Source organism: Peromyscus leucopus, chromosome X (assembly GCF_004664715.2).
Source record: "Peromyscus leucopus breed LL Stock chromosome X, UCI_PerLeu_2.1, whole genome shotgun sequence".
Taxonomy (NCBI): Eukaryota; Metazoa; Chordata; class Mammalia; order Rodentia; family Cricetidae; genus Peromyscus; species Peromyscus leucopus.
Genome location: NC_051083.1, coordinates 92,466,721 through 92,538,809, shown reverse-complemented (window position 1 = coordinate 92,538,809; position 72,089 = coordinate 92,466,721). Strand labels below are relative to the sequence as shown.

At 36.9% G+C, this 72,089-nt stretch overlaps 1 protein-coding gene across 2 annotated transcripts; it reads right to left on the bottom strand.

The window, feature by feature from the left end:
* Nucleotides 1-31,549: 31,549 nt before the first annotated feature.
* On the bottom strand, nt 31,550-57,390 carry Pwwp3b (PWWP domain containing 3B). Of its 2 annotated transcripts, none has more exons than XM_028861975.2 (5): nt 55,364-57,390; nt 50,448-50,528; nt 38,528-38,656; nt 36,068-36,251; nt 31,550-35,432 (listed from the first exon to the last, which is right to left on the bottom strand). In XM_028861975.2, exon 5 carries the CDS (start codon nt 35,215-35,217, stop codon nt 33,169-33,171), a length of 2,049 nt encoding a protein of 682 aa, XP_028717808.1. In that variant the 5' UTR covers nt 35,218-35,432; nt 36,068-36,251; nt 38,528-38,656; nt 50,448-50,528; nt 55,364-57,390; the 3' UTR covers nt 31,550-33,168. The 2 variants fall into 2 exon arrangements, with proteins under 2 accessions (XP_028717808.1, XP_028717807.1); XM_028861974.2 differs by lacking the exon at nt 55,364-57,390 and adding an exon at nt 51,322-51,409.
* Between the last annotated feature and the right edge of the window lie 14,699 nt (nt 57,391-72,089).

Here is a 72,089-nt window from a genome sequence, read left to right as displayed (position 1 = left end):
GTGTACAATTTTTTATGATTCTCTGGATTTCCTGAGGTGATCTTTTTTTTTTAGGATTCTCTAGATTTTCTGAAATGTCCAGGTTTTATGAATCTCTGGATTTCCTGAGATATAAAGTTTTTTATGATTGTCTGGATTTCCTGAGGTATACAGGATTTTATGATTCTCTGTATGACCTGAAGTATACAGGTTTTATGATTCTCTGAATATCATGAGGTGTAGAGGTTTTGATTTCATAGTTTTCTTGAGGAGTACAGCTTTTTATTAATCTTGATTTCCTGAGGAGTACAAGTTTTTATGATTCTATGGAATTCCTGAGGTAAGCATGTTTTTTGGATACTTTGGATTTCCTTAGGTAAACTGGCTTTAATGATTCTCTGGATTCCCTGAAGTATTTAGGTTTTTATGAATCTCTGGAATCCCTGAGTTATGCAGGTTTTATGATGTGGGTTTCCTGAGGAGCACAGGCTTTTATGTGTCTGTGGAGTTCCTGAGGTGTACAGGTTTTTATGATTTTCTGCATTTCATGGGATATACAAGTTTTTATGACTCTCTGGATTTCATGAGGTGTACAGGTTTTAGTGGTTCTCTGGATTTCCTGAAGCATACATGTTTTTTATGATATTCTGGGTTTCCTGAGGTAAATTTGTTTTTATGATTCCCTGGATTTCTTGAAACATACAGGTTTTTAGATTTCTCTGGAGTTGCTGAGGTATGCTGGTTTTTAGAATTCGCTGGATTCTCTGAAGTATGCAATTTTTTCTGATTCTCTGGATTTCATGAAGTATACAGATTTTTATTATTCTCTTATTTACTTCAGTGTACAGCTTTTCATGATTCTCTGGATTTCATGAAGTGTACCGATTTTTATGATTTTCTGGATTTCCTGAGGTGATCATTTTTTTTAAAGGAGTCTCTGGATTTTCTGAGATGTCCAGGTTTTATGATTCTCTGGATTTCCTGACATATAAAGTTATTATGATTCTCTGGATTTTCAAAGTATTACAGGTTTTTTGATTCTTTGGGTTTCCTGAGGTGTGCAGGATTTTACCATACTGTGGATTTCCTTAGTGTTACAGGTTTTTTATGAATCTCTGAATTTCCTGAGGTATACAAGTTTTGATGGTTCTGTGGATTTCCTGAAGCATAAATGTTTTTATGATACTCTGGATTTCCTGAGGTAAACTTGTTTTTATGATTCTTTGGATTTCATGAGATGTACAGGTTTTTATATTTGTCTGAATTTCCTGAGGTGCACAGGTTTTATGATTCTCTAGATTTCCTGAGGAGAACAGCTTTTTATTATTGTTTGGATTTCATGAGGAGTACAAGTTTTTATGATTGTCTGGATTTCCTGAGGTAAACAGGATTTTATGATTCTCTGGATTTCCAATGGTGTCCAGGTTTTTATGATCCTCTAGATTATTTGAGGTAGGCAGGTTTTTGTGATTTTTTTGGATTTCCTGAGGTATTCAGGTTTTTAAGATTGTCTGAATTTCCTGACGTGTACAGATTTAATGATTCTCTGAATTTCCTAAAGTCTACAAGTTTTTATTATTCTCTGGATTTCATGAATTGTACAGGTTTTATGATTCTCTGAATATCATGAGGTGTAGAGGTTTTGATGATTTCATAGTTTTCTTGAGGAGTACAGCTTTTTATTAATCTTGATTTCCTGAGGAGTACAAGTTTTTATGATTCTATGGAATTCCTGAGGTAAGCATGTTTTTTTTGATACTTTGGATTTCCTTAGGTAAACTGGCTTTTATGATTTTCTGGATTCCCTGAACTATTCAGGTTTTTATGAATCTCTGGAATCCCTGAGTTATGCAGGTTTTATGATGTGGGTTTCCTGGGGAGAACAGGCTTTTATGTGTCTGTGGAGTTCCTGAGGTGTACAGGTTTTTATGATTTTCTGCATTTCATGGGATATACAAGTTTTTATGATTCTCTGGATTTCATGAGGTGTACAGTTTTTTATGTTTCTCAAAATTTCCTGAGGAGTACAGCTTTATATTATTCTCTGGATTTCCTGAGGAGTACAAGTTTTTATGATTCTCTGGATTTCTAGAGGTAAACTTGATTTTATTATTCTCTGCATTTCCACTGGTATCCAGGTTTTTATGATTATCTAGATTATCTGAGATATGCAGGTTTTGGTGATTCTTTGGTGGGTTTTTTTTTTGGTGTTTTTTATTTATGATTCTCTGGATTTCCTGAGGTGCTGAAGTATACAGGTTTTTTGTTGTTGTTGTTGTTTCTCTGGATTTCCTGAGGTAATCAAGTTTTTAGAATTCTCTGGATTTCCTGAGGTATTCAGGTTTTTAGAATTCTCTGGATTTTCTGAGGTATGCAGGTATTTTTGATCCACTAGATTTCCTGAGGAGTACAGATTTAATGATTATCTGTATTTCATGAGGTCTACAGGTTTTTTTTTTTTTTTTGTTTTTTTTGTTTTGTTTTGTTTTTCGAGACAGGGTTTCTCTGCGTAGCTTTGCGCCTTTCCTGGAGCTCACTTGGTAGCCCAGGCTGGCCTCGAACTCACAGAGATCCGCCTGGCTCTGCCTCCCGAGTGCTGGGATTAAAGGCGTGCGCCACCACCGCCCGGCGGTCTACAGGTTTTTATATTCTCTGGATTTCTTGAGATACACAGATTTTTATGATTTTCCTGATTTCATGAGGAGTACTCTTTTTTATGATTCTCCAGATTTCCTGAGGTATGCAGGTTTTTAGTATTCTCTGGATTTCCTAAGGTTTACAGATTTTTATGATTGTCTGGATTTCCTGAGGTGTACAGATTTTTATGATTGTCTGGGTTTCATGAGGGTGTACAGGTTTTTATGATTCTCTAAATTCCCTGAGTTATATATGTTTTTATGATACTCTGGATTTCCCGAGCTAATCTGGATTTTGTGAGTCTCTGGATTTCCAGTGGTGAATAGGTGTTTATGAATCTCTTGATTTCCTTAGGAGTACAAGTTTTTATGATTCTTTGAGTTTCCTGAGGTATTCATGTAGGTTTGATAGTCTGGATTTTTTGAGGAATACATGTATTTTATTCTCTGGATTACCTGACATATACAGGATTTTATGATTCTCTGCATTTCTAGAGATATACAGGTTATGATCTTCTGGATTTCATGAGATGTACAGGTTTTTATGATTCTATGGATTTCTTGAGGTATACAGCTTTTTATTGTCCTCTGGATTTCCTGAGCTGTGCCAGTTTTTATGATTCTCTTGTATTCCTGAGGAGTAAATATTTTTATGATTCTTTGGATTTCCTGAGGTGTACAGGGTTTGTTTTTTTATGATATAGTAGATTTCCTGAGGATTTCAGGTTAATAAGAATCTGAATTTCCTGAGGTGTACAGGTTTTGGTGGTTCTCTGGATTTCCTAAAACATAAGTGTTTTTATGATATTCTGGTTTTCCTGAGATAAACTTGTTTTATGATTCTTTGAATTTCCTGAGGTATTCATGTATTTTTATAGTCTGGATTTTTGGAGGTATGTGGGTTTTGTGATTCTCTGGATTTCCTAAAGTGTACAGGTTTTTATGATTCTCTTGATTTCCTGAGGAGTACAATGTTTTATGATTCTTTGAATTTCCTTAGGTATTCATGTAGTTTTGATAGTCTGGATTTTTTGAGGTTTGCATGTTTTTGTGATTCTTTGGATTTTCTGAGGTGTACCGGTTTTTATGATTCTTTTGATGTCTTCAAGAGTAAAACTTTTGATGCTTCTCTGGGTTTACTGAGGTATTCATTTCTTTTTAATACTCACTATTTTCTGAGGTATGCAGGTGTTTGTGATTCTTTGGATTACCTGAGGTATACAGGTTTTTATGACTCTCTGCATTTCATGATATATACAGGTTTTTTTTTTAATGATTGTATTTCCTGAGGTCTACAGGTTTTTTATGATTCTCTGGATTTTCTAAGTCTTACAAGTTTTGATTCTTTGGATTTCATGAGGTATTCAGGACTTTACCATGCAGTGGATTTCCTGAGTAGTACAGTTTCATATGAGTTTCTTAATTTCCTGAGGTGTACAGGTTTTGATGGTTCTCTGGATTTCCTGAAGTATAAATGTTTATATGATACTCTGGATTTCCTGAGATTAATTGTTTTTGTGATTCTGGGGATTTCATGAGGTGTACAGGTTTTTATGTTTCTCTACATTTTCTGAGGAGTACTGCTTTTCATTTTTCTCTGGATTTCATGAGGAATACAAGTTTTTATGATTCTCTGGATTTCATGAGATATACAGGTTGTTTTTTTTTTTTTTGATTCTCTGGATTTCCTGAAGTATACAGATTTTTATGATTCTCTGGATCATCTAAGTTTGCATGTTTTTGTGATTCTCTGGATTTTTTGAGGTGTTCAGATTTTTATGATTTTCTGCATTTCATGATATATACAATTTTGTATGATTCTGTGGATTTCATGAAGTGTACAGGTTTTTATGATTTCCTATATTTCATGAGTAGTACAGCTTTATATTCTCTGTTATTTATATTATTATTTATATTATTTCCTCAGGAGTATAGCTTTTTTTTTAATTCTAAAGCTTTCCTGAGGAGTACAATTTTTTTTGATTCTCTGGATTTCCTGAAGTTTGTATGTTTTTATGATATTCTGGATTTCCTGAGGTAAACTGAATTTTCTGATTCTCTGCTTCTCCTTAGGTATGCAGATTTTTAGGATTTTTTGAGATATGCATGTTTTTATGGTTTTTGTTATTCTTGGGATTTCCTCAGTTGTCCATGTTTTTATGGTTCTCTAGACTTCATGAGATGTAAACTTTTTATGATTCTCTGGATTTTCTGAAGTGTACCAGTTTTTATGGTTCTATAGATTTCCTGAGGTTTACAGCTTTTTATCATTCTCTGAATTTCTTGAGATATAAAGGTTTTTTTTAATGATTCTCTGTATTTCCTTATATAGAGAGGTTTTTAAGATTCTCTGTATTTCCTGAAGTATTCGGGTTTTTTATTTTTCTGTGGATTTCCCCAGGTTTACATAGTTTTATGGTTCTTTGGATTTTCTGAGTTGAACAAATTTTTTATATGGATTTCCTGAGGTGTTCAGATTTTTATGTTTTTCTGGATTTCTTGCAGTATATAGGTTTTTATGACAGTAAGGATTTCCTGAAGTATACAGGATTATTTTGTTCTCTGTATTTCCTGGTGTGTTCATATTATGATGATACTTTGGATTTCCTTTGATATACAGCTGTTTATGATTCTCTGGATTTTTTGAGATATACCGGTATTTATGTTTCTCTGGATTTCATGAAGTGTACAGTTTTTTATGACTCTCTGGATTTCCTGAGGTATTCAGGTTTTTATCATTGTCTAGATTTCCTGAGGTTTACGGGTTTTTATGATTTTCTGGATTTCCTGAGGTATGCAGGTTTTTAGAATTCTCTGGATTTTCTGAGGTATGCACATGTTTTCGATTCTCTGGATTTCCTGAGGTGTGCAGATTTAATGAAACCGGTTTATATGATTCTCTGGATTTCTTGAGATGTACAGGTTTTTATGATTCTTTGGATTTCCTGAGGTGTGCAGGTATTTTATTATATAGTGGATTTTCTGAGGATTGCACGTTTATCTGAATTTCCTGCGGTGTACAGGTTTTGATGGTTCTCTGGATTTTCTGAAGCATAAATATTTTTATAATACTCTGGTTTTCCTGAGGTAAACTTGTTTTTATGATTCTCTGGATTTCTTGAGACATACAGGTATTTATTTCTTGATGTGTACAAGTTTTTATGATTCTCTAGATTTCCTGAGGAGTACAGGATTTTCTGATTCTCTAGATTTTCAGAGTTTGACAGGTTTTTATGATTCTCTGGATTTCCTGAGATGGACAGATTTTTAAAATTTCTGGATTTCCTGAGGTTTTCGGGTTTTTAGAATTCTGTGGATTTTCTGAAGTATGCATGTTTTTATAATTCTCTGGATTTCCTGAAGTGTACAGATTTTTATGATTCTCTAGATTTCATGAAGTGTTCAGATTTTTATGATTCTCTGGATTTCCTGAGGTGATCAGTTTTTTAGGATTCTCTGAATTTTCTGAGATGTCCATGTTTTATGAATCTCTGGATTTCCTGAGATATAAAGGTTTTTTTTTTTTTATGATTTTCTGTATTTCCTAAGTCTTAAGTTTTTGATTATTTGCGTTTCCCGGGGTGTGCAAGATTCCACCATACAGTGGATTTCTTGAATAGTACAGGTGTATATGAGTTCTGAATTTCCTGAGGTGTACAGGTTTGGATGTTTCTCTGAATTTCCTGAAGCATAAATGTTTATATGATGCTCTGTATTTCTTGAGGTAAACTTGTTTTTATGATTCTTTGGATTCCATGAGATATACAGGTTTTTATGATTCTCCTGATTTCCTGAGGAGAAAATGTTCAAAAGGTTTTTTTTTTTTTAATAATATAGTGGATTTTCTCGGGATTGCATGTTTATCTGAACCTCTGAATTTCTTGAGGTGTATAATTTTTGATGGTTCTCTGGATTTCCCGAAGCATAAATATTTTTATGATACTCTGGGTTTCCTGAGGTAAACTTGTTTTTATGATTCTCTGGATTTTTTGAGACATACAGTTATTTAGGATTCTCTGGATTTCCTGTTGTGTACAAGTTTTTATGTTTCTCTAGATTTCCTGAGGAGTACAGGATTTTCTGATTCTCTACATTTTCAGAGTTTGACAGGTTTTTATGATTCTCTGGATTTCCTGAGATGGACAGATTTTTTATAATTCTCTGGATTTCATGAGGTCTACACATTTTTATGATTCTCTGGATCGCCTGAGGTGTACAGGTTTTTAATGGTTCTCTGAATTTTCTGAGATATGCAAGTTTTTGTGATTCTACGGATATCCTGAGGTGTACAGATTTTTATGATTCTCTCGAGTTCATGAAGTGTCCAGATTTTTAAGATTATCTGAATTTCCTGAGATAATCAGGTTTTTATGATTCTCTGGATTATTTGAGGTAAGCATATTTTTATGATTCTCTGGATTTACTGAATCATACAGGTTTTTAATGAATATCTGCATTTCATGATATATACAGTTTTTAATGATTCTGTTGATTTTATGATGCGTACAGATTTATATGTTTCTCCAGATTTCCTGAGGAGTACAGTTTTTTTTTACTATTCTCTGGATTTTCTGATTAACACAAGTTTTTATGATTCTCTGGATTTCCTGAGGTATGTATGTTTTTATGATACTCTGGATTTCCTGAAGTAAACTGGATTTTATGATTTTTCTGGATTTCCTGAGGTAATCAGCTTTTCATGATTCTCTGGATTTCCTAAGGTATTTATGTGTTTATAATACTCTGGATTTCCTGAGGTAAACTGGATTTTATGATTTTCTGGATTTCCTGAGATAATCAGCTTTTCATGATTTTCTGGATATCCTGAGGTATTTGTGTTTTTATGATACTCTGGATTTCCTGAGGTAAACTAGATTTTATGATTTTCTGGATTTCCTGAGATAATCAGCTTTTCATGATTTTCTGGATATCCTGAGGTATTTGTGTTTTTATGATACTCTGGATTTCCTGAGGTAAACTAGATTTTATGATTTTCTGGATTTCCTGAGATAATCAGCTTTTCATGATTTTCTGGATATCCTGAGGTATTTGTGTTTTTATGATACTCTGGATTTCCTGAGGTAAACTAGATTTTATGATTTTCTGGATTTCCTGAGATAATCAGCTTTTCATGATTTTCTGGATATCCTGAGGTATATGTGTTTTTATGATACTCTGGATTTCCTCAGGTAAACTGGATTTTATGATTCTCTGCTTTTCAAGTGGTGTCCAGGTTTTTATGATTCTCTAGATTATCTGAGGTAGGCAGGTTTTTATGATTCTCTGGATTTCTTGAGATATACAAGTATTTGTTTTTCTGGATTTCATGAAGTGTACACTTTTTATGATTTTCTGGATTTCCTGAGGTAATCAGGTTTTTAGTATTCTCTGGGTTTCTTGAAACATACATTATTTAGGATTCTCTGGCTTTCCTAAGGTGTACAAGGTTTTCTGATTATCTAGATTTCCTGAGGAGTACAGGTTTTTATGGTTCTCTGGATTTTCAGAGTTAGACAGTTTTTTATGATTCACTGGATTTCCTCCAATGGAAAGACTTTTATCATTCTCTGGATTTCCTGAGGTAATCAGGTTTTTAGGATTCTGTGGATTTTCTGAGGTATGCATGTTTTTATGATTCTCTGGATTTCCTGACGTGTACATGTTTTTATTATTGTCTGGGTTTCATGAAGTGTACTGATTTTTATGATTCTCTGGATTTCCTGAGGCAATTAGTTTTTTTAGGATTCTCTGGATTTTCTGAGATGTCCAGGTTTTATGATTCTCTGGATTTCCTGAAATATAAAGGTTTTTTTTTTTTAAATGATTTCCTGTATTTCCTAAGTATTACAGGTTTTTTGATTCTTTGGGTTTTCTGAGGTGTACAAGATTTTACCATACAGTGGATTTCCTGTATAGTACAGTTTAATATGAGTCTTTGAATTTCCTGAGGTGTACAGGTTTGGATGGTTCTCTGGATTTTTGAAGCATAAATGTTTATATGATACTCTGGATTTCCTGAGCTTAAATTGTTTTTATGATTCTGGGGATTTCATGAGGTGTACAGGTTTTTATGTTTCTCTACATTTCCTGAGGAGTGCCGCTTTTCATTTTTCTCTGGATTTCATGAGGAGTACAATTTTTTGTGATTCTCTGGATTTTCTGAGGTAAACCAGAATTTATGATTACCTGGATTTCCAGTGGTATTCAGGTTTTTATGATTCTCTAGATTATTTGAGGTAGGCATGTTTTTGTGATTCTCTGGATTTCTTGAGATCTATAGGTTTTTATGATTCTGTGGATTTCCTGTGATATACAGGTATTTATGATTCTCTGGATTTCCTGAGGTGTACAATTTTTTATGATTTCTGGATTTCCTGAGTTATTCAGGTTTTTAGTATTCTCTGGATTTCCTGAGTTATTCAGGTTTTTATGATTGTCTGGATTTCCTGAGGTATATAGGTTTTTATGATTCCCTGGATTTTCTGTGGTATGCTGTTTTTAGAATTCCCTGGATTTTCTGAAGTATGCAGGTGTTTGTGATTCTCTGGATTTTCTGATATGTATAGATTTAATGATTCTGCATTTCCTGAGTTCTACAGGTTTATATGATTCTCTGGATTTCTTTCGATATACAGGTTTTTAGTATTCTCTGGATTTCATGATGTGTACTTGTTTTTATGATTCTCTGGATTTCCTGAGGTAATCAGGTTTTTAGTATTCTCTGGATTTCCTGAGGTGTACAGGTTTTTATTATTCTCTGGATTTCATGAATTGTACAGGTTTTATGATTCTCTGAATATCATGAGGTGTAGAGGTTTTGATGATTCCATAGTTTTCCTGAGGAGTACAGCTTTTTATTAATCTTGATTTCCTGAGGAGTACAAGTTTTTATGATTCTATGGAATTCCTGAGGTAAGCATGTTTTTTTTTTTGATACTTTGGATTTCCTTAGGTAAACTGGCTTTTATGATTTTCTGGATTCCCTGAACTATTCAGGTTTTTATGAATCTCTGGAATCCCTGAGTTATGCAGGTTTTATGATGTGGGTTTCCTGGGGAGAACAGGCTTTTATGTGTCTGTGGAGTTCCTGAGGTGTACAGGTTTTTATGATTTTCTGCATTTCATGGGATATACAAGTTTTTATGACTCTCTGGATTTCATGAGGTGTACAGTTTTTTATGTTTCTCCAGATTTCCTGAGGAGTATAAGTTTTTTTTTTTATTATTCTCTGGATTTCCTGAGGAGTACAAGTTTTTATGATTCTCTGGACTTCATGAGGTATGTATGTTTTTATGATACTCTGGATTTCCTGAGGTATGCATGTTTTGAGTATCCTCTGGATTTACTGAGATATGCATGTTTTTATGATCTGGATTTCCTGAGGACTACAGGTTTTTATGTTTCTCTGGACTTCCTGAGGTGTGCAGGTTTTTTTTTTTTATTATTCTCTGGATTTCCTGAGATATACAGGATTTTATGATTCTATGGATTTCCTGAGATGTAGAGATTTATATGACTCTCTCAATTTCCTGATTTATGTATGTTTTTTGATACTCTTGATTTCCTGAACTAAACTTGTTTTTATCATTGTCTGGATTTCCTGAGATCTACAGATTTTTATGATTCTCTGGATCATCTAAGTTTGCATGTTTTTGTGATTCTCTGGATTTTTTGAGGTGTTCAGGTTTTTATGATTCCCTATATTTTATTAGTAGTACAGCTTTATATTATTCTCTGGATTTTCTGAGGAGTATAGCTTTTTTTTTTAATTCTGTAGCTTTCCTGAGGAGTACAATTTTTTTTTTGATTTTCTGGATTTTCTGCGGGATGTATGTTTTTATGATATTCTGGATTTCCTGAGGTAAACTGAATTTTATGATTGTCTGCTTTTCATGATGTATGCAGGTTTTTAGGATTGTTTGGATTTCCTGAGGTATGTCTTTTTTTGTGATTCTCGGGATTTCCTTAGGTGTGCATGTTTTTATGGTTCTCTGGATTTCATGAGATGTAAATTTTTTATGATTCTCTGGATTTTCTGAAGTGTACCAGTTTTTATGGTTCTATAGATTTCCTGAGGTTTACAGCTTTTTATCATTCTCTGAATTTCTTGAGATATAAAGGATTTTTTATGATTCTCTGTATTTCCTTACATAGAGAGGTTTTTAAGATTCTGTATATTTCCTGAAGTATTCAGGTTTTTATTTTTCTGTGGATTTCCCCAGGTGTACATAGTTTTATGGTTCTTTGGATTTTCTGAGTTCAACCTTTTTTTTAATATGGATTTCCTGAGGTGTTCAGATTTTTATGTTTTTCTGGATTTCTTTCAGTATACAGGTTTTTATGACAGTGAGGATTTTCTGAGGTATACAGGATTTTGTTGTTCTCTGTATTTTTGATGTGTTCATATTTTGATGATTCTTTGGATTTCCTGTGATATACAGGTTTTTTTTTATGATTCTCTGCCTTTCCTCAGGTTTTTGTGCTTTCATGGTTCTTTTCTATATCTGAGGCATACAGGTTTTTGTGATTGTCTGAATTTCCTACCTTGTATATGATTTTTTGTTTTCTGGATTTTCTGAAGTTTATAGGTTTTATGATTCTCAGGTTTTCCTGAGATATAGATTTTTATGAATCTCTGGATTTCCTGAAGTGTATTTTTTTTTTTACAATTCTCTGGATTTCCTTGGTGTCTGCTGTTATGTCCCTCCTTTTCATCTTTAATTTTGTTTAGATCTTTTCCCTCAGCCTTTTCCTTAATTTGGCTAATGATGTGTGAATCCCAGTGATTTTCTCAAAGAACCAACTCTTTTTTTTTTTTTTGGTTTTTCAAGACAGGGTTTCTCTGTGTAGCTTTGTGCCTTTCCTGGAGCTCACTTGGTAGCCCAGGCTGGCCTCGAACTCACAGAGATCCGCCTGGCTCTGCCTCCCGAGTGCTGGCATTAAAGGTGTGCACCAGCACTGCCGGGTATAAAACTCTGCTTTTTTTTTTTTTCTTCTCCAGAGCTGAGGACCGAACCCAGGGCCTTGTGCTCTAGGCAAGTGCTCTACCACTGAGCTAAATCCCCAACCCGAACCAACTCTTTATTTCATTGATTCTTTGTAATTTTTTTCTTTTTCTTTTATTTCCGGAGCTGAGGATCAAACCCAGGTCCTTGTGCTTGCTAGGCAAGCGCTCTACCACTGAGCTAAATCCCCAACCCTTCTTTGTAAATTTTGTATGTGTCAGTGTGCTGTTAAGTTGCTGTTAGGAGATCTCTCCAGTTGTTTTTAATGTAGTCACTTAGTGCTGTGAACTTGCATTTTAGAACCGCCTGCATTGTGTCCCATAAGTTTGAGTTTGGTATGCATTCATTTTCATTCAAATCTAGAAAGTCTTTAATTCTCTCTTTGTTTCTGCCTTTACACAGTAGTCATTCAGTAGAGAGTTGTTCAGTTCCTATGAGTTTGTAGGCTTTTTGTTGTTTCTGTTGCTGTTGTAACCCAGCTTTAATCTGTTGTGGTCTGATAGCATGCAGGGGTTTATTATTTCAGTTTTCTTGTATGTGTTAAGACTTGCTATGAGGCCGAGTAAATGGTCAGTTTTGGAGAAGGTCCCATGAGGTGCTGACAAGAAGGTGCATTCTTTTGTAGTTGGGTGAAATGTTCTATAGATATGTGTTAGATCGATTTGGTTTATAACATCTGTGAGCTCCATTATTTATCTGTTTAGTTTTTGTCTGGATGAACTGTCTATTGGTGAGAGTGGGTTATTAAAGTCTCCCAAAATCAATGTGTGAAGTTCTTATATGATTTAAGCTTTAGTAATGTTTGTTTTATAAATGTAGGGATGCCCTTGTGTTTGGAGGCATTGATGTTGAGGATTGAAATGTCTTTTGGTAAATTTTTCCTTTGATTACCCATCTCTTTTGATTAATTTTGGTTTGAGGTCTATTTTGTTGAATACTAGAAGAGCTACGCCAGCTTGCTTCTTGGGTCCATTTGCTTAGAAAATCTTTTCCCAAGTCTTGACTCTGAGTAAATTTCTATTTTTGATATTGAGGTGTATTTCTCATATGCAGCAGAAGGACAGGTTCTGTTTTTACATCCATTATGTTCCTCTGTGTCTTTTTCTTTGTGAAATTGAGACAGCTGATGTTAGATATAAATAAGCAGTGTTTATTGATTCCTATTAGTTTGTTGTTGTGATGTAGGTTTCCCTTTTTTGATGTGCTGATATGAGATTATTTATTTTTTGTGTTTTCTTGGGTGTGATTAACTTCTTTAGGTTGCAGTTTTCTTTCTAGTGCCTTCTTTGGGGCTGGTTTTGTAGTGCCACCACTGCCTGACCTCTAAGTCTAATGTAATGGCTGCCTCTGTCCTCTGATCCTCAGGCAAGTTTATTGGGGTACCCAATGTATCATCACAATGTGGAGCTTTCATGAGACACTTAATAGGTAAATAAATAAATAAATAAATAAATACAAGATTACATATTTAGAGTTTGAAATGAAAGCCCTCAAGTTCTGGCTCAAGGAGTAAGGAATGCCCAGCATTCTGAGAGCACAGACATTTCTCTTTTTCTTATTGATATACTTCATTTCACATACAAAAATTTTATTAAAAAGCATTATGAAATTAAAATGTTGACCCTAAAATTATACAACTCATACAGGAAAACATTGGAGACCATCTTTGTAACCAAGTTTTCTTAGATGTGCTAATAAAAGCTTGAGTCATAACAGAAGAAATAGATAAACATATTATCACAATTAAATCTCAAAAGGCACTATTGAAAGAATGAAAAAAACAAGTGACAGAGAAAAAATATTTTGAAATCATACTCCTGGTATAAGACACAAAAATTTCCCAGTTTGTCCACAAGTTAAATCTCAGGCCTTATGCCCCTGTCTGTGAATTTTACTCAGCTTTCACTGTCAGTGTCAGAGTTGGGAATATGTGCTTATTCCTAGAAGCAGAATTGACCTTCTCATTTCCATATGTTTGTACCACTACTTTTACCTTGCAAACATAAACATACCCCACAAACTCCGCTGTTCCTGGAACTGAGTTTCTGTGTTCATGCCTGGAAGCCGATGATCAAGACTGCCACTGGATGTCAGCAATTGTGATAAGTAAAGATGTATAAAATATTATTTGTTATTCAGGGAGCAGTCCAAGTTCATAATTGTGTACTAATACAATAGAAGAATTCAGCTTCTCACAAACTTGCCATGCCAAATTCTCATTTGTTTAAAACTAAATGCCCTCACATTTACTATACTGCATTGTTGAATCCTGTATTTGTCAGTTGTGCTCTCAATCCCGATAAGCACATTAGTTTTTATCTCGTGTAAATTTCTATGCAAATAACTATTTTAAGTTCTAATTTTAAAAGAAAGTTTAAAAACATTATTTTGTAAAGTATCTCTTTGTGCTTGTGCTGGTTAGTTTTGTCAGCTTTCTACAAACTAGAGGCACCTGGAGGAGGGAACCTCAATTGAATGTCAATTAGGGTTTACAATGTTATTTTTTTTGGGGGGGAGCGTGGTGGCAAAATTTTGCTCTGCAGCCCAGGCTGATCTTAAACTCATCATCTCATCATCCTACTGCTTCCACTTCTTGAGTTCTAGGGTTCCCCACCATTACCAGCTTAAAGTAATTTTTACTTTTCAAAATGTGAATTATAACCAAACGTTTCAGAAATGGAATAACCCACCAAATTATTTCCTCCATTTCTCATAAAAATTTTTATTTTTTCATATTAATACTTAGTTTTAACTTTTTTCTTTTTGTGAGGTTAGTAAAATGTGTTAAGAATTTGTATTTTTTTTTTATCAGAACTAACTGAAAAATAAGATGTAAGTGACAGTGAGATCAATTGGTTTTATCCCTGGTAATCTATAGCCAAAATACTTTAAAGTACTTTCCTCTTGAACTAGACAGATTTACTAAGACAGCCTCCGGGTCTGCTAGAAAATCAATGCCCTCACCAACTTCTGGCACAAGGAGGGTCTATGTTAATTTATGGCCTAGAGGAAGCCAGAATGAGTCTTCACTGTGCACAACCACATCTAAAAAAGGAGCTGATAAAGTCATACTTAATTTTCCCCCTAAATTTACAAAGCTTACCAATCATTCTCCAGAGGAAAGGGAAGGCTATGGGGAGAGATCAAGGGTATTACTCTCAAATCAGACTTTCCTTCCATAAACAAGGACTTAGGAAAATAGTTGATCTCCAAGACTTTGCATTCCAGTGCTCCTCCAGGCTCTTGTTCTTGTAACACACACGACTTAACCAAGAGTATAGTTACATTCTGTCACTGGATTTCATTGGAGATAGCTTTCTTCCAGCATATTTCAACTTTTTACCTTTGAGTCTTTTTTCTGTCAGTAAAGTCATGAATTGTCAATGAACTGTTTGGCTTCCATGCTTTCTCCTAAGCTAGATGTCCCACACACATGTCAGCCAGATGTTCATTTACAAACACAGCTTTGCTGTCTCTAGTTCTAGTATTGTACCATGTGTTTACTCAGTGTTTTCTTATCATTTAATGTCTATCTATATTATTCAATTTAATGTGCCAAAGATTCTAAAAATATGAGATCACATGAAATGGGATCAATGTAGACATGCTCCAGATATGAAATTTCCTTTCTCTTTATAAATTCCAAGGAAATTAATAAGAACCAATTATACTTTTATGCCAAATTTAATTAAAACCCCAGCATAAAATCATAATCATGTTTACTTGTTTTCCATAGTGTTGTCAATGTGCTCCAAATTTTTGGATTCTATCAACTTAATTCAGGCATTACATTCTGGAAAAAATTTTACTAGAGTTGGTGAATGATTTCAAGGCCTGAGAAATCATAGGCATCAAACGACAACTTTCTCTCGAGCCCATCTTTCTCGAAGGCAAATAAAGAGCAGGACTTACGAGATTTGGTTTGGCTAGTACTCCTTTATTCAATTTATTTCACAAATGTCTACTGGGTACATTTTAGAAAATTCATTTACAGATTTTAAGATAATAGTTTTGTGTCTCAGAACACAGTAGAAGGTGCTGGCAAAACCTAAATCAGCAGTTGTATGAGATTTGCTGAAAGGAGATGTTACACTTTATATTGCTGCTCAACTTGGACAGACAAGAGTCACTTAGGAAACTAACCTGTGGGCATTCCTGGGAGTGAGTGTCTGTATTAAGTTAACTGATATTTGAAGCCCCACCATGACTATGGGTAGCACCAGTCCAGATTGAATCTGGAGTCCAGATTGGATAACAAGGACAATGTGATCTGAGTATCAGAATTAATCTCTCTTTTCTTCTTCACTGTAGACACAATGTGACTAGCTGCCTCAAGCCCCTGTTGCTCTAACTTCTTGGCCATGACAGGCTGTACCCTTAAAGTGAGAGCAAAAGTAAATGGTTCCTCCTATTGCTTTTCTCGGGAATTTTTATCAGAGCAACATGTAGTTTCGAAGGAACACAATTTTATCATTACTATTACCAATGATGTAGTGCCTACTCATGAAATTTCATTGTAGGGGATCTGTTATGGAACCATATTATGCAAATGTCTGTGGATTAGTTGGGAAGACCTATTTAGGAATGCATTACCTTGTTTTTCTTTCCTAATATCTCTGGGGAAACATGCCAATAAAATATTTTGTACAATCAGTGAAGGCAGGTCAATTCTGTTATTCTGTTTGTTATTGTGTGAATGTGGACGGGGGGCATGTGTGTGCCATGGTATCCATCCCTGTAGAGGTCAGAAGATAACTTGCACAAATCCTTTGTTTCTTTCCACAGTGGGCTCTGGGGACAGAACTCAGTTCATAAGGCCTTCACAGTAACTGTTTTTACCTAGTGAGCCATCTTATCCACCCCTGGCTGATTTCTGATTTTAGATTTTGGTCTTTCATCACTGTGTGTGATGTTGTAATGTTATTTATATATTTTCCTCAAATTATCATAGTAAGGAAATTATTTTCAACACCCATATTGCTTTTTAAAGCAAAATGAGTTAATCATATTGCAGTTCTATATCTCAGAAGTATGACATGTATCTTACTGTACTAAGTTAAGGTATTGCAGTATTTTATTTTATTCTGTAGACTCTATGGAAAATCAGTTTCCTGTCATTTCCTGAATTCTTATATTATTTAGCTTCCCCTTCCTCCATTTTCAAGCCAGCAATAACACAGGTGGAGTCTTTCTTACATTTTATAACTGTAATCTCCTTCTTGGTCTCTTTTACTAATTCGCTTCAGCTTTATTAAGATCCAGTGGGGAAGTAGAAATTGTACATATTTCCAGTATAAAGTAATATACGTATGTATAAATTATTAAATGAATATTCACCTATTCATGACATCTAATATTTATTAATCTTTCTGATAAGAACATTAAGATCTAGGCATTTAACAGTTTTCAAGTATAGAATACATGATATAACTATGGTTACCATGTTATACAGTGAATCTCCAGAATGCATTCATCCTACATATCTGAAACTTTGTGACCATTGACAAAAGGTTAAACCTGGTGCAAGCCTTGTCCCCAGCCTTAATAACCCCCATTCTTTTTTGCTATTTGTTGAACTTAAAAAAATTCTCACTGCATTTACAACTAAGATCATGCAGTATTTATTTTGCCATGCCTAGCTTATTTTACTTAGTGTAATGGCCAACAGGTTCATCCTTGTTGTTTTAAAAGAAAATATTTTCTTCCTTTTTTAAAAAGATGAATAGTATTGTTATTCTTCATTATGATTTATGGCCAGTGAATACACACACACACACACACACACACACACACACACACACACACACACACATTTTCACTATCCATTTATTCTTTGAGAGGCTCCTTTCTTAAAAATATATTTATATGAATCATTTATTTTATGAATGTTTTACTTGCATGTATGTATGTACACCATGAGCATCCCTGGTGCCTGGTGCCTGCAGAGGTCAGTGGAGGATTCCTGATTCCCTGGAACTGGAATTATGGGCAGTTGTAAAACACCATTTAGGTCCTGGGAATCAAATCTAGGTCATCTCCAAAAGCAACAAGCCATTCTTTTAGCCTCCTTTGAGAGACTCTTAAGTTGATTCTGTTGTTTGCTATAATACATACTTCAGTGAATCTAAGAGTGTAGATACCTCTTGAAGACAATGATTTTGTTTTCCTTGGTTATACATCCAAATGTAGGTTTGCTAGATCATATAATAATCTGTTTTCAATTATTTCGGATCCTCATAGCATTTTTCTAAGTGGCCATGCTAAAGGTTTTCTTCCCTTCACATCCTCACCAGAACATATTATCTCCTGTCTTTTGGGTTGTAACTGATAGATGTCATATGATGCTAAATTTGTGGTTTCAGTTTTTATTGATTTGATGATGAGTGATGTTGAGTGTCTTTTCATATACCAGTTGGCCATTTTTGTGTCTTCTTTTGAGAAATGCATATACAGGTTGTCTGACCAAGTTCCTTTAGCTCTTTTTATGCTTTGGATATTAACCCTTAGAGGATGGATAGTTTACAAATATTTTTCCATGGATTCTGATCTCTGTTGATTATTTCTATTGGTGTGTATTCTTGGATTGTGGAGTATTTGATCTTAATTGCAAAATGGTATTGGAAATTATCAAATGAAGTTTTCTTCATCAATAATTACTATCACATGTGTTTTTTCCTTTTTATTCTGTTAATGGGTATATTACATTGACTTTTGAAAATTCCCTTGTTGAACCACCGTGAATTCCTGGGAGAAGTCCACTTGGTCATGGTATTGAGAATTAAGAGAGACAGAGACTGTTTTGATTTGCAATTTGCATTTCTCATGTATGATACCTCATAGTAGGAAGGGCATAGTGGAGCAAACCTGTTTCTCTCATTGCCAAGGCATAAAAAAATAGAGGAAGAAGATGGGTTGGGTCCTATTATAGCCTTCAAAGTTGTGTCCAATGACTCCAGTACCTCCCACTAGGTACACTGTTCCTAGTTTTCCACCTCCAGACAATCCCAAGACAGGGCCTATGCCTTTAATATATGGAGTTTAAGAAAACATTACAAATTCAAGCTGTAGCATTCATGATATATAATGCTTTAAATTTCCCATTTTATTCAGTTTCTTAGTACCTTAAGAATTTTCACATCTATATTCATAAAGGACTGGCATATAGTTTTCTTTTCATTTTTTAATTTTTTCTGCCTTTATGATTACATTTACAATGACCTCATTATACATTACATGTATAGAAAAGAATTATCTTCTTGATTTATATCTATAAAAACAGTAATTTTTAAAACATAACTTTTACTGTATTTTAACAACACATTTTATTCCATATATTTTAGAAGTATCAGATGATAGATTTTTTTTTTCAAGACAGGATTTCTCTGTATAGCTTTGGAGCCTGTCTTGGAACTCATTTTGTAGACCAGGCTGGCCTCAAACTCACAGAGATCTGCCTGGCTCTGCCTCCCAAGTGCTAAGATAAAAGGCGTGTGCCACCACTGCCCGCCCTGTTTAGTGACTTTTTATTGTTTATTTTTATAAAGGGTAATGAGTTGCATTCTTTGTTATAATATTGTTGAAGTCTTTCCTACAAACTTTTTAAGGAAGGCTTGTGATTTGACAATAATTTTAAATTATCTAAAGCCAGTGAAAAGTTAGAAAAGAAAAAGGGAAAAAGAAAAGGAGTGTAAGAATACTTGTCTTGGTCTTTTTACACACTAGGTCTAAGTCATTGTGCTCCTCCATTCAGTCGAGTTATCAATAACTCAGCCTTAGGTTTTACTACTTCAATACCTGCAACCTTATGATCAGGCAGAATTGAAGACTTGAGTCTGCTGTGTGTGTGTGCACATGCATGTGTGTGCATGCATGCGTGTGTGCGTGCATGCGTGTGTGTGTGTGTGTGTGTGTGTGTGTGTGTGTGTGTGTGTGTGTGTGTTATGAATCTAGCCTCATGCAGCTCTCAGGTATAACACGCAAAAGCACTTTACTGTTCTGATTCCCCAGGTACTAGTCTCTGCCTTCTTTCTTTCCACCCCACCCCCTTCCTCTTTTTTTTTTTTTTTTGGTTTGTCTGATACTTACTCAATCTGTTGGATATATATATATATATATATATATATATATATATATATTATATATATATATATATATATAATGATTTTTTATGTGTATGGGTGTTTTGCCTGCACATATGTCTAGGCACCACATGTGTGAAGTACACACAAAAGCCAGAGGAAGGCACCAGATCCCCTGAAACAGGAGTTACACATGGTTATAAGCCATCATGTCTGCTAGGAACCAAATCCTGGGACCTTGGCAAGTGCAGGAGCTACTCTTAACACTTAGCTATCTCTCTAACTTCTATTATTTCTTTCAATGATCAGTGGCTTGTTTATGTGTTTAATTCTGCTGGCAAATGTCACCAAGGGGGCTATTGAATCCTAAATTTCTAAAGGAGGGACTCAAAGGCAATGTACAACCACATCTATTATCCACCTCTCTCTCTCTCTCTCTCTCTCTCTCTCTCTCTCTCTCTCTCTCTCTCTCTCTCTCTCTGCCTTTCTTTCATTTTCTCTATTATTTTAAGAAAAAAAAGCATGGTTAGTGTAATCCTTCTAGTATTATCAGGCATTTGAACTGACATCTCAAAATTAGCTCTACCCTGGGAAGTAAAGGATGCTAAGCAAATAAGTAATAATGCTTCAGTGATCTGCTATGATGTAGCAGTCTCCTTTTTTTCCCTTATGGACTCCCTTGGTGGTAATATGTAGACACTAAATATCTATTAATTATAGTTAAGAAAATCCACAAAATGACCACTTAAGCATACTCAAATGTACATTTCATTATTGTGAAGTATATTCATGCTGTGAAGTACATCTCCAGAAATTTTTCATCTGGCTAAACTGTAAGTCTGTACCTATTAATAAATAATGCTTGGGTCAGCCAATTACAGGTACTTACTGTAAGCCTGGTAACCTGTGTTGCATTCCAGGGACCCACATGTAGACGAATTTCTAAATGGTCTTATTAAATAAAAATCACGGAGCCAAATATAGGGGTGAAAGCCTTAAATCAGGGAAATAGGGAAAGCCACCAGCCAACCTTACCTCACCAACTCTGCAGCTTCCAAATACACATTACTTCCTGTCTACCTATGCCTTTATTGCCTTGCTGTTCTACTCTCTCATTGGCTATCTTAGCCCAGCTACCTCACTTCCTCTTTATATGCAGCTGTGCCACTTTCTATCTGTCTGTACAGACCTCCAGGTCTCCATGGTTGGTACTGGGATTAAAGGCATGTGTCACCACGCTTGGCTCTGTTCCCTGGTGTGGCCTTGAACACACAGAGATCCTGTCTGCTAATGGATTAAGGACATGTGCTGCCTGAATTCTTGTTTACTAAAAATGACTGACCTTTTCCCCCTGATCTCCAGGCAAGCTTTATTTATTAATGCACAAATGAAGTATCACCACATTTCAGCACAAATAAAATATCACCACACCCACATAGTAGAAGGAGTGAACTAAATCATCACATTGTCTTTGGACTTCCACATACATGATGTTGCACCTAGGCACTGGCCCCCCAAGACAAAATAAATAAATGCAAGAAACAAAACAACTACCTCATTCCCCATCTCATCCTGTGATCAGCATCACTCTATTTTTTACTTACATGAATGAATATTTTAGATTGCATGTATGAATGGAATCACTCATCTGGTTTATTTCATCTTGAAATCCATCATTCATTTTTTAGCATGTGACAGTCCTTCTTTTTAAGGTTGAATAATGTTATATTGTACATATGTAATAATTTTCATCATTATTTTAGAGTGTATTCCTGATACTTATTAAAAATAAAGTTAACTGCTGAACAGTTTCAGACTAGTACTTCAGGAGATACTTCAGAAGTCATTACCACCCTAAGCAAGTCCTTGCATTGTACTATATCCTAGGAACTTCCTGAGACAAGTGGAGATGGAAAACTGAAATTGATGATCCTAACTCTGTGTAGACCAAGGCTAATGTGTGTGTGTGTGTGTGTGTGTGTGTGTGTGTGTGTGTGTGTGTGTGTGTGTGCCTTATGTCTTATGAAAAAATTTAAAGTAAAAAAAATAAACATTTAGATTGGAAAACATCTAATTGAATAGGAACACAGAGAGAAGATGTATAGTATGTGTGTTTGTGTATTGAATAAAGCATTTTGGATTTTGACCATTGTATATTCAGGCATATTGAAGTTACCGTAACTAACTTTTAATTTATAGGTAGTTTTTTATACTTTAGTCAAACTTACTAATACATTCTAAAACATACTTTTTGCCAGTTTTTATTAATTTGGGTTCATCATAATGGCTATGGTGGTTGGCACACATTTTATCAACCCCAATCACAGTATTATCAGTCTTTGCTGCTTATTAGCAATCTAATCTGTACTGTTTAATTTTTATCACTGCTTTCTTCTGTGGGGGTGTGGCTGAGCAAGGCACTGTGAGCTACTGCATCATGGGCTTGATGTCTGTTTCTTTTGAACAATATGGTCTAGAAGGAATTCTCACTGGAATATGGCTGCTTCCATGTGTAATTTCACTAGGAACTAATAAAAGAGACAAGAATAATCCTGTATGTTTATGGAGCTAGAAAAAAGGCATGTGGGTATTTTCAGTGCTTTGCTTTATATATTTAGCTATGTTCATTGTCTGGAGAAAGTTCAAATATTTTATAAACCAGTTTTGGTGGCACATGCCATTAATCCCAGCACTCATCAGGCAGAGGCAGATTAGTTTGAGTTCCAGAATAACAAGAACTAGACCCTGGCTCAAAAACAAACAACAAACAAAACATTTATAAGAATTGGGTTAAATCTTAATTTTTATTGATGTCATAATTAAGCGTGGTAATTATAGGATTATCCTCAATTAATTAATGATTTTTAATGAGTTCTTTTGTTCACCATTCTAGTTATCAGTGTGAACCTGGGAGAGCCTAAAAATGAGGCAGACTAAAATCTCATGCAATAGCCAACTATAATCAGAGCATCAGACAATTTATACTCTGAGGGTTAAGAGGAATCGCATGAGTAAGGTGTTCAATCACAAGGACAAGCCACACATGGCAAAAACATGTTTTGCCATAGAGCATATGAATAACAACAACAGCTGAAGTAAACACACTCCTATCTATTCCCCCTGGGAGGAGCCTGAAAATACATTCCAAGAACAATTCGATGTCATAAGACTCTTGTTTTCTTGGTATTTTTTTCACAAGAATTCTCCTTGTATGCCTCCATTCTTGAACTATGTTCCAGCAGTTTCTTATTTTAATGGATGATCAACATAAAAGTTTGTATAATGTTAATATAAGAATGCATTCATTAATCTAGAGATTTGAGGGAATGGGACTGAAAGGTTACAAGATTAATTCTATATGTATGAGGTGTGTATACGTGGCCTGTGAGTTTATGTATTCCTGTGTCCTATTTTGCTTTCTATTTTTGTGATTAAACATCATGACCAAAAGCAACTTGGTTTATATTTCCATGTCACAGTTCATCATTGAGGGAAGACAGGGCAGCAACCCAAGTTGGAGCAGTGGCAGGAACCATGGAGAGATGCTGCTTACAGGGTTTGGTTCCCACGGCTTGCTCACGCTGCTTTCCTATATACTCCAGAACTACTGCCCAGAGGTGGCACCACCCATAATGGGATGAGCCTTTCCAAATCAATTAGTTATAAAAGATGCCCAACAGACATGCCTACAGGTCAGTCTAATGGAGACAATTTCTTCAGTGGGGATTCCGTCTTCCTGGGTATCAAGTTGACAAAAATTATCCAGTGTGTGTTGTGTATGTATGCATTTGAAGTGCTCTTGTGTAAGTATGGACTGTAAAGCTATATTTTTCATTAAATATAAAGAGTTAGCAACTAATGATTTATATGGAATATTTGTTTGAAGTTCAGCTAAAGGTGTGATGGCTTTGCTGGACTCATAATCTGTTCAATCAAAAAAAAGAAAAAAAAAAAAAAAGAAAAGAAAAAGACACACACAGCAAATGCATGACACCAGTGTGTGATCATGGGATGATTGGTTGTTTATGTTTAAGGGGAACATTTCATGAGTTTTAATAAAATGGTCCTGAAAATGTCCATTTTTAATTTCAGTATAGAAACCCTAAAAGGAGTTTCTGACTTCACACTGGTTAGTAAATTGTGAAATTTTCCATTTGAGATGATAAGCTTATTTACAAGAGTTGTTTTGGTTTAATGTAAAATGTACAATCAATAATAATTATGCCTTATTAATTAACTAAAAATGACTGGTTAATGTTCATGTATAAAAGGATCCTATGAGATTGAAAAATTTAGTGAATTTTGTCCTTTACATAAGTTTATGTATATGCTTTGATGGATGAGAAGTACATTTTATTTCAATTTTAAGTCATATGTATGTGTGTATGTCATGCTTGTTTGGGTACCTGTGGAGGCCAGAAGAGTGCATTAGATACTTTGCATCTGGAGTTATAGGTGGCTGTGAGCTGCCCCAAAAGGGTGTTGGGAATTGAACTTGGGTCCCCTGGGAAAGCAGCAAGTGTTCTTAACTACTGAGCCATCTCTGCAGATCCAGGGACAAAATTTTAATGCCTAGTTAAACATGTGTGATATATGGCTAAGCATTATAATACTAATGTTTTACTATGCAGTATAGGTTAGCTTAGAACTTACTATGTCCTGCAGTCAAGATTGAATTCATGGTCATTTTTCCCTCAGTCTCTGAAATGTTAGGATTATAGGCTTGCAACACCATACCTGGATTACTAGTTCATTATTAAGAAGTTAAGGGCAGGCTGGAGAGATGGCTCAGAGGATAAGAGCACTGGCTATTCTTCCTGAGGTCCTGAATTCAATTTCCAGCAACCACATAGTGGCTCACAACCATCAATAATGAGATCTGGTGCCCTCTTGCCCGGCAGTGGTGGCACACGCCTTTAATCTCAGCACTCGAGAGGCAGAGACAAGTGGATCTCTGTGAGTTCGCGGCCAACCTGGGCTACAGAGTGATTTCCAGGAAAGGTACAAAGCGACACAGAGAAACCCTGTCTCGAAAAACCAAAAAAAAAAAAAAAAAGTTACGGGTGTAATTCACAATATACATAGGCTTAAATTATAATTTCTTAATACTTAGTACTTAAGAACATTTGTGTGCTTCAGATAGAAGAATCAGGTAATAGTTTAAGCATACTTTCAGCTTTTAGCTGCTGCTGCTGAAGTTTTAAGTGTCTGACTCGTATGTAGATCATTTCTCCATTCTTTTCATTTATAAGATGAAAGTATTAGTTACAAGCACTCTTCATTTGATAAGATTATTTTCAAATAGGCATGTGAGTGGTGTAATAATGATAACAATAGGGACATAAAAGATAAAGCCATTTGTCCATTACAAATGAAGGGTGTCCTGGGTGGCCTCTGATTCATTTAAGTGTCAGATCAGCTAAAAGAATTCAGACTAAGTGTTGGCTTACTGGAGAGAAATATTATACTTCATTGTGTGTAGGTTAGCTATTGTACAGGAATGACTGCCAGGATAAGGATTGAAAATATAAGTGTGACTAATATACTCCTTATTCAATAGGGATAGATTATATGATATTCTAAGAAAATAAGAGATATCATTTTGATTTAACAGGGGGAGGTGAACTATAAGAATATGTGGGTACATAGTTATTGGAATCTCCTGCATAAGAGCAATATAAGAGGTATAGAATTAGAGTTAGGAAGTTAAGACTATCATTAATTTTATAGTGGGGACAACCACTTTTCCAGAGTCTCAAAATCTTTCACATTCCTTCAAATAACATGGTTAGGTGTGCCACAGCAATAGCCCAATTGTCATACCAACTTCTGTCTTGGTTAATTGCTGTGATAAAACACTATGACCAAGACAATGTATAAAAGAATATATTTATTGGGCTTATGGTTTCAGAGGGTTAGAGTTCATGATGGTGGAATAAAGGTATGGTAAGAATAAATGAGATTCACATCTTGATTCACAAGTAGGAGGCAGAGGTGCACACTGGGAATGGTTTGAAACATTTGAAACCTCAAAGCCTTCTCCCAGTGACACACCTTCTTCAGCAAGGCTACATATCATCCTTCTGAAATAGTTCCACCAACTGGGGACCAAGTATTCCAACATATGAGCCTATGGGGGCCATTTTCATGATAATTACACACATGATACATAAATGTATATGGGAGCAAAATACTCATATACATAAATAAGTGTAGAAGTATTTAAAAACCCATAAAAGTTCTTAAAGAGGTGGTGGGGACATATGGAAGAAGTTGCAATGGGAAATGATGATTAAATATCATATTTCATTGCATAGCTATATAAAATTCTCAAGAATAAAGTATTACTAAAAAATAAGAGCCCATGTACAGAAAACAGATGAATATGGAAGTTCCATTTGTGTGACTATATAGAACAGTTCAACCATGATTTATATCTTGATAAGTATGTGATAGGTGACACAATGCAGTTATCATGTTTGAAGTATCATATATATATGAATAATCTAGTTACGGTTTGGAAAACTAGCCACAAATTTGTGTCTAATAGCTACAAATTCATCATACAGAGTTATTTGATAGGGTTATAAAATTAATTCATAGTTTATTTTAAGTTATAAAGACAGATTTTTTGATGTGCTCATCAATGCATTTATTCTTGAAAGACATTTTTTCATTTCATTATTCATGGTTTAATTCCATGTAAGAATTATAACATATTTTGTGCTAGATAATCTTCATCATCATTTTTTGATTCATGTTTTGTCAATTTTCTTGAGAACAGATTTATTAGCTTTTTTGGATTAATTAATATAAAATTAGGGCTATTAGTGGTAGAACTGGTTGTGGTATTATATTAAATTTTGGTGAGTCTTCTATAGTTTTGATGTTTTTAAGTGTTTATCCAGGCATAGAATTCCTTGGGTATTCTACACTAATAACTCTTTGGTATCCTGAAACTTGCAGATCTTTTGTATTAAAATGTGATTCATTACTGTCGAGTCTTTTAATTGAATTTATTATGGTTATATGAATAATTATGAGATTGAAAGTGTTGGTACCTTTAAAATTGTAAATGTTTTATTTCTGCTTTAAATATTTTTATGGTTTCTTTCAGAATTTCATGCAATATATTTTGGTCAGAATCACATCTATTCCACAACTCCTCTCAGCTCTCCCCATCACCTCCCTACTCACCCATCCTCCTGTTTGGGTTTTGGGTTTGTTTTTTTGTTTTGGTTTGTTAACTCCTGGAGCTTCTCAAGTACTCTTGGGTATGGGGCTGGCTCTGGAGTGTGTTTGACCTACAGGAGAACTTATTTTTCCTTTCCTGGCAGCTATTAGTTGCCAAGAGCTCTTTAAGTAGAGGTGAAATTTGTGCCTACCCATTCCCGTTCCATGAGGGGGTTTTGTCTGTTTTGAGCTTGTGAAAGTTTGTGATTCCACAATAATATGCATTTATATATGTGCAACATCTCTTATGTGTCTGCAAACACTGTTTCCTTGGAGTCATCCATCACCTCTCGTCTCTTACAATATTTCCACCTCCTCTTCCAAGATGATTTATGAGCCTTGAAGAGAGTAGTGTGATAAAGATGCTTATGGACTTCTTTAAAAATTATTTATTTTAGCCGGGCATTGGTGGCGCACGCCTTTAATCCCAGCACTCGGGAGGCAGAGCCAGGCGGATCTCTGTGAGTTCGAGGCCAGCCTGGGCTACCAAGTGAGCTCTAGGAAAGGCGCAAAGCTACACAGAGAAACCCTGTCTCGAAAAACAAAAACAAAAAAAAAATATTTATTTTGAAGACCACATGAGAATAGGAAGAAGCAAAGTGCTAGAGAGGCCCACAGAAATCCACAAAGATACCCCCACAATAGACTGCTGGCAATGGTCGAGACAGTCCGAACTGACCTACTCTGGTGATGGGATGGCCAAACACCCTAATTGTTGTACTAGAAACCCCGTCCAATGACTGAGGGATCTGGATGCAGAGATCCATGGCTAGGCCCCGGGTGGAGCTCCGGGAGTCCAATTAGCTAGAAAGAGGAGGGTTTATATGAGTGAGAATTGTTGAGACCAAGGTTGGATAAAGCACAGGGACAAATAGCCAAACGAATGGAAACACATGAACTATGAACCAATGGCTGAGGGACCCCCAACTGGGTCAGGCCCTCTGAATGGTTGAGACAGTCGATTGGTTTGATCTGTTTGGGAGGCATCCAGTCAGTGGGACTGGGTCCTGTGCTCAGTGCATGAGTTGGCTGTTGGAAACCTGGGGATTATGCAGGGACGCTTGGCTCAGCCTGGGAGGAGGGGACTGGACCTGCCTGGACTGAGTCTACCAGGTTGATCTCAGTCCTAGGGGGAGGCTTCACCCTGGAGGAGGTGGGAATGGGGGGTGGGATGGGATGGGAGGAAGGGGAGAGGGGGGGGGGGGGGGAGAACAAGGGAATCCATGGCTGATATGTAGAACTGAATTGTATTGTAAAATAAAAGAATAGAAAAAAATATTTATTTCAATTTTATTTTTATTAATTATGTAGGTTTGTGTCTGCTTACAGGTATGTGAACATAAGTGTAGCCTTAGTGTATAGCATGTATTAATCTTACAGAAGTGCACTAACAATATTTGAGGCCCTCCATTCCCTCTCCACTGCCTCATTCCCTCATCCAGGGCAACTTCTAGTCCCCAAAGCTTCGTTCTTGGTATGATTTATAGACATGCCACTTTTTAATCACCCATGTTTTGGTTTTGCTCTATCTTTTCTATGTTTAGGAGTGAATACTTACAACTGTATTACAATTTCCTACTGTATTCAGTAAAGTAGCATGCTTTAGAAATTTATGGCCCATGAGCAATAGGATAGATACATCATGCAGCCTTGGTATGTAGCAGATCTAGACCATCTAGGTTTGTGGAAGCCCATGCTGTTGTTTTCACAATAATGAAAGCTTCTGATACCATAGTTAAATGATTCATGTATCACATTTTTAAAATCCACTCATCCAACTTTCAACATCATGGTTGCTACTGATTTTTTTTTCATTAAACTGAATGTGCTGAAAGTATTAACACTGACAAGTTTTTGACACCGTATTTGTTGCCTCAAGAATTGCCTTGTCATTGGGGTTCCTTACTCAAACTTCAGAGGGCCTACTCAAATAAGTACATTTTCATAAATGTGATAATGTATTGCATTTCAATGTCTATTTATACTGGCTGACTCTGTCTCCTTCTTTAAACAAAAGTGTATTAAATAAAAGGAAAATGGGGGGTCACCCATTCAATAAGAAATACAACTTAATTTTCACTAAAGGGAGATTCTGTAATATGAAGGGGGAAAAGGGAAACTATTCCCTTCTCCCAATAAAAAATATACATTGAGTTGATATAGTTGTTACACTGACTATGTATGGCATCACAAATGAGGTTCAGATAAACCACACAAAGTGGTAAAAATGTAGTTAGGTATAAGCATTTGTTTTTATATGAACATTAGCTTTGCTAACATTAATTTTTATGAAAGCAATTTAGGTTTATCAATTCACTGACTGTAGTGGGTAGCCATTCCAGCTTGGATCTGAAGTTCCAATCCCCATTGAGACTCTGGCAACTGTCACGCCTATGAGGCGGGGCCAGGGGAGGCGCCTGGAGACCCGAGAGCTGGATGGGCCAGTGCTTGCTCTGTGCCAGGACGCTGAACGCTGAAAGTTGGGGGGTTGGAACTTCCAGATCCAAGCTGGAATGGCTACCCACTACAACTGACTTTGGATTTTAACTTTGCATTGTATATATTTAACCATACATATTCTTATTTAGCCTAAAGGAGAATCTTTCTCCGATTCATTCCTAAATTCCCAGATGATTACACATGTGCTTTCAACAATTTCGAATTAACTGCTATTACAGGCTAAAGGTTCAGATGATTTTAGGGATTCAAGATTCTCATTTTTTGCTGGGCAGGAGGGACATGAGGATCAGAAGTTCATAGTGAGCCTTAAAAACATTTTGAGTTCCAGGCCGGTGTGGGCTATGTGAAATCCTGTTTCAAAAAGTTTATCATTTCCCTCTTTATTCTATGTCTCAGAATTCCATTCTTTCCTTGTTTGGATACAGATACATAGATGGTTAATTCTTCAAATACTGTGCATGGTCTCCATGCAGTTTGGCAGACCCCTAAGTAAAATCTAGTTTTGAAACTGAACAGTCTTCTTTTAACTAGAGATGAGGATCCCCTTTACCCAGTGGCTAGGGCAGATGGCAAAACAGGCATTTCCCTCAGGCTAAAAATGTATGCTAAGGATCGAGCTTGGGACAAACTTAAAGCCTGCCTTAACATCCACATAGTCTGAAAGCAATGTGAGGAAGCTTAGCTCCTTCTTTTCTACAGCCCAAATATCATTTGATGACCTATTCAAAGGGCACAGACATCTCAGTTCAGCCAAAAGATAGATGACATTTCTTTTTTATTATATTTTTTATTTATTTTACATACCCACCAGTTTCCCCTCCCTGTTCTCCTCCCATTCCCTCCCCCCACCTCCTTTCTACATGCCCCCCCATCTACTCAGAAAGGGTAAGGCCTCCCATGAGTCAACAAAGCATGGCATATCAAGTTGAGGCAGGACTAAGCTCCTCCCTGCTGCATCAAAGCTGAACAAGGCATCCCACCATAGGGAATAGGTTCCAGAAAGCCAGCTCACACTCCAGGGACAGGTCCTGGTCCCACAGCTAGGGTTCCCACAAACAGACCAAAATATGCAACTGTCACTCACATGCAGAGGGCCTAGGTCAGTCCCATGCAGGCTCCCTGTCACTCTAGAGGCCATGAGCTCCCGCTGAGCTCAGTTCAGCTATCTCTGGGTTTCTCCAACATGACCTTGATGTCCTTGCTTATATAATCCCTCATCCCTCTCTTCAACTGGACTCCCAGAGCTTGGCCCTGTGTTTGGCTGTGGATCTCTGCATCTACTCCCATCAGTTACTGGATAAAGGTTCTATGATGACAATTAGGGTAGTCACCAATCTGATTACATGAGGCGGCCAGTTCAGGCACCCTCTCCACTATTGCTAGGAGTCTTAGCTGTGGTCATCCTTGTAAATTCCTGGGAGTTTCCCTACCACCAGGTTTCTCCCAAATCCCATAATGGCGCCCTCTGTCAAGATATCTTTCATTGCTCTCCCTCTCTGCCCCTCCCCCAACTTAATCATTCCAATCCTTCATGTTCCTGTCCTCCATCCCCTCCCTCTCCACCCCCTGCCCCCAGATTACCCAGAAGATCTCAGATAGATGACATTTCTAAAGGGATCAGGTGCCCCATTCTTTACCTCAAACAGAATACCCAGACATTCCCTAATATGAGGAAATCTGAGGCTCTAATTTTCAAATACAGGTAATCTATAAGTTTAATATTTCTCAGTGTGATGTAACATAACATAGTCATGTTAAAAATTGTCACCTTGATCTCATTTCTATGGCACCTACAATCTATCCTTAGAACAAAGATTTAAACCCCATATAGTTGATCTGCTAATTCACAATGATAAGTAGAATAAAAATGTTTTAGAACCAGGATACATAGATAGCTTCCTGGAGATACTAAAGGGGGCAATATGATGGACACAGTATTATAGTGTAAATATAATGCATTTTCCTAGAATATAGATCTACATACTGTATGGTGTATTGTGTCCTAACAAACTTCTCAAAGCTATGTGAAAATTGTGGGCATTGACACATTATGCATATAAAAGGAAAGTTGGTAAATTTTAGGCAGGATCCAAAATTGGTCTTGTTAGATACAAAGCATAAACAATTGGGAAGGTTTTTTTTAAAAACAATACAAAAATCAATCATGAAAGTGGGCATTTATTTAGAATGACAATTTATAACAAGAATTAAATGATAACAATGAGCAAAAGTTTTAAACAAATTGTGTGTGTGCATATATATATGTGTGTGTACATATATTAATTTACACAAACACCACAATGTTGCTATACAACTAAAGCGAAATGAACATCTAAGGTGAAGGATATAATCATTTTTATTATAAATCAAATACCAAAGTTTTGCAAATTGTACATAAACATATAGCCATGTGAAATGAACACAAAAGAGCCCAAGAGTGAAAGTTGTCTCACTCTATGAGGTAAAAATGTAGATAGGTTTGTATTAAGCCCTTAATACATCTTTTCACATCAAGTTTTTTAAATATACTAGCTTTTCTAAGATTTCGTCTTATAAAAAAAAATCTTATTTCAAGTTACAAGAACAACTAATTTTGTATACGTAACCATATACAGAATAACTGCCACATGTAGCAAGGAAAGAACTTTTGCTGTAACATTTTCCCCAATTTACAGATTCTGGTCCATCTAGTAGGTTGGAATGATTTACCAGTTGGCATTTATGTTATTGGAACCAATTGGAACCATTTTATAAATAAGCTAGATGCTAAAGCTTGCTTGGTTTGAGACAAATGAATTTATATTTGGAGACAGGATTCTGAACACAGTGCTTGCTTTTTCTAGTTTATGTTGAACTAGATAGACTTTGAAGCAGCAACCCTGGACTGTAGAGTGGCAGGACTGTTGATATGCTGATTGTAACAACTGTCTTCTACATGTGCTCAGATAGCTACAGAAATAAGACCTACTCACGATTATGAAGATAGCCAGAAGCTAATCTGTTTTTAAAAGTGATTAGGCATCGAAAGACAGACACTCCTCAAACTGGAATTTCAGAGAAGTGCAGAATGAACAATTCTGTTCATGGATGCCAAAAATCATTTTCTGCATGCTGAGATGTTATACACACACGCGCACACACACAGATTACATGCAGATAACCCATTTACTTTTTAATTTTAGATTGTTTTCTTGCAAACCAATTGTGGTTAGTTATAATATATAGCAACATTTAGTCTATCTTTGGTTCTATGATTTAGAGATATTTTTCCCAAAAATAAATAGGCATGGCAGGAAAAATAATTCAGCTATCTTAAGAGAAAACTCAGTATTTTATAAAAAAAATTGAGCAAAAAATATATAGCTGATATTTGTTTTAGACATCTTTTCTAATTCTGTTTAAAATCTAACACCAGTGCAACTTTATTAAACTGAATGTGCATACTGTATTTACCTATACAGCAAAGACACAAAAATATCATAGAACAAAATAGTAGTTTCCCTTAAAATATCTTAAGAATTATGCTTTCTAACATGTATTAGAAAATTAAACTGCTAAAAATATATTGGCAAAGCTGACTCTGAAAAAGCGCAAGAAAATAAAGATGGATGTAGTGGTATCTGCAGATCACACAGATCTTCAAAAAATAAAAGAACTTATGATTCAAAAACCCTCCCCTGCAAACATTTCAGCAAATATTTACATGTTGGAAATTTTGAGTGATTACTTTTCCAAAGTTTCATCTAGCTTCGATTACGGTTTCAACTCTTGGCACAATTAATGAGCTTCATTTGCTAACGACCTCCGTCTCTTTTCAAATATGATTTTGGAATCATATAATTCTCTCTCCCTATAGCCAAGGGATGGTCCCTTTAGATACTTTGCCTCAGCTGCCTCATAATCTAAGCCATCAACAGAAGAAATTGAGCAAATAATTGCTTCTGGTAGAAGAACTTCCAAGATAAACTTGATTTTGTCATCTTTTATCAGAGTTAGCATCTTCTGATCTATTTGTTTATAGATTTCTTGTAGATATTTCACCACCTCATCCAGTTGATCTTCATCTTCAAAGTATGTTTCAATACAGGGTGTGAAACTCTTTGCATTCAAGAATGATTTCAGCCATTTGGATTTTTTTGTGCCCTTTAAAATGCCCAGGAGATGATCCTCTGTTCCTTTTGCATTGACAATGAAATCTACCAGGTTCTTGTTAGCTCGATCCCGAGCAGGCTTCATCCGGTCGGGGAGAATTTTCTGGAAAGATATTCTCTTGGCATGGGATGTTACAGCCATTTGTTCCCCTGTGTCTTCATTGTGTAGCTTTGGAAATATATTTCTGAAGGTGTCTTGTTTGATTATTTTCCTGACTGGGTAACTGATGTCAGCAGCATAATACTCAAAGAATGAGCCTGTAAAAGAACCACAACCTAGTCTAACTCTGTAGTCACAAATGAGTGACACGCACCAATCGATACTTTCACTATACTCCTCCCTAGCTTTCTCCACTAGAGCCTGCTTCTCTTTACAGTCATATTTTTTTAATCTTCTGAAAGATACTCTAACACCTTTCTTTTGAGGATTCATGTTGGCCTCAACAAAAAGCACACTCGCTTTCCTCTCTTTTCGCCTAATGCTTTTTATCACTGCTGGCCAAAATGGGTATTTTTGATATTTAAACCACACTATCATTCCGGTTTCAAATGCACGTGTCTCATAGCAGAGAATGAAGCGAGGAAGGTCTTCATCATCGTCGTCGTCATCATTATCTAATGCAGCTGCACTAGCAGGATTCAGAGACAATAGCTTGCCAGAAGCTCGGGCTTCTTCCTCAAGATCTTCTAAATCCAGTCTCTGAAGCAGTAGATCACTATTGACTGGATTACAGGCAGGAAGTGAAACCTGATAATCCCCTGAGCACCCTGCAGGGGAGGTCTCAGCACCTACTTCTGGTTCCACAGAAGACTGATTCTGGCTACCATAGAAGCATGGATTCTGATTCGATGGGCCCTCTCCAGGATCTTCCATATTATTCTCTGGGAAGGCCAAACATTCAGAGGAAACTGCTGGGACCTCTGAGTAGATGATGTCATGGGACTCTTCTTTGGGTACAGCAAGATCATCTGATGATGGGACAAACTTTTCTTCTTTAATGTCTTCACTTTCCTCTTTGAGTGATAAATTCACGGACATAATTGCTGAGATGTCAATCTTTTTCTTTTCTTCTTTTTTATCATCATCATCATCTGGAAATGAAGGATAAGTTTGGCACCAGCTGAAGTTCTGTGATGACTTTGTTTCCACTTCACTTGGAATACTATCAATGGTTGTGTGCACCTGCAACTTATCATCAGACAGGGAATCATCACTCTCTGAGCATAGTAACATAGAAGCTGAGTCTTCTTGGAGGTTGCTTTCAAGTTTCCGATACTTTTTAGGAGGAGGTGAATCCGACAGCTGTTGCGGCACACTTTCAGATGCTGTAGTGGTGTCTTCTCCATCTTGCATGCTTTCCTGGATCTGATTTGTTCTCTCTTTCACGATTTCCAGTGCCATTTTCAGTGATCTTTCATAAGCGGTCTCTTCCCTTGGTGGAACTCTCACCTCTGACTGTCCTGCTAGTGAGGACATAATGGCTTCAACCTCGAATTTACTGAGGACTTTTGTATCTTTGCTGTCCACAGTAATTTTCTCATCTAGTGAAAGTATTTGCACTTCCAGGGAAAAGGTCTTTTTCCTTTTACTGTTGGATGAAGATTCAGACCTATATAAGACTATTGCTGGCCATAACTGTTCTTTCCAATTACACAGGACATATTCACCATCCATTATGATTTAGATTAGTGTGACAAGTAGTTAGGATTACAGACAAAGATTGGTTGGCCTTATGGCTGCAAATACAAGTGCTACCAAAACAACAGTCTTAGTAAAGTTCCTTTTGATTTTAGAACCCCGAAAAGTTTATGGTTTATGTTCCCTGTTTTCTCTCTCAGATGTCCCCAGGATACTTGAAGATGTTGTTTGAATAAGAACTCTGGAAGATACTGAAATAGGGAACACACTATTAATAAATAAAATGATCTTGCCAAAGGCGAGCAAATGCAAACAAAAGAGATAAACAAAAAACTGTGTTCAAATAGACTAAAAAGCAGCCTAATGGACAGGGAGGTAACAACTGGAAATAAACTTGTATGGTAACCCCAATTCAAGGACCCCTACGTTTTGCTAAAGAATATGCATCAGTATTGCTAGAAGTACTTGTAATTGTATGCACAGAACCTATTCTTGTCATCTAATACTTTGGTTCTTTTGTATTCCTAGTAATTACATCTGTGGTAGTGAATTTTCCAATTTAGCAATCAGGAGGATAATATGGAGAGCCTCATAGAATGTTAGGCTCCATTCTCAAAGTCTTACTCAGAAGTTCTAGAATGAGCTAAAAAAAAATGTAATTCTATTAAGTTCTCAAATGATTCCAATCCTTCATTAACACTAAAAGGTAGTGTATTAGCTCAGTACATGGCTTTGCCTCAAACTTTCAACTGAATTATGCTAATCCAAAAGTTGCTTTTAAATTGAAAATGCTACATATGGAAAGCAGGAAGCAAAATCAAGTATCCTTTAAGACATCAGCATACTTTCAAATGTGAATTTTCTCCTGAAATGGGATGAATCTTACCCTCTGTCACGTGGACGGTGACAGTCTTGCAATCTGATCCAACTATCTTGATTCTCAAGCCAGTTGATTTCCAGGCAAGTCTTTCACCCTATGGGGCATGTATGTAGTTACACTGCCTTTCTGGACTCAAGTCAAATCACATGCAGAGTTCCCACATCACATGCACTTCTGATATTAACCGAGGCTGTACAAAAGGAAGACAAGGAATCAAATCAATAAAAGGGAAGTATTAAAACAAACAACAACCTGCCTACCCAAACTTCCTGGCATGCCACTGTGAAACACAGGTATGAGATAAAAATCTCATCATTAATGTAGATGGCATATTTGTTTTCCCTTGTGTTCTTACAAGATGAAATGTTCCTTAGCATTCATGCGGAAATGGTCTCACTCTTGGAAAATATGAGGTGAGACATGAGGAAAGGGAGGTAACAAATTATCTTGTGTCTACTGTGAATCACAGTTTTCTGACTGAATATTCACATCAGTTATCACGTGGATTTCTTATTTAAAGTTGCAGTGGTTTTCAATGGAGTCACAGTTACATGGCACACTCTGTCTCCTAGTCTAATTAAAAAAAATAGTTTCACTGTTTTGTTTCCCTGCTTCATAACAGTGATTGCTGGAAGAAAATTCAGGCTTTCTGGCACATATGCCATCTTATGACTAGAACCAGAAATACAGCCTGTTGGTGATATAGGCAAGGCCTTAACACAAGATCTGTCTCATGGGAGAAGGTTAGAAACTGTACTAGCCAGTCAGGAGCCTTCTTGTGTGTTTAGAATTCTTTAGGCTAAATGTAAGGTTTTAAGGGCTGGGGATGTGGTCCACTGTTAGAGTGTTTGCCTGACATGTATAAGATTCTGGGTTCAGTTCCCAGTACCACATTTAAAAACATTAAATAAAGTACATTTAATTCAAGGGTTTGAGTACAGGATAGAAATAGGGTAATGTTTTCACCAAAGTAGTTCTGATGATCCAGAAGCTCATACAAATTTAAATGATACAAAATGCATAAACACATAAAAGGTAAGTATAACGTGACACAAATATCTGTCCTGAATATTCTCTTTTTAGAAAATTTTTACAAAGAATGAATGCCCATTCAAACCAGGTTCAGGAACCCCTCTCAAGAGTATGGTTTGAACACAATTCTATATAAATAGGTGTTTTACACAAGATTTTATATAACTTAGTAAATGAGGCTTGTCCCAAGTCTTTAATATTTTATCTCAATATTTCCCTAAAGATGTAAAAAAAAAGCCCAAGTAAACATGAATTACTATTTTAAAAATAATTATAAAGGCTCTAACTATACAGATAATGTATATTTTGTTAGAGCTGTATGTTCAGATTTAATTGCATAAACTATAGTAATATGCATCTACTGAGGTAACATATGTAACTAGTGTTCCATAATTTTCTCTCTTCATTAAGTGCTATTTCTCAGAAACTTTCCAATTGCTTCATGTGGAGGGAGGCTCATGTTTTCTCTTTACTGGCTATGTAATACTACAGAGTATGCATGCCCTACACTATGCAATATTCCTTAAATGGCTCACAGGAATAAACCAAATATTTTGTTTTAACCATACACTTCCATGTAATAATGAACCTGAAATAATGAACTGCAAGGAGGACACACACAGACAGAGTTATAATCAGAACAGCAGCTAAGATACTCATCTGACCAGATGTAGGAAAATTTCCACTATTGGAAAAACAATTAAGTATGGTTGTGGAAACATATATGTATGTTTATGAATGTTTGTGTGTCTGAAACAAAATGAGTATGCTGTTTGAGCTTCATTTTTCTTTCACAGTTAAACAAATAATCATGAGGCAATCTACACTTTAATGGTATTAAAATGGGTTAAACATATTAAAAATAGCACTTTGACTACCCAGAAATACTGAATGCTAACATAGGAGTTTCTGTCGCTTTTTTTCCAACCAAACACGCCTACATGTATATATTATGTGTGCATGTCTTCACTCAACTGCACATCTGATCCCCTTCCTATACTCATATGCATGTAACATATATATACTTTTCTGTGTATCCCAATTACCAGATGTATGAATACAGTGCTGTTGAATACTTCTGTCAGTTTTATTTCTGTGTAAATGAAAAAATGTTTGAAACTTCATAGAATAACAGAATGCCTTGTAATATCAACAAGGTCTGCCAAGTTAGGAAATTAGTATGAACGGCCATGCTGCACTGAAGCCTTAATTTAGAGGCTGTAATCTGATCACTCCTTTCCCCTCTGTGGACTTAAAAAACCTTGGGAGATACAAAAGTTCCAGAGGATTAATGCCCTCAAAATGCCAGCAATTCTTTAAAAATCACACAACGTTCCTTCCACTCTAAGATCATCCTTCCTATTTTCTCATTTTTTTTTTTTTATCCCAGAGCTCCTAGAAGTCACTAGAAAGTAAATTTAAGTCAGACATTACCTTGAAGCTTCTTGTCAGCTGCAGCCTGGTAAAATTCAGCTCCTCCCCCAAGACTGGCAGGGCAGAACTCACAGGCACTGCTCAGAGAAGGCTCCGCCCCCACAGTGATGCAGAGCCGAAGGCCACTCCCTGAATTACAGGAGAGACAATTGCCAAGAAAAACCGCTTAAGTGTTGAGACGTGGAAACGTTCCCCTTTACAGAACTTCACAGTGTAATAGCGACAAGGGTCTGTCTAATTTCCATTCAAACCCTGAGTGTGGAGGATTTCTTGAGGAGGTCGCAAAACACTTTATCTCATAATAAGAAAACCACAGTTTAACTATTTCTTACATATTTTAACTAGCTTTCTCTGGCATCCTATAGGTGATTCTTTTATTTTTTTATTAGTATGTCTTCATCGCAAAATGATGGGCTTGGATTAAAACTTTTTCATATATGATTATCATGTGCTTTGTTCTTATTTATTCCTCTGCCTTTTCTTGTTCCCACTTCCCACTCGGAATGCCCCCTTTCCTCTTCCCTCTGGCGCCCCCCCCCACCATGCATACACAATACACCCACACCCACCTCACCCTACTTGGAATAAGAACACAACAAAAGAAGAAAACTCTATGCCAAATTCCCAGATGAACATAGATGCAGAATTTCTCAATAAAATACTTGAAAACAAAATATATTTAAAGGTGACCTGAAAACCATGCTGATCAACATCTTCTAAAGTAGAAATGAGAAAGATGTTGATTAGGATTGTGTAATAACTTTACATTGTTTTAGATAAAACTGACTTCTGTGTCCAAAACATGGTGTGTCTCTCCTTTGACTCAGTTCTTCTCTTACGTTCTTCAGGAAAGCCTCAGAGATTGCTGCCTATAACATGGTTTTTTGACTAGAAAGTGAAAATCGTGTTTGGGAAGAAATGATCCATTTCTGTGTATTCTACTATACAATAGGAAGCTGTGTTTTCTAATATTTTGCTGTTGTGTTTCACACTTGGGAAATTCAGTGCAGAGAGAATCTGTTTTTAAATTACATGCCTTTTGTTCATCAGAATATCCCTATGGTAATTTTAAACTAAAAGGCCAGTTTAAGTATAATTATACTTAAATTATAATTGATAACATGAAAAATGCAGTGTTTTATTTCCATCAGTACAACACATGATATGACATTATTTAGGTAGTATAATTTTTAAATGTATATTTTTAAAAATCACATTTATATAAACTTTAGTATCAGAATAATAATTACTAATAAACCAATAAAGTCCATCTCTAGGCTGGTATGTTGTTGGCTCTAATAGATATATTATGCAATGTTTGTGGCATAAATATCCACAAATCTCACACATTCACTCCCCAAATGTTTGATTTGCTGATGTCAAATTTTAATGTAGGTCATCAAGTCGCCAGAAAGGGGAGGGTGCTCTGTTTTAAACAGTCCAAAGGACACAAACTTCTTCCATCCTATGGCTTTACCATCTTCTTGGGCCTTGAAATCCTTTGGTACATAATTTGTGTTGGGCTAGGGATCTAAGAAAGAGTGAAGATGGACAGTCTTGTGGACAGTTTTAAGGGTTGTGTCTGGCAAATATCACTGCTGGCCTCTGTCCTCTAACCAGAACTCAGGTAGAGAGGGCAGATTGCCATAGAGCCTGAGGAATGTAGCTTCCTTGTTATTCAGGAGAAAAATGGAGAGTTTGGTCAACATGTAGCACTCTCTCTGCCACTTGAAGATTTTTCTTTCAATTTTTACTGATGTCTTTTATTTGTCTAACTGCGTAGCTGTGAAGATTCTAAAGACAATACCACCACAAGTAGATGAACTGCTAGTCTGGGCTTTCTGCTTCACTTTCACTACTTTTCATGTCCACTAGAAATTGACCACAATAATAGATACACTTTGGAAAGCTATTCTGAACTAAGAAGTGAATTAGAAAAATGATGTAACTCATTAGAGATGGATGATCTTAAGCCCCTAACAGGACTACCACATTCTGATATCAACTTATGGAACTGTGAACTTGAATCTTAGCTCTATCCTTGTATTTTCCAGTCTGTCTTTTGAATAGCAGAACAAAAATAGTTGATCTTTTATGAACCAACAAAAGCAAATCATTCTTGCAGAATACTAAATATTATTATTTAACCTAAATAGGATTACTGGGCTGGTGTATTATATATATATGACTTTATTTAAATGAAGAGCATTATTTGATTATATACTTTATAATACTTTTCTACCTAATTCATTTACATGCCAAGTGCACATAAAATATAGTTATTATACTTTAAAACTATACTTTGTCCGATCTGGAGGAGGTGGGAATGGGGGGTTGACTGGGGGGAAGGGGAGGGGGCAGGAAGGGAGAGAACAAGGGAATCTGTGGCTATTATGTAGAACTGAACAGTATTGTAAAATAAATAAAAAAACTATACTTTGTCTATTTCCTATAGTGTGCACAAATCAGTTAATATTATGCCAATTCCATGGATATACTTTTTATTTTACTGTTTTGTAGAATGATGTGAAGAGTGATAACTACTAATGAATGCTAACGTTATACTAGTGATATTATTATGAAGTAGATGATATAAAAATTAAATATATTTGCTATAATTTTTATATGCCAGGCAATAGTATTAGTATTTGACTGGTAACTCACTAAAAGCCAGATAATAACTTATTTCATTCCATATAAACATTATTAGTATTAGTATTGAGTATAGATGCCAGTGATTTATTACCACATGCCAAGCAGTCTGTTAAATTATCTACATACATTATAAAATATTGTTAGAAAGGCTCTCGAGTTTGAACAAATCCCTCAAAGTTCATGTAAAGGAAATTTAAATCCTCAGTGCTGTGTTGATTAAAACATCAGTGAATCCATTACTGCCACACTGCAGCAGTGGTTTATTCCTTGTAGGAGTGGGTTCCAGTTAAAAAGATGAACTCGGGCCCCTCTCCCTTTTTCTCGTTTGTTCTTTCACTATATGCTACTTTTTGTGACCTTACAATACATAATAAGGCGCCTGGAAGATATGGCTTCTCAGTTCACGGATATTTCAGCCTGCACAACTGTGAGCCTAATATTTGCCCCCTGTGAAGAAATTTCTTGGTCTCAAATACTCTGTTATAACAGCACAAATGGACTAAAGCAGTGAGCATTTTCAGCATTCTCATTTTGCAAATGAGGCATTAGAGAGATTAAGGAATGTTTACAAGAATGTCCACAGTATATTTGGCACAGGACATTTGAACCTAGGTACTCTGACTTCAGAGTTAATATTTGTAATCACTAAGACACATTAAAAATCCCGTTACAAATAAAAAAACGTCCTATACCTGTGCGTGGGATGAACAGCTGAGCAAAATAATTAATCTTAAAGCATTATGTGCTGAGTCACTGAAACATAAAAGAGAATATTGTACCTGATTCTGCATTTAGCTTGCCTCCCTCCTTGCTCCTCTCCTATGTCTCCTCCATTTGGCTATGACAGTCTCACATAATCATTGCAGTGAGTGACATCCCATCATCTTTGCCAAATTATGCTAAATGCATACAAGGTGTAGCCAGAACACAACAGGAGGATACTTTGCAATGGAGTGGGCCACTTAGAACCTGTCCACCACAACACTGATTGTATATGACATTTTCAAAATAATAGAATGGTAATAACAGTGAAAAGTTCAGCACTGCTGGTGTTCCAGATGAGAAAGGGTGTAGCATTAAAGGGACAGCACAAGGAAATCATGAAGATGATGCAATATCGACTTCCAACTGTAGTGGTGGTTATAAGAACCTGAATATATGTTAAACCATGGAGAAATACATACAGTTCAACTATAATGTATTCTGCTTTAAAACACAATTTTAATCTATAATAATACAAAGAATAAAATGTAAACACAACATATAGTAACTGTTAAACAAAAATCAACTCTATTAACACTTTAGAAACCACTTGTTCCTAGGGTATATTTAATATAAATAGCAAGAATAACACATGCATACATTACTAAAAGGCACCAAAAGTACTTTTTCTTAAAATATAAAAAGACATATGACAATGTCATTAACAAATTAAATAACTTAACAATGACAAATCTCTAGATATCTTAAAAGGTCCTAGTTTTCCCTCAGTCTATCATAGAACTATGTTAAATTAAATATTAAAGGTTGATGAACTCTGTGGTAGTATGAATGAGAGTGGCCCCCATAGGCTCATATATATGAATGCTTAGTCACCAGGGAGTAGAACTGCTTGGGAAGGATTAGGAAGTATGGCTTTGTTGGAGGACCTGTTTCCCTGGGGATGGGCTTTGAAGTGCGCTCTCTCTCTCTCTCTCTCTCTCTCTCTCTCTCTCTCTCTCTCTCTCTCTCTCTCTCTCTCTCTCTCTCTGTGTGTGTGTGTGTGTGTGTGTGTGTGTGTGTATGATACAGTAAGCTATAGCTGCCTTCCAAAGATCACTCAGAGAGATTCTAATCGGAGGTTCCCTGCCACTGGGAGAGGGAAGACTACTGAGAAAGCTTTAATTTTCAAGGTCCAAGCCCAAAGGCACCACTCAACATTGAGGCTACCTGGGCAATACTTCCTGCCTCATTGGGAGCCTAGTACCTAATACTAACAGGGGCAAAATGGAAGAGCATGAAGATAGACAGATTACCTTCTGATATTACAGGTATATAGGGACTGACGCATATTTAGGGTAAGGAATAGAGGACCAAAATCTTTTAGTGCACCAGTCTCTACTTGAAAAACTGATAATGCAAACCAGTAAGGATAAGGTGGTAAAACATAAGAAACAACATCAAGCATAGTTTTATGACACCAACATTTGCTGGATACCAACAACACAATAAAAAGTACAGAAAACTACAGACTAATATCTCTTATAAACATAAAAGCAGAAATCCTCACCAAATGCTCCTGCTCAAAGCAATGGCATAGATAAAAACATATAATGACCAAATAAAATTCATACTTGGTAATATAAGAATTGTTCAACATCCCCAAATCCATCAATTCAACTTACCATACTAGAAGACCAAAAATGATGAAAAAAATCATAGTAACTGAGGCAGACAAAGCATCTAAAAACATTCCACAAACATTTAGGATAACAACACTGAGCACATTATAAAACAAATGAATCTTCCTCAATCAGATCACCAGTATCTATAAAAGCCCTAGTTACCATTATACATAGTGTAATGCATGGAATGCCTTTCTGCTAAAAGCAGGAACACAGTAAAAATATCTGCTTTGAACATTTCTAGTCAACATTGGTTCGGAGCCCCAGTAAATAAAATGAGTACTGAAAAATAGATTAATTATGTATGCATGTATGCCCTGGAAAGGAAAGGTAAAACTGCATTAGTAGATAACATGAATGATCTATAAAGAGAACCCTAATGAATCAACCAGTCTACAGTTGACTGTGTTTCTATACAACAAAGATTTAAGGTAAAAGTTTTTAAACTCCATGTATAATTTTGTTTTTTAAAAATACAAGAAACAGCCGGGGGTGGTGGCACACGCCTTTAATCCCAGCACTCGGAAGCAGAGCCAGGTGGGTCTCTGTGAGTTCGAGGCCAGCCTGGGCTACCAAGTGAGTCCCAGGAAAGGCACAAAGCTACACAGAGAAACCCTGACTCGGAAAAAAAAAATACAAAAAACATGGCCGGGAGACAGCTCAGTTGGTGACATGTTTGCATTGCAAGTACAAAGATCTGAATTGGATCCCTACGACCTATATTTATAAAGCCAGGTGTTGTGGTTTGTGCTTGTAATCCAGTACTTGGATGGTAGAGACAGATGGATTCCCCAGGGCTTGCGGCCAGCCAAGCTTACCTACTTGGCAAGTTTTGGGTCAAGGAGAGACTCCATCTCAAACAAAACAAAACAAAAACTAAACTAAACTAAATGCAAGATTAATATTTGGAAACTTTAATATGCAGATGCAAATAATTAAAGATCTAAATAAACAGGGATATATACTATGTGAATTGATGGAAACACTGATTTTAGGGTAAAACAACTCTCCATAGATATATATAATCACTAACTTCAATAAAATCCCAGCAGGCTTTTTGTGGAAGTTGAAATAAGAACTCTAAAATATGTTGGAAAAGCACACGAAGTAGAGGAGCCAGAATGATAGTGAAAAGGAAATATAAAAAGTAAAAGACTCACATTATGTATACTGACATAAGACTGACATAGGCCAATAGATCACAAATAAACTAGCAAATAATGCCTACTGGTTTCTGAAAAGTTCTTTTTGATAAATCATACTGGAACATTTTTAAGAATGATTATTCGTCGTGACACCTTAGCTAAGACTATGAAGAAAAATCATTAAAAATGGGCCATAAGCTTATATGTAAAGTGAAAAATCTATAAAATATTAGTAGAATGTCTTTTAGACCGTGGATGAGCCATATGTTTTTTAAAATACAAATCTAGAAAAACAAGCCATGAACCATAAAAAATAGTGAAATTGGGCCTGAAATTTTTCTCAAAACTAAAATGAAAAAAAATCAGAGTTGGAGAAAATATGTACAAAATATATACATACTTCTTATAGAGTTTGTATCCAGAATATATAAGCAACTCTTAGAATTTAGTAATATCAACATCTTCATTAAAATTGATACACAAATTACAGTTGAAGGCATAAAAATATGTTCAACACCATTAGTAATTAAGTGTATGCAAGTAAAAGCATAATGAGGCATCATTAACACCTTTATAATATGGCTGGTATTAAAAAAAAAAGTGACAAGATAAAATTCAGAAAATGATGCAGAATAACTATCATATATTGCAAAAATATCTAACACATTTTAAAAACAGCCTAGTGGTTGTTAATGTAGTTAAGCATTCTTCATCATTCAAAGCCAAAAATTCTACTCAGATTTTTACTCAAGAGAAGTAAAAACTTATATAATATATATATGTATATGTGTGTATACATACATATATATATACATATATACACACATACATATATGTTTAGCTACTTTAACCACAATCATCAAAACCTATAAATCTACTGAGGAATGGTTACTCAAATCATAGAACAGTCATATCATATAATATTCCTCATGATCATATAATAATCATATAATATGTTAAGGAATAAACTATTTATACATGCAAAAATATTTGTGAATACCTGTCTAATGATCAATTTAATGAAATTGCTGGACTTAAAGGGCTACTTTTTGATTCCATGTAAGTGGCATCCTGGGTAAAGAAAATCCATAAGGACAGAAATAAGCTTGCTGTTTGTCAGGAAGTGAGATTGAGACAGTGTACTGAATACAGTGAGGTCTGAATGCCATATATTGGAGATAAGAAAACATTCCATAGTCCAACTGTGTTGTTTTGTGACTAAGTTTGTCAAAACTCATTATGATGTACAGTTGAAAAAAAGAGTGAATTCATCCAAACACTAGGCTGTGGTGGTACTGTGTTCCCCCAAATATTGTGCACCCTAATAAATTTATCTGGGGTCAGAGAACAGACAACCACTAGATACAGAGGCTAGAAAATGGTGGCACTCACACCTTTAATCCTAGCATTCCAGAGGCAGAAATCCATCTGTTCAAGGATACAGCCAAATATGGTGACTCATGCCTTTAATCCCAGAAAGCGAGCCTTTAATCCCAGGGAGTGAGGCAGAAAGGTATATAAGGCCTGAGGACAGAAAGACCTGTCTAGGATCCACTTCTGGAAATTTAAAGAAAAAGAAATATTCCTCACAATGCCTGCCATTCTCTGGGATATCCATAGGAAAAGATCTAGGCACGACCAAACGTATTCTTATCACCAAGTTCATTGTACTTATCTAGTATTTTTTTAGTGAGGCCATAAGAGAGACTGTCAAAGATCAAATACTTAAATATCAATTTTCTCAGGCAGGCATTAAGGCAAGGTCCTCTGATATAATGTATAAAGACATGGGTTTTGGAACCCAGTTCTTTTTTTTTTTGGTTTTTTGGAGACAGGTTTCTCTGTGTAGCTTTGCGCCTTTCCTGGGACTCACTTGGTAGTCCAGGCTGGCCTCACACTCACAGAGATCCGCCTGGCTCTGCCTCCCGAGTGCTGGGATTAAAGGCATGCGCCACCACCGCCCGGCGGAACCCAGTTCTAACTGTACTGGAATACTGAATGGACACTTGTACCACCCGCTATCAAAACATATTCCAGCCGGGCGGTGGTGGCGCACGCCTTTAATCCCAGCACTCGGGAGGCAGAGCCAGGCGGATCTCTGTGAGTTCGAGGCCAGCCTGGGCTACCAAGTGAGCTCCAGGAAAGGCGCAAAGCTACACAGAGAAACCCTGTCTCGAAAAACCAAAAAACAAAACAAACAAAAAAAAAACATATTCCAAGGGGTAAATGTCTTTTGAGTGACACCAGGCAGAGGATGACAGGGAAGATGGCCAAGTGGAAGCTCAGTGTCAACTGGAGACAGTCGCAATATGGGAAGGATTCATTAGTTCATCTAGATTTGGGCAAGAAATCCATCAGTGAGCTTTCGGTCATCCAGAGAAGTCCTTAGGTCACAGTGCTTTATGTTTGACTATCTGGCTTAACTAGAAAAACAGTCATTTTAGAGGCCTCTATTTAGGGCTACTTAACAGTTTTTTTTTTTTCTTGAAGCTTACTCAAGTGCTTCTGAAACTTTATAAATGAGGTTGAATAAAGTGCTGGGGAACTATCTCAGTAATGTGCTTGCCACACTTGTGAAGACCTGAGTTTATCCCAAGTACCTATGTAAAAGCCAGATACAATGGCTTGTGCCTACCATCCCTGTCTGGTGTGTGTGGGGGTGCAGACAAGAGGATCCCTAGGGCTTGCTGGCCACGTCAAGGGAACTGCAGGTTCAGTAGATATTTTGTCTCAAAAAATGTGAAGAGTGATTGAGGAAGACACCCAGTGAAGACCTCTGGCCTCCACATACATAAATGCACACACAAGCATGTGCCACCCCCACCATGAACATATATACAATTCATTAAGAGAAAAAAAGCTTGAATAAGTAATTTGAATACATGATACTAGAAGATAATTCATTAAAAAAAAAAGATGGATGAGGGCTGGTGGAATGGTCCAGTGTTTATAGTGTTTGCTGCTCTTTCAGAAGACTTGAGTTCAGTTCCTAGCACACATATCAGGTGACTCTAAACTGCCTATAATTCCAGCTCCAGGAGATCCAACACCCTTTTTTGGGCCTCCACAGGTACCCATACAGAGAGGTGCGCACGCACAGAGTGAGAGTGAGTGAGAGAGAGAGAGAGAGAAGAGAAAACTAAAAAAAAAAAAAAAAAAAACAGACAAAATTACTTGGCACCAGGTCAAGACATAAGACTGTGGTTAGGAAAATTATTTAAATTGGTACTTTTATAATGTTCCAGTACACAGTCCTTATTGTAGCTACTGTAGAAAAGGAATTAGTATGTGTGCTGGTGACAAATGAAAGATGAGCAAGGAGAGCGGGGAGAACACTAGGGGTACCGTTTCCATCTGTGTCCTCTGAGATATAAGTTTATTCTAAGGACTCTTCTTTTAACTTACCTAAGTTGTCAGTGCTGTTTTAACTACCCGTATCAGTCAGATAGAATTCAGAATTTGTGTCTCCTATGCTGGCCAGATAATGTAATAACCTACCATTAAGATGATGTCAGTCAGAGGTTTGGAATGCCTGACATGGTTACTTATTGTTAGGATTCTTTCCAAGGGTCTTTTGCAAGTCATATAGTTGGCTTGGACATGGCAGTCTTCCATAAGTAGCTATCATTGTGAACATTTGGCTAATTTCATTATAGAGCTTTAACATATATGTTTTCCTCAAATTATAATATAGTCATACTCAAACTCATCATAGCTTGAAAATATTAGTTAAACTGAGTTTGTGGTGTTCTGTGGACACACTGAGATACACAGACAGACAGACACAATGCACACACATTCCAGAATCACTGGTAGCGATGGCTATGCAAGTTAATACCTATAATTCCCGCACTGTGGAGGCAGAGACAAGAAGATAGCTACAAATTCTAGGCCAATCTGGTCTACATAGCCAGTATCAGGCCAGCCTATACTGTAGAGTGAGACCTTATCTCAAAAAAAAAACAAACCACAGGGGGCTGAAGGGATGGCTTAGTGTTAAGAGCACTGGCTTGTCTTTCAGAGGATCTGAGCTTGAAACTGAGCAGCCACATGGTTTTATTTGTTTCCTGTTGTTACCACATGACTGACTAAAAGCTGTCTTGACTCTCACTCCAGCTATGTTCCCAGCAAAGCCTTTGCTCAGCTGGACACTTCTACAGTTGCATTGCCTTTCTAGGATGCAAATGGATCCCAGTCACACTGCCCATGTCACTTGGAAATATGATATTAACTGAAGCTGTGCAAAAAAGGAACAGAGAATCAAAGCAATAAAATGGGTTTTTTTTTAAAGTGTAAATAAATTTCCCTAACAAAACTCTCCTAGGTATGCCCTTTTGGTAACAGAGATGGAAGAGAATGGAAGTAACAGTAGCTTTCTGTCTACTATGGGCCAAACAGTATGTTTTAAATGTTTAGAGTCCTCACATCAGTCTTGAATGGGGCTTCTTTGTCTTCCTTACACAACAGGTTTTCAAATGAATTTCAATTATATACTACATGCTGTCTTACACTTTCCTAATACAAAATGTTTCACTGTTTTGTTTGCTCACTTTATAAAAACACTTGTCTGGAGAAAAATCAGACTATCTGGCAAGCGCCATCTTGTGTCCAGAAGCAGAACTGTCACTACCACGTCCTTGGAGAAAGGTGGGAACTGTATCTTGCCAGCCAGTAGCTTTCTCAGGCTTCTAGAATATGCCAGACTGAAAATCAAAGCTTTGTTACGCACTGCACAAAAGGTGGAATCCAAATGTCCTCACCTCCAAAGTTCTTGACTGTAAAATAAATTTTATGTCTACTGAAAATATAAAATATGAGGAAGCTACAAAAATTATAATTTTGGAAAGAAAACTCTACTAATAATTACCTGTATAACTTATATATTTTTACATATAAACATGAATTCATACTATTACAAACCATCTTTTTTGTTTGTTTTAATTTGGTTTTGGTTCTTTGAATCGAGGGAGTGCTCTGCAACCCAGGCTGACATGGAAATCACTATGCAGTCTCAAGCTAACTTGGAAACTCAAGGCCACTCTCCTGCCTTAGACTCTTGAATGCTCAAATTATAGGCGTAAAACACCATGCCTTGTAGCCAGTTCAGTTCATTAATGCATTGCTTCAAATTCTATTTTCCCCGAACTTGGAAGCATTTTATTTTAAGGTTTATTTTCTGGTCATTAGAAAATGGCTCAATATAGATTAAAGATGATCTGAAATCTAGCATGTTTGCTAATGCCTATATCCCCATCATTCAATGGGCTGAGGCATGAGGACAGCTGCAAAGTCAGCCTGGGACTACATAGTTCAGGTGAGCCTGGTCTATAAAGTCTGTCTCAAACAACAACAACAGCAACAGCAACAGCAAAGAGGCTATTTTAAAAACAGAGATAGTAAGACACATAACAATTCCGTTAGTAGGCTGATCCCCTTTTTCTTATTTGATGGCACATATTTTGTTAATCGTATTTTTTTCTCCTTAAATAACTTCAAACGCTGCGTGCCATTCTAAACACTTTTTTTTCACCGACTTCTACTTTGCAGACAGCTTTTCAAATCACTTGCGCTTCATACTTTTATTTGCCAGCTATATATGTAACACTCCATAGGATTGAAGTATCATGCCACATAATACTTTTAAAACTGCTTAGAGAAATAAACCCAGTCCCCTGATCTCACGTTTAAACTGAGACAAAACAGAAAAAAAATGGTTCTTGCTGATCACTGCTATACCTGTGGCCTGACAGGAGCGCTCACAAGCAGGATACACGCAGGGCTCTAGCGTACACAACTTGATTCCTTGCTTGACTGCGTCTGGAAAGAAAAGAAAAAAAAAATCTCTCTCAGCAAAAGAAATAGGTTATGAGAGCACTTATCTCTGTGTGTACTTGTGTGTGTTCGCGTGCGTGTGTGCGTGCGTGTTTGAAACAAAATAGGGATGCTGTCTCAGCATCATTTTGCTTTACTAATTATGAAAATTATCTGGGAATAAAGCAAATCTGAAAATGCTGAAAGCAGTTTTTTAAAAAAATAGATCACGCCTCACCTCGCCACCAACCAAGTGTACATACCCAAAACACTCGGAGACACAAGGAGTCTAGTTTCCCGCCCCCGCCCCCAGTCAGGAAAACGCGCATTTTTTTTTTCAGAAGTGATATCACTCAACAGCATATCTAAATCTCGTTCCAAGCCCAGGCACCTTTCTGTGTCATTCATTTTCTGCCAGTTATTTTTTTGGCAGAATACAAACATTTAAAACAAAATCTCATTTAAAAAAAAAAAAAAAAAAAAAAAACCAAAAACCAAACTGTACCAGAGACAAAAACATGGAATGCCACGTAAGAAAATGAGCATGAACGGCATGCCTCACTGAAGTCTTAATTTAGAAGCTGCAATCTGATCACCTCTCCCCACACTACGGACTTGCAAATTACCCGAAAACCCCAAATGCCAGAGGATTGATTCCACCAGAGAAACGACGAACCTATCGCAACATTATTCCATCCCCACCTCTCCCAGGCGCGAATTTCTCTCTTCCTTTTCCACCTTTCCCCCAAAAGCGCGAAGAAATTACCAGAAAATAACGGGGCTAACAGACAGCCATTACCTCGAGCCTCCGAGTCTGCTGCCGCCGCGGGGAGAAGTGCGGCCCCTCCCCCCGGCCAGGCGCCGCTGCGCGCTTCCCACGAGCTGGCCGAAGCTCCGCCCCTTCTCGTGCTAGGGGCTGCAGGGGAGTGCCCCCTCTGGGAGGGACGGACCAAAGGCTCCAACTCAAACCCAGACTCGCTTCAGTCTGGAAAAAAGGGCCTTTAAAAAAAACCCGACAACTCGAAAGCAGAACGGCAACATGTGTCCTTTACTTTGCATTCAAAGCACCAGGGTGGATGGTCTCCCCCGGAAAAAAATGCAGAAATGCCTTTATCATATGGTAAAGACCTAGACAAGAATGTCTTTTGCAACATACATAGTTGGTTTGTTCCCCCCATTTCTCCCTCCCTCCCTCCCTCCCTCCCTCCCTCTGTCTCTCCCTCCCTCTCTCTTTCTCTCTCTCTCTCTCTCTCTCTCTCTCTCTCTCTCTCTCTCTCTCTCCCCCTCTCTCTCTCTGCCTATCCTGCCATATTATTTCTGCAAACTATATTAAGGTCCAGCTGCTTAAAATATTTTTTTAAAAAAAATCTGCCAGATCCTGGTTTGTAATTAAGGTGAATTAATAATACCTTATTTGGGGGGAGAATTAAGTCTTTGCAAGATTAATTTTCCTCGTCCTGAGATATGTGCTTACCACTACTTGCCTTCTCTCTCTCCCCCTTCCTCCTCTTCTCCCCCCCCCTCTCTCTCTCTGTGTGTGTGTGTGTGTGTGTGTGTGTGTGTGTGTGTGTGTGTGTGTTTTAATCAGGTCTTCTTATTCATCCTTCAGAAAATTTCACACATTTTATTCATTTCTAAATATGTAACATTAATTAAAATTCTTTAAAGAAATGTGCATTAATACTGAAATTAGCGAGGGAAGCCTCGTAGTAAAAAAAATACTGTAAGCTAAAGTGGAAAACTCAACAAACTTGGCACAACCATCTGTGGTTTAAAATAGCTCTTAAGTGAATGTGGGGCCTTACACCTGTAATCCAAGCACTGGGGAAACTGAGGCAGGAAGAAGCTGGGGGTGTTGAAGGGAGCTTGGGCTACAGGGTGCGAACCTATCTCAAAAACCAAACTAATGCTTCCCCCCAACACACACACACCAAAAATACCCAATAAAATGTTGAGGGCAGCCTAAAGTAGCTCTTACATGTTAACTAGAAATAAACAGCAAAATAAAAATAAATGGACAAAAGACAAGAGGACATGAATAGTTCATGAAATTCTAAGGGAACACTCTGCTTCCTTGAAAGCAGCCTCATGCAGAGCAAATCTAAATATCTCTGTTTCTGTACTGCTACAAGCCTCAAACCTGTTTGGCAGTGTTTACTTAAATTTGGTGCTCCATCTTAATTAAGGTCCACTTGACTTTTACAATTATCAGGGTTCTGCAACTTACATTGTACTAAAGCTTACACTTTTGCCTTCCTGTAAAAACTCCATTTTATATCAATTTATTCAGTGGAGAAAGGCAGACCATTTTTATTGGAGCTCCTTAAAACTCAGATATTCAAAATGAAAACTGAGCAACACGTGAAAGATATCCACCCACTTTAATAATCAAAATAATGCGAATGTAACTAACACTAAGACTTCCCATTTTTTAAAGCCTAGTTTGACTAAAACACAGCAAAAAGATTATGAAAGCAACAATTGGCAGGATTACAAGGAAGCAGAAACTCATGCCTGCTACAAAGCCAGGTAAGGGACGACAAGAAAAAAGCCAAAGTCAGTCAGTCTGACTCCTTTAGAGCCTCTCCCCAGTGCATTCATTGCCTCCGGGACTTAGAATCCTGCCTGTTTGCTAGAATGCAGGGTGATGTCATTTACTCTCGGACTAGGGGGAAATCAGTGGCTGTAATACAAACCTGAGTGCTGTTCAACATTCACATTCCTGCTGGCTAACACATGGTAAACTGCTGTCATGCTCAGTAATCCCTATACTTCTCCACATACTCTCTCCCTCATACAGGTTTTGGTGCACTATGCCTTTGGGCTAACCATAATCAGCATAATCAGCATAATACCCTTGGCCTTAGAGTCATTATGGCACATCTTTCCCTGCTGCTGAAGCCTAGTGGTCGGTTCCCTTTCAGATCTGCCTGCTTCGGTAATGGCACCGAAGGTCGTGATCTTCTGCAGTGAAGTGCTCATTTCAGTCCAGTTTATTAATGATTAGCCATTCTTTGTTCCTGTGCTTTGTTTTTAACAGCCAGACCCATATGGGAAAGCTGTATTGCTGTCATCCTTCATTAGACTTTTTTTTTTTTTTAATTCAAAAGCACCCAAGAAATTAAGACTAAAATTTAGAATTTTCTTTTCCTTTAAGCCTGACTTGTTGCTTCCTAGGGGGAGCTATATCTTACATACCACCTGTGGATAACAATTCTGAGGTTTACATCTTTTGAGATAATGTTATGCTAAATTTAAAACCAAAAAAAATTTCTAAAACATTAAACAACCCCATCAATTAACACAGTGAACAAGTAACATGAATCTCTTGCTCATTTTAACAACCAAGAATAGAGAAACAGAGCTGGACTGTTAACAAAGCTCTTCCTGTAATAAATAGGAAGCGGAAAAGAAAAAAAAAAACCCTGCTTGCATTGGGAACTCTACAGAAAGAAGAGTTCTTCCAGTGATCCTAAGCAGAAGGGTCAGACAAGGTCAAAATGGTTCTGTACCCATTCTGGAAAGAGCATCTAGGGTTTATTGGTGAGACGTGGGTCTCTACTGGTAGGATCCAATGTCAGAATTTACAGTGCAGCAGTAGAGACATTATGCTTCTATTTTTCAAATAGAAAGTCAGACTGTTGTGGGTTTGAAACCTTTACTACCTTTATGGAAATAAAATTCCCAATTCTTCACACAAATTTAGGTTGTCATCTCCACATCCCAGACAGCTTATTTACTAAAGATTAATGAGTCACACGAACCGCTAATGTTAACTGAGGTTGTTCAATATCAAATAGTAACTACATTTCATGGTGTGATAATAAAAAATTGCAGACCCCTGAAGTGTTTTCCAAGAAGCCTTATGCTAAGTGAAAGAGATACTAAATAGTTCTTACTTCCCATTAGCCCCTTTTCATTCCCCTGAAAATTCACAGGGTAGCTTGAAAAAAATGTATTTTCAATGAGCGATAACTGGGTTAGATTAAAACATAGCCCCAAAGAAAAGGGACTAGATAAAGAGTTTACTTTGCCAAGTGGAAAGGTAGAGGGACAATGAGAGTGGAGACAAGGTACAGGTCAGAAAAACAAAGGCAGGGTGGACAAAACCAGATAACTAAGATAATACAAACTGGATACCTTATCTTTTTTTTTTTCTGTTGTAAAAGAAGAAAGGAACGTATTTGTGTAAGAGGGTCTTTGGCAGTATCAGGGACATTGTGTTCCTGAATGACTGGAGACTTTTGGGCTTCTCTGGTTATACTGGGGAGTGCTGGGTTTTAATGTTTTCTGAGTTGCTACTGCTGCCCTGTTTATCCAATAAAATTGAAGAAAATCTCATGGACAAAAGACAGAGGGCTCAACTTCAACAACACAGCACAAACTTTGGAGCCAGAGATTTGTGATGGTTGCCAGAGAAGAGGTGAATGGGTTAAACAACTATGAATACTATTCGAGAAAGCATGCAGATTTCCTTCTAAGGGAAGCCTTGGGGCCTTTAAGCAGATCTTGAGAAACCTTAGTGACTGTGCTATGTGATGACAACCCAGAGCAATTCTCAAGGACTTGACAGTCCGGTTCACAGGCCAGCTCTAGATAGCCACTAGCATAACTTCTGTTTAAAACAAGGCAGTCTTTCTCAAAACTATGACATTTAATTGAACTTCTGGTTTCAGAACAGGGAGCTAAATAATCCAGACCCCCAAATTTTCAACTGAAAACAGCTTTACTACAAAAGGTAGTTTTAAATTTAAAATGCCACAGATGCAAAATAAAGTAACTTTTGCCATCTCAAAATGTTTTTAAATGTAAGAAGTTTGATGAAATCGGAAGAGCCTTACCCTCTGTCACGTGGACTGTGGTAGTCTGACACTATGATCCAGATGTTTCGATTCACACTCCAGCTGTTTGCCCAGCAGAGCGTTCACTCTCCTGGGTACTTGTATGGCTGCACTGCCTTTCTGGGCACAAGTGGTGCAAGTCTGATATCAACTGAGGCTGGGTAAAAGGCAGACAGAAAATCAGATCAATAAAATGAAAAAAAAAAATGTGGAGAACCTGCCTACCCAAACTCTAAATACCAAATATATCATTGAGGAGATAAACCATCTAATTTCAGATGGTTGTGTCAAGTCCTTTACAAAAATGAGTGTTGTACATTAATAGAATGAGTGTAAGAGAAAAATGAATACATAAATGGTAATTTGGAAATGGGAATGTAAGTAAAGTTGGAGAGAAAAAATATTTCAACTTATGTATGGCATCTCTTCAGTTTAAAAATAGCATATCTGAGTTGTTTTCATTAGAAGAAAAATTAAAGGCACAGAAATGAGGGGAAATCACATCCCTGATAATCTCATGATATGCTGATTTTCCTGCTTATTTCTATACGTTGAAATGCTTTTTAGGACAACTCTATTTGTTTCATGCTGAAATAATCTCTATTCAGAAAATTAAGAGGTAGAGCCATAAGAGAAGGGAACTGATAACTGCCTTGTATGTTCTATCAGCCAAATTCTGGCAAACTACCTTGTTTTGTGTTTTTGTTTTTTGTACTTTGTTTATAAATTCTCATATCACTCACTCTCTTTGTGTGGACTTTTCCAGTTATATACAGCAGATATTTTCAATTACACCCCATGTGAATGCTCACAGCTTGCTAAAACAGAATATAATATATTATTTGTTTCTTTACTTTATAAAAATAATTGCCTGGAAAAAATTTAGTAAACCTGGTAAGCGCCATCTTTTGACCAAAACCAGAACTGCAGACAATCCGTTGGGGGGGGGGCAGTGGGAGCAATAACCATGTAAAGAGTACTTTTCTCAAGTTTCCAGAGTTGTTCATTCTCAGCTTAACAGTTTCTCCAGTCTGTCTGTCTGTCTGTCTGTCTGTCTCTCTCTCTCTCTCTCTGTTATGAAAAAAACAGGATAGTAAACTCATTTTAGGGTTTGGACTATAAAATATCTAATGTTTATTTTCTATTCAGGTTTGGATTCCAAATACAATAGTGATCAAAATATGAGTTTTCTTCATATATTGCTGTACATTTGTGTGCTTATAATTTGAATGATCTGAAATTAGATGGTTTATCTCCTCAAGGATATATTTGGTATTTTCATATCAACAATTTCCACATTATTATTTTGTGAATCATTTTAAAGGTTTTTTCTATGTCTCTAAATTTTAATTTTTCTTCTAATGAAAACAACTCAGATATGCTATTTTTAAACTGAAGAGATGCAATACATAAACTGAAATATTTTTTCTCTCCAACTTTACTTACATTCCCATTTCCAAATTACCATTTATTTATGTATTCATTTTTCTCTTACACTCATTCTATTAATGTACAACACTCATTTTTGTAAAGGATTTGATATTATATTATGCAGAAGTTTCTGGAAGTTGCTTAATTTTAGAATACACCTTAAGCCTATTCTCTTATTGTTGCATCTAGAGTTATTTAATTCTTTAATTTCTTTTATTAATTGAGTGTTTGTGAGTGGGTGGGTGGGGTGGGGGGGCTGGATATGCATGCCGTGGCATGTATACGGAGGTCAGAGGAATTCTGTAAAGTCAGTTCTCTCCTTTCACCTTTACATGGTTTCTGGAGCTGGAACTCAGCTCTCCAGCCTTGCATAGCAAGCACATTTCTGAGCCACCAGGCCAGCCCATAGCATTCTTTTTACAGCTAAATCGTGTTCAATGATACGGGTTTGCTAGCCTGCACATTATCTCTTACATACTGCTCCACAATATGTGTTTGAACATTTTCTACATTCTTTCTCAAGAGTATATAAATATCGTCTGTTTGAACCAGAGTCTGGACTATAGCCTTAACTATCTGAATTTTAAGCAAACACAAGTAATTGGATAACCAGCCTTCTCAGATCCACAGGAAAATCCAGCTGCAGCTTAAGACAATGGAATGTGTGTGGGCATCTGCTCAAGCACCTGTAACAAAACAAATTATTCCCTTTTCAGCTCCATTTTTATTTCTGAGTGTAAAAGTCCATAAAGTCTAAAGCAAAAACCACACATCCCCAGTGTGCGCCGCCTGAGCTCTTTATATTGCTTTGATTTTATTAGTCTATCATATGTACACTTGAATGCACTTTTGAAATGACATTTATTCAGTCCTCATATATAGTTCACATCTCAGTTAATTTATGCCAATGTAGGTACTACATGCTCAGTGAAACACGGCAATACATTGAATAATCCCTCCGATGTTCTTTAATGTGAGACATCCTTTGTTATTAGCGGAACTGTTTATTCTGTTTAGTATAATGATATATGTTCATTGTTTTTAATGATCTCTCAGGTTTTGATTTTGAGACAAGGCCTAGTGTAGCCTAAACTAACTATTGGAAGCTGGCTTTTAACTCCTGATCATCCTGTGCCCTCCTCCCAAGCACTGAGATTACAGGCTTTTACCACCCCCATGCCAGCCTCTCATGCTTACTGTTTATATTTTACTACCATTCAAGACTCATCTCTTCATATGTAAGAAGAGATGTAGAAAAAGACCATATTTGTATTTATTTGCAATTATTTAAAAATTGATTTTTTAAAAAACACTGAGTTGACAAATGACCAAATTTCCAGCTCACTGAGGCACTTGAATCTGCAAATTATATTTTGCTGTATACTATTATACAAAATTCACCAAAATATTAGTATCTGTGGGAACTACAATCGACACAGAGAAGGTAAAATGAAAGCCAGCATCCTGAACACTTTAAATTCTCCTTTATGACATCAAAACTTTTTTCAAAATAAAAGATTAATTTGCCAGGAGTTTTCTAAACATTTACCACAGCCACCACGGCTTTTTGCCTGAAATACCAAATGATCCATTCAAAAGTTATTGTTTGCAACCTCATGAAGAATTCTTTTCCACAGGTGTAATATGATCGCCACCTCTCTCTCCCGTTGGACTTTTAAAAAAATCTGGAATACAAAGCTCAGTTATCATTTCTCTCATAGAAATGACTAGCACAAAGCGCCATTCCTTTTCTAATACTTTGAACCGGCGGCCGCGACTTTTCTCACCTTTAACACGCAAATCTTCCACGGACCTCGGAAAACATCCACTTCCCGGACCGCTGAGTCCAGGGCCTGAATGCTCAGCCGCCGCTGCCGCCGCTGCCGCCGCTGCCGCGCAGCCGCCGCCTTCGCCGCCGCCGCTGCTGCCGCCGCCGCCGCCGCTGCCGCCGCCGCCGCCGCCGCCGCCACTCAGGCACTTCTGCAGTCTCTCCCCTGCAGGCAGCCAGCGAGTGGTGGGCCCAAGCCTCGGGAGCCCGTATAAGAGCAGCTCCTCCCCCAGACTCGGGGGTTACCCGCCTTCCCCTCCGCCCAAGGATGCTCCGCCCCCTACCATGATGGAGGGGTTGGAAAAAAAAAAAAAAAAACCCGCGAGGTCTCTCCGAGCTCTGGAAGGAAAGTACACAAGTAAAACCAAGGCACAGCTCAAGAGCAGAAAATCTTTAAAAGAACTTCGAAGTGTGGGGGCCAGGAACATCCCTTTAATTTCTGTTCAAACACATAAGTGACTCCTGAAGGAAAAGAAAAGATTAAGAAGCAGCTGTTATTTTTCAGATAATACAAAGGGAAGTTAAAATAGTCCTCAGGGTGTTTTTGCTTGTTTGTTTTGTTTTGGATTTTTTTTTTTTTTTTGGTGGCCATTTCTTGTACTTGCTTCTCTTCATCTTCTCCCTCTTCCTCTCTCCCTCTCATTCGTTCGTTCCTTCCTGTTCCTTCCTATTTTTCTCTTGTAAGAACTTGCAACTCTCAACGCTGCACACGCCGATTTTAAACCCATTATCTCTCTGCCTCAGTCTCGCCAGTGTGGCTATAGGTGACTCAATTGCATCAGCTAATTAGGTAATTTCTAGAAAAAAAAAACCTCCATATCTGATTATACTGAAATTAGAAAGAAATATGAATATCAACAATAAGAGAGTGAATGAAAGTCTATGAAGTTGGGTGGGTGAGGAGATGGGGAGGATCTGGGAGGAGTTGGGGGAGAAGAAACCATGATCAGACTATATTGTATGAAAAATTCATTTTCAATAAAATATAAAATTAATAATAAGACTCGCTGAGGCATATATATTTTGTAATCAAGCATTTCACTAGGGAAGCCCACCAGGGCTACACAGTGAAACACTTTTAAAAGAGCAGACAAATGTAGTTAAGACCATAAGAAGCCACATAAAGGCGGAAGAGAACTGACTTCACAAAGCTGTCATCTGATCCCATACATAGGCTGTGGCACTAGTGCCACACACACAAATAATAAATGTTTTCAATTATTTTTAACATTTATTAATGTGTGTGTGCGTGTGTGTGCATGTGTGCATGTTTGTCCTTTTCCTGGCTCACATGCAGACAACTTTAGGGAGTTTTCTCCCCCCACTGTGGGATCTAGAGATTGAACTCAGGTCAACAGGCTTCAGCAGGAAGCACTTTTACCCACTGGACCACTGTTGGCTCTTGTCTGATTTGTGAGCCTGGAAAGATTTCAGTCTTCTACCAGTGTGTATAATGTTAGCTATGGACTTTCCATAGATGTCCTTATCACGAGTAAATCCATTTCAATTCTCAGATTTAATTTTTAAGCAAGCACCTTTATCAGATGTCTTGCCAACCACAAACTAACATTTTGTGTATGGTGAGACAATTAAGATCCATTAGCATGGTAAGTTTCAAATATACATTACGCTACAGTAAGTATACTGTATATTAAGTCACTAAAGTGTTTTCATCTTATAAGTGATAATGTGCACTGTTGACCAACATCTTCCAGTTTCTCCATGGAGTAAGCCCCATCCCTGGTAACCATCCTTCTATCTCTTTCTTTTATGGTTCTGACATTTTATTTTTTTAGACTTTTTAAAATTATTTTATGAGTGTTTCTCCTGCATATATGTATTTGTACCCCATGTGTGCCTGGTGCCTGCAGAAATCAAAAGAGGACAACAGATCCCCCAGAACTGGAGTTACGAAAAACTGTGAGATGTTTTTGTGGGTGCTAGGAATCAAACCCACTTGGTACAGTAAGTGAGGTTAACCAGTGAACCAACTCTCTAGCCCACAAATTTGACCTTTTAAGATTCTGTATGTGAGATCATGTCTGTGTCTGGCTTATTTCTGTTAACATATTCTTCACATTTATTTATGCTTTTAGAGATAGTGTGATATCTGTTTTAAAAGACTTAATATTGTGTATATATATTTATCCATCCATGAGCACAAGTTACTTCTGTATCCTGTATATTGTTGAATAGTTATGCATACATAAATTTCCTTGAAAAGATATTGTTTCCTTTGAATATATACTCAGAAGTGAGTTTGCTAGATCATATGGTATTACTATTTAATTTTTTTGAGGAACATTTTTTTCTAAATTGAATATACTAATTTACATTTCTAGCAATCATTTATAGCAATTGCCCCCCTTTTCTGGGTCATCAACATTTGTTAAATTTTGAATTTTAGGTAATGAACATCTTAACAGGTAAAGGGTGATGGATCAGTGTTTTTTTTTTTTTTTTAAAGATTTATTTATTACATATTTCGTGTTCTGCCTATATGTATGCCTGCATGCCATAAGAGAGCACAGATCTCATTCTAGATGGTTGTGACCACATATGGTTCTGGGATGAACTCAGGACTCTAGAGAGAGCAGTGTCTTACTCTGAGCATCTCCAGGATCAGTGTTTTTAACCTTACATTTTCTTATTGATTATTAGTGCTGTTAAGTGCCTGTTCGTCTATCCATTAGTCATTTGCATACATTCCTTGGGGGGAAATGTATATCTACATCCATTGCACTTTTTAAATTGAGTTCTTCTTGTGCATTTATATGGTTTCCAATGGAGAGTTCTCTAAAGAACACTCATATAATGTAAGCTTCCTAGTACTTCAGTTCAATAAGGTAGCTGCCATTCGGGCTGGTAAGGTGGCTCAGTGGCTAAAGGCCTTTCTGCCAGGCCTGTCCTCCTGAGTTCTAGCCCCAAGATCCACAGGTTAGAAGAAGAGCACTGAGTCTTGTGAGTTATCCTCTGACCTCCATGTGCAGAAAGGGGCATCCTTCCCCAACCCCCAAATAAGTAAATGAAAGCATAATAAACAAAGTTTAAGAAATAGTTTCTGTGTGAGGGAATCTGGAAAATTGTCAAAGCACTTTTCCTAATGCGTATCAAGGACATAATGCTAAGAAACATTGTTGACTAAGAACGGAGACAAACCTGATAAACTTTGTTTTTGAAAATCACAAGACCTTGAAGAGTGCTGCTATTTAGAACAAAAAGGTTATTTTCTAAAGAGTTGCCTTGTTTTAAATCTTTTGTTGAAATTACTTTTTTTCTTTTAAATTAAAAGTGTTTTTATAAGTAAGTGAATATAAATATGACAAAAATAAATAATAATGTAAATACAAATATTGGTAAGGGAAAAAAAAAGGTCAGGTTCACACAGAAGTCACCTAAGTTGTGACCAACATTTCTGAAAAATGTTTGGACATCATTGCCAAAAACAAAACATCAGAGAGGTAAACTAAAATAGGTTAAAGCTTTCAGAAGAAAAAGGACACTTGGCCGGGCGGTGGTGGAACATGCCTTTAATCCCAGCACTTGGGAGGCAGAGGCAGGCGGATCTTTGTGAGTTCAAGACCAGCCTGGTCTACAGAGTGAGATCCAGGAAAGGAGCAAAGCTACACAGAGAAACCCTGTCTCGAAACCCCCCCCCCAAAAAAAGAAAAAGGACATTTGTACATGATGGTGAAGAAATGGCCTCCATTAAAGCTCTTGTGGTTGTAGAGAGAACATAAGACCATTCCATAGTGCATAGGAAGTAAACGTTTTGAGTTTATTTTCTTTTAATTTTTATTTGTTTTATAAACTTCAATGTATAAATGTTTAAATGTATATAATAAAATATTACTACTATTTTTATAAAATTATATATTTGATAGAAGTCAAATTATTTGAGGATGTGTGTCAAAATTCTTTAGAATGGTGCAAAGTAAATCTGTGAAAACAGAGGCCTTACAATTCACATAGTCTTGTGAAATTGTCTTCTCCTAGATTTTCAAGAATTATTATCACAAAAAGAATAATCTAAATTTCCTATATACTGAGCCCACTGCTCAGAAAGGCTAACATATCCCATTAAGTATTCAAGGTAAGGATAAATTGAACCACAATATGCTAAGTCTTGACAAAGATTTGTTTCTTAAAAATTTCAAACAACACATGAAGGTATATAGCTATAAAGTTATTCTATTTGTACTATAATATAAAGTCCAGATTTTATTGCTGATTCTGTTTTTCTTTAATGACAGACTAAATTTAATTTCTGACTTCTTCAAACAAATTTAAGGCTTTGAATGTAAAGTGATAATTTTGTATCTAGAAAATTCTAAAGAGTGTAAAAACTGATAAAAACACATAACGACAAGCATATCGTTTCATAAAAGCAATCATCTCTACATTCTTATTAACAGCATTTCTTTTTGGAAGCTCAAGTTACAATGGTAAAATCAATATTGTATATGAATCATCTTCTAATATATTAAGTGATAACAATAGCTTAAATTTTATATTTAGGGGCCAGAGAGATGGTTTGGCAGTTGAGAGCACTTGTTCCTCCAGAGGACCTGGGTTCAGTTCCCAACACCCACATGGTGGCGCACAACCATCTGTAACTCCAATCACAGGAGATCCAATACTCTCTTCTGGCCTCCACAGGTACCAGATTTACATGTAATGCACAGACATACATGCAGACAAAATGCCCATACACATAAAAATAAGTTAATTAAAAATTATACTTAAACTTTTCTTATATGTATCTATATGTTTTAATACATGCTTATAATATATTAATGTACAATATGTTTCAAAAACAATGGAATAGAAGGGATAAAATTAAAGTGAAAAATAATATTAGAATATACAATTTATTCTCATAATGAAAATAAATTTATTGCTTATTTTTTATTTTTCCATCATAATAGTGAAACATTAGACATCTTACATGTGTTGAAATTTTCAGTGTGCCTTGCAGGGCATGGTAGTGAACACCTTTAGTCCCAGCACTTGGGGGGCAGAAGTTGGCTGATCTCTGTGAGTTTGAGGCCAGCCTTGTCTACAAAGCAAGTTCTAGGACAACAGGGCTGTTACACAGAGAAACCTTGTCTCAAAAAAACACAAAAATAAAAGAAAAAAATTTCATTGTACCAAATTAATTTATATCCTTTAATGCTGACTCATGTAAATAGATTCTTTATTTCACAAAAAGATAAATTTTGTTTTTGCACTTCATTCTGCCCAGTTTAACTAAAATATCATATTGTCACTACAGTTCATGGCTAAAACTGTTCTTTCTTCCATCTAATTATTAACCAGGGCCAACACTACTTAGCTTCCAGGGTCAGGCACATTCTCTATGGTGTCTATGTTCCAATTTTATTTGAGCAGCCATTCCCCTAATAGTCTCTTCTATTTTCTTCCTCCGCATCTGATACTAAATTTAGATAATAAAACTGTCAAGGTGTTTCTTACATCCGAATCATCTTTTTCAGTTTCCAGATGGCTAGAAATTAATACAAAAGTCTCTTTCTTACCTTGTAAAAAGAAAGATGAAAAATATACTTCAGCATACTTTGTGTCTTTCATATTTGTAATTAGATTGAAAGTGTAAAAATAGTAATATCTCTTTTTTATATGTTGTGGAAAAATATCAAATCAAAGGGAGAAAATCAATTTGTCCTAGATCAATTTTGTATAGCTGAAGGGTTATTGGTATACAAAAGCTTCAGTGCCTGTATTTGTTAAGATAAAAAAAAAACAAAACATATTCTTATCCATGTACACAGAAAGGTACAGCAATGTTTTGCAAATATATTCAATTTCATTTCAAAGGAACATTATTCTTTGATTGTCAATTATAATTATGATTATACCTTATGGGAAGATTTAAAAATTCTTAGCGATTTGTTAGCTGAATCTATAAAACATTCTGATGTTTAATTATGACAATTATTGCCTAGTTCCTTAATAAAACGTCATGGCTAGGCCCATATGTTTATGTCTTATATCTCACAAGAAAGGCAATTCTCCATTTTCACATACTTAATCACTTTAATAAGTGAATCTGTGCCTGTCTGTCTTGCATCTACCTATATAGTTTTGGGCTACCTGTTACAATCTGTAAGACAAGAGCTGGCATCATGGAAAAAAAGACATAAAAAAGTCTTAGAATCGCAATGGAACAGATTAAACAAAGTATCTGTGGTCCAGACTTTCCCAGACTATTACAAAGGAGTCAGTTGTTCAATTCATGACAAATAGAACAAGAATTAGTTACTTGAGACTAAGGGAGAGTCGAATGAAAGGAATGATAAAATTGTAATTCTGATTAGTCATCCTTGGGATGTTTTACATTTTGTACTTGATATCTTATTCTGATGTTCATGTACAAGTTTTTATCTTAAAACGTCCCCTCTCCCATTTTTCCTTTTGTGCTAGCTCTCAATAATCATAGAGAACAGAAATATCTCACTCTTTAAGTTGCCTGAAATTCAAGTCATGACCCAAAAATCTATGGAAAAAATACTGTATGTCTCATGTTAGCAAATATTAAGATATACCAGATTAAAACCCTCAGATATTATGCTATCATCAGCCCATCAGAATCCAGAACCAAAATTTTCTTACATTAATAACTTTTAATGTAAGAAATAATTTTAAATGTAAATTTTCAGGAGAATGGAAAACTGAATAATGATGGCTAGGTACACAGGAGCCTATCCATTAGGCCCATTGCTTGACTTTGCTTTTATTTTACCAGTGATTCACATGAGAGGAAGGTTATATATTTTATTTTATTATTTTAAATATGACAGACACTCTAACCAACACAGATTTGTTTCTCAGCTCTGCCACTTAATTGTATGGTTTTAAGTGATTTAGTTAACTGTCATATACCTTAGTTCATTCATTAATAAAATATGTGTAGATGTAATACCTATTTAAGAGTTAAAAACATTTGAAACAATACCTGAAATCAGAATTATATTCTGTAACCATATCAATACCTATATATTTCTCTCTTTGTAACACAGGCTGTCCTGGAACATACTATGTATCTCAGGCTAAATTAAAAGTCACAGCCATCCTCCTAACTCAGCTTCTCAAATGCTGAGATTACAGATGCGAACCAATAACCTGGCTTAGAAAGACTACATATGTAGGTCTCTACATCTATATCTGTTTCTTGTGTCTTTCCTTGGTCTCTTTTCCTTTTGTATGTTTGTATTATCCTATTCTGATGTGTTACTTTCTTGCTTTGTATTATTATATTATATATTTTATTATTATTCCTTAAAAGCCTGTTTGTTTTCTTTCTTTTTTATTAATTAAATTTATTTATTTTTCGTCCTGACCACAGTTTCCCCTCCCTCCTCTCCTCCTATTCCCTCCCTCCACCTCCTCTCTGCCCACCCTGCAATCTACTTCTCTTCTATTTCTGTTCAGAAAGGGTAGGCCTCCCATGGATATCAGCAAAGCATGGCATATCAAGTTGAAGTAAGACTGAGCACTTCCCCCTTGGATTAAAGCTGGGGAAGGCAACCCAGTATGAGGAGGAGGTTCCCAAAAACCAGCCAAAGCATTAGTGACAGCCCCTGCTCCCACTATTAGGAGTCCTGCAAGTAGACCAAGCTACATATATGTAGAGTGCCTAGGTCACTCCCATGAAGGCTCCCTGGTTGTCAATTCAGTCTCTGTGAACCTCTATAAGCCCAGGTTAGTTGATTCTGTGGGTTTTCTTGTGGTGTCCTTGATCCATCTGGCACGTACAATCCTTCCTCCCTCTCTTCAGCATGATTCCCTGAGCTCCAACTAATGTTTGGCTGTAGATCTCTGCATCTGTTTCCATCAGTTGCTGGATAAATCCCCTCTGATGACAATTGAGGTAGGCATCAGTCTATAAGTATAGCAGAATGTTGTTAGGCATCATTACATTGACTTTTTTTTCTCTAATCATGTTTGATTCTATCCTTGGTCTCTAAGCCATCCAGCCTCTCTGGGTCCTGGCACTCCAGGCAATGTCAGGGGTGGGCTCCTTCTCGTGGCATGGGTCTCAGGCTGGACCAGTCATGCTTATTTGTTTTCTACTGAGGAACAGAAAGTGGGTGGATCAAAGTGGGAGGAGAGGTGGGGAGGAACTGGGAGGAGTAGAGGGAGGATAAATCTTAATCAGAATATATTATTATATCATATCATATCATATCATATCATATATTATATTATATTATATATTATAATCCCTTAGAAGCCTGTTTGTTTTCTAACGAAAGATACAAAGAGGGTAGATCCTGATGGGAGGGGAGTGGGGAGGAACTGGAAGGAGTAGAGGGAGGAGAAATCATAATCAGGATATATTATATGAGATAAGAATCTCTTTTCAATAAAAGGAAAAATAAATGGAACACTATGAGATCTTAAAAAATAATAAATCCCATTCTCTGGTATGAAAGCAGACTTCAGAGTAGATACTTAGGTATGGAATTGTTAGGCTCAGGACATGGAAACTGGCAGCATTGCTGAGCACTGCTCCAGGACTTCTCAAAGAGGTTTTACCAATTCACAGTTCCATGCATTATGTGAGAGTCCCCCTTCCCCCATGTTCCATGTCCTCAACACTTGCTAATGTCAAACTTTAAAGTTGTTGACAAGCCAATGGGTGTGAAATGACATTTCAATGTTTTCATTTGCAATTCCCTGTTTACAAATGAGGGAGATAGGAACATACTTTGTTCATTGGCTATTTGGCTTTCCTCTTTTTTAAGTTGGCCATTGCTTTCTTTGTCAGTGCTTTTGTTGGTTCACGTCTAGGAATTCTTTGTATGTTATAGGTACTAATCCATTGTGCTGTGACCCATCTGGTGTCTTTATTCCACTCAATTGCAGTTTTAAATTGATGTGATTATTTGGTGAATGCCTTATTTTCCTCTTAGACTATAAGTGCACGAGAAAAAGGACTGTCCCTTGCAATAAATGCAGTATTCAATACATACCAGGAGGTCAATAAATGTTTCTGACTGAAAGAAAGGCTACATATAAAAGTAAAATTACTTAGTCTAAATTAACACATCTACTACCCAAAATAAGAACTGAAGTTGACAAGTTTTTTTTAAAGGTCTCCCAGGAAAGTATTATTTTGACCTGTTTACCAAGAAGTGTCTAGTTTTTAGGAATCGAAGTGTGTCTCGTAAACCAGTGGATTGCTCCTATCTGCAACCTCAGCAATCAGGAGGCAGACAAGAATTATTACCATGAGTTTAAGGCCAGCCAGGGCTACCTGCTGTGTTGCAGACTAGCCTGACCTACAGAATGAGACTGTCCCTTCTTCCCTGCCAAATGTCTTATACCTAGAAGATGAGAAGACTATGAAAGCTCCCCAAAACTATGGGATTGCTGTACCATAGTAATGGGCATAGAAAACAAGTGGAAGAAAACACGCAGCTTGATTTGTGTTTTCTTGACCTGGAGAAGCAGAAGCTAATAGAAACCACATAGAGCATGTCTGAATAATAAGGATCATTTAAAACAGAGATTTGGATGGTTTTCACAATCTTTCTATGAGTTATTGGCCTAGGGACTTTATGGCACACACCTGTATTCCAAGCCACCTGGGAGACTAAGGCAGAGGATCAGATGATCAAGTCCGTCCTTGGGCACATGACAAATTTGATGCCAGCCTGGGCTACATGAGACCCACTCTCAAAAAAATATTATCTCACTTAGTAAGGTATTTCATCATTTCCATCAATGATTCTGAAAAGGTCATTTTTGAAAAAACATTTCATTCTGGCTAGATAAAATCCCATCCTGCCTATTTACTACATTTTCATTATCAGTTGATGGGCCTCTAAGCTGATTCCATTTCTTTGTTATGAAGACAGCACCATAAAAACACATGTGCTACAAGAATGACCCCACCTTGGACTACTGGCAGTGGTCCAGAGGGTGCCTGGACTGGTCTACTCTGGTGACCGATCTAGTGAATACCCTAACTGTCATCACAGAGCCTTTGTCCAGTGACTGATGGAGGCAGATGCAGAGATTCATGGCTAAGCACCAGGCTGAGCTCCGGGAATCCAATTGATGAGAGAAAGGAGGGATTCTGCAGGCGGGGGATGTCGAGATCATGATCGGAAGACGTGCAGAGATGACCAGCCACACTAGTGGAAGCCCACGAACTGTAGACTAGTGGCTGTGGAGGCCCCATGGGGCTGGACTAGGCCCTCTGGATACGGAAGATGGTTGTTTGGCTCGAACTGTTTGGGGGACACCTAGGTAGGGGGATCGGGATCCATACCTGGTGCATGGGCAGGCTTTTGGGAATCCAGTGCCTGTGGTGTGATGCCTTGCACAGCCTTGGCACAGTGGGAAGGGGCTTGGACCTGCCTAGGCTCAGTGTGCTGGGCTCTGCTGACTCCCCTTGGGAGACCTCGATTTGGGGATGTGGGGATGTGGGGTGGCTGGGGAAACAGGGTTGGGGGTGGGAGGAGGGAGGAAGTGGGATCTGTGGGTGGTATGTAGAGTGAGTAGAAAATTTCTTAATAAAGAAAACAACGCATGTGCTAGTATATCTGTGACAGGATATACAGTCTTTAATTATATGCTTAGGAGTGGTAGAGTGAGGTACTATGAAAATCCCATTTTCATTTTTTTGAGAAATCTCCACATTTATTTCCATATGCTATATCAGTTTATATGCCTACCAACAGCCAATAAATGCTCAGAAAATCAAACACAGCATGTTTTCTCACATATGCATATCCTAGCTTGTAATATTTGTATATATATGAATGTGGGAATGAGTGTTAATAGAGACCAGGAAACTAGAAGAGACACCTGAAAGGGAAAGAAGAGGTTTTAAGTGGAGATGGGGAGGATAATACAATACATGAAATATAAAAGTGGAAGAGAGAGTATTAGGGGTGGAATGGTACAAATGGAGACTGGAGGCATAGGGATATGGGGAGAGATGGAGGGGGAATCAACTAATCTATCTATCTATCTATCTATCTATCTATCTATCTATCTATCTATCTCTATTATATATATAATGTCATAAGTATCTTACTGTATACAATAATTAAAAAAATTTTAAAACAAAAATACAAACAATGATATCAGTGTGTGGTAGTTTAATCACAAAAAAGATTTAGTAATACTGCAATAAGGTTTATATATATTTAATAAATGATACCATTATATATTTCATCCAGGGCATATAGGAAAAAAGCATACTCTAAATGTCTAGATTAATGGACAAATTAATTTGTAATCAATGAGATTGATTTACTATCTGGGTGTAGTGGGACACTTCTCTCTTTTTTTCTTTCTTTCTTTTTTTCCTCCCCCCCCCCAGACAGGATTTCTCTGTGTAGCCCTCGATGTCCTGGAATTCGCTTTGTAGACCAGGCTGGCCTTGAACTCATAGAGATCTGCTTGCCTCTGTCTCCCAAGTGTTGGAATTAAAGGCATGCACCACCACTGCCCAGAAGTGGCACATTTCTAATAGCAGTCAGTGTTTAGGAGGCTGAAGTAAGAGTGTGTTGAATTCCAGGACAAGGGCTTCATAGCAAGTTCCAGATCATACTGAGCTATATAGAAAAAAACTCCTCAACACACACACACACACACACACACACACACACACACACACACACACACACAGAGAGAGAGAAGAGAGAGAGAGAGAGAGAGAGAGAGAGAGAGAGAGAGAGAGAGAGATCATGAGACTACCCTGGGCTACTAAGAGTTCTAGGGCAGCCTGGGTACCTTAGAGAGACCCTGTCTCACCAAACCAAAAAAAAAAAAAAGAAAGAAAAAAAGAAGACAAAAAAAGAAAAAGAAAAGAAGAAAAGAAAGAAAGAAAGAAAGAAAAGAACAAAGAAAAATGTGGCTAAACTAAGGAATGTGCAGACTTTGAATTCTCTATCTGAAAACAGCTCCTCCCACCACGTGCTCTGCCTCTAATCTCTGTCTCAACTTTCCTTCATGCTTTCTTCTTAGGTGTTCCCATTACACAGCATTCTTGTGGATGAAAACTTGGTATCTCAAGCCTTAGCGTTTGCTACTTGACTGCACTGTTTTTATCTGATACTCAGCATGTACTGTACTGCCCAATCTTCTTTAGTTGTAGCTGCCAAGAACATTATGTGTTTAAGGCTTTGTGAACAGATAATTTCTTTTTTTTTCTTTTGGTTTCTTTGAGACAGGGTTTCTCTGTGTAGTTTTGGTGCCTGTCATGGATCTCACTCTATAGACCAGGCTGGTCTCAAACTCATAGAGATCCACCTGGCTCTGCCTCTGGAGTGCTAGGACTAAAGGCATGTGCCACCATCGCCCGGACGATGATTTCCTAATCACTACAAAAATTTACCTTGTAATGTAAGCATTCCCAGTCTCCAAGTTTCTAGTCCCTCTATTTCAACATCCTTTCTGTTCTGTAATACTCTTTGAAGTGTGTGTGTGTGTTGTAAGCATTCCTAGTCTCCAAATTTCTAATCATTCTCTTTCAATATTTCAGTGTTCTTTCTGTTCTGGATTACTCCTTGATACTTGTGCATGCATGTGTGCATTGCCGTGCTGCTGAAATAATGAAATAGGACACTGCTGGAGGTAAATTTATCTAAAGCAAAATTTTCTCAGGTTGTATAACAAGCCCCAAGTCACAGGCCTCAAACAATATCTAACACTGGCTTTAAACAATGAATAGGACCATTAGAATGCACACTGGCTAAATATGAGCCCAACTTAAGTGCAAGAACAAGGAAAAATGTGCTGTTGAGCTCCTGGAAACCAAGAAACTTCAGTTGGTAAGTGTGTCACTTCCAGAGCCAAATGGGGCCAATAAATCTCTGTCCAACATGTGTGAGCAGGGGAAGAGGGGAATAGTGCTCCAGATGAGTCCCCAAGAGAATCCTCCAACACATGGTTATTGGGATACACTTGGAATTTGGTCACATTTGTTAGTTTTGTTCTTCTGCATTGCTACTAAAACTCATACATTGCCAGTGGGTAATACTCCTCTGAGTTAGACTGCTCTGAGGTACTATTGTATAACACAAATTCAATTTTAAATACAACTAACATTGCTGAAAACTTAACAACTAACATGCTGTCTTCCTTATGACACACGAGCTGATAGTCACAACTTACCTCCCACTCTGCCCCTAGTTGTATCATCTTAAGTTCCGTGATTCTTCCAGAGCTGTTTCATCCTCTTTTATAGAAGCAATTAAATCAATACGGTTGTCTCCATAAAAGTCAGTCATGTGTGAATTTCAAGGAAACTTCTGCAAAAGAATTGTAAGGCAAACTAATGCTATGATATATGAAGTTGTGCTTAAAGGAAGTATAAAAAAGCTCTATGGTAGTAACTTATGTAGGTTTGTACAAGAAGGAAATAAAGGCATAGTGCAGATGGGAGGAAAGGAATATAAAGCCCCCCAAAATCATAAGGTAGTCTGAGAT

Excerpts from the sequence above, each read along its gene's own strand:
- Pwwp3b (XM_028861975.2), bottom strand. The coding sequence starts at position 35,217 with ATGGATGGTGAATATGTCCTGTGTAATTGGAAAGAACAGTTATGGCCA.